At 37.9% G+C, this 72089-nt stretch overlaps 5 protein-coding genes and 1 non-coding gene across 9 annotated transcripts; 5 read left to right on the forward strand and 1 right to left on the reverse strand.

The window, feature by feature from the left end:
- Positions 1-634: 634 nt before the first annotated feature.
- On the forward strand, positions 635-3771 carry LOC121795104 (MAR-binding filament-like protein 1-1). Its single transcript, XM_042193551.1, has 4 exons — positions 635-1004; positions 1401-1456; positions 1546-1680; positions 2136-3771. The coding sequence occupies exons 1-4, from the start codon at positions 764-766 to the stop codon at positions 3561-3563; spliced, it is 1860 nt and encodes a 619-aa protein (XP_042049485.1). The 5' UTR covers positions 635-763; the 3' UTR covers positions 3564-3771.
- An 86-nt stretch (positions 3772-3857) lies between these two features.
- Positions 3858-3931, forward strand: TRNAR-UCG. The gene has a single exon. It is a non-coding gene; the product is annotated as a tRNA-Arg (tRNA).
- Positions 3932-4125: 194 nt separating this feature from the next.
- Positions 4126-7690, reverse strand: LOC121795101 (probable sulfate transporter 3.4). The gene is made up of 13 exons (XM_042193548.1): positions 7257-7690; positions 7069-7117; positions 6761-6968; positions 6311-6482; positions 6119-6184; positions 5927-6040; positions 5730-5846; positions 5518-5644; positions 5146-5432; positions 4880-5070; positions 4725-4810; positions 4560-4636; positions 4126-4484 (listed from the first exon to the last, which is right to left on the reverse strand). The coding sequence occupies exons 1-13, from the start codon at positions 7587-7589 to the stop codon at positions 4341-4343; spliced, it is 1971 nt and encodes a 656-aa protein (XP_042049482.1). The 5' UTR covers positions 7590-7690; the 3' UTR covers positions 4126-4340.
- Positions 7691-23869: 16179 nt separating this feature from the next.
- On the forward strand, positions 23870-35479 carry LOC121795091 (coatomer subunit beta'-2-like). 4 transcript variants are annotated; one of them, XM_042193536.1, is made up of 26 exons: positions 23870-24094; positions 24368-24388; positions 24479-24540; positions 24789-24843; positions 26675-26711; positions 26817-27142; positions 27237-27368; positions 27449-27597; positions 28095-28163; positions 28257-28407; positions 28484-28549; positions 29936-30124; positions 30411-30551; positions 30656-30730; positions 30820-30993; positions 31087-31178; positions 31361-31477; positions 32037-32151; positions 32309-32380; positions 32659-32855; positions 32934-33027; positions 33167-33273; positions 33429-33558; positions 33854-34036; positions 34519-34582; positions 35104-35479. In XM_042193536.1, the coding sequence occupies exons 1-24, from the start codon at positions 24092-24094 to the stop codon at positions 34016-34018; spliced, it is 2739 nt and encodes a 912-aa protein (XP_042049470.1). In that variant the 5' UTR covers positions 23870-24091; the 3' UTR covers positions 34019-34036; positions 34519-34582; positions 35104-35479. The 4 variants fall into 4 exon arrangements, with proteins under 4 accessions (XP_042049470.1, XP_042049469.1, XP_042049468.1 ...); XM_042193535.1 differs by having other exon boundaries at positions 23871-24094; positions 30817-30993; positions 33854-34062; positions 34484-34582; XM_042193534.1 differs by having other exon boundaries at positions 23871-24094; positions 30817-30993; positions 33854-34062.
- Positions 35480-36498: 1019 nt separating this feature from the next.
- On the forward strand, positions 36499-38546 carry LOC121796622. The gene is made up of 3 exons (XM_042195434.1): positions 36499-37293; positions 37484-37780; positions 37872-38546. Exons 1-3 carry the CDS (start codon positions 36499-36501, stop codon positions 38544-38546), a joined length of 1767 nt encoding a protein of 588 aa, XP_042051368.1.
- Positions 38547-41379: 2833 nt separating this feature from the next.
- On the forward strand, positions 41380-44571 carry LOC121795110 (nuclear pore complex protein NUP50A-like). Its single transcript, XM_042193557.1, has 2 exons — positions 41380-41557; positions 42855-44571. The coding sequence occupies exon 2, from the start codon at positions 42915-42917 to the stop codon at positions 44346-44348; it is 1434 nt and encodes a 477-aa protein (XP_042049491.1). The 5' UTR covers positions 41380-41557; positions 42855-42914; the 3' UTR covers positions 44349-44571.
- Positions 44572-72089: the final 27518 nt, after the last annotated feature.

Here is a 72089-nt window from a genome sequence, read left to right on the forward strand (position 1 = left end):
AAATATTTAATGCATGTTAGTAATATTTTTTTTGTTGATTTAGGGATTATTTATTCTGCTGCGATGGGTGCCGTTTGAAAGCTTGTGCGACGAGATATTGGTACAAGAAGATGATGAAGCATGCTTTGGATTTTGATGATGATTCAATCTTTCCAATGGAGATAGCTGCAGTTTTTAATATATTTTCATAGCTACTCTCTTTTGTATGTTCACATGAAATTGGATTTTAAAGAGAAAAAATCTTGTAAATTTACCGGAGCGATGGCGAAGATCAAGACATTGTCAAACTTAAAGTGAATTGACTCGTTGATTTAAGGATACGTTGATGGTTGAGATAAATGTTACTTCCTCCTCCCCAAAAATTTATTCCCACTTTAACCCGGCATGAGTTTTAAAAAATGTAATGGAAAGTGAGTTGAAAAATTAGTGGATTGTGGGTCCTACTTTTATATATTAGTTTTATAATAAAATGTGGGTAGGAATGCGTTAGTGAAATATAAAGTCCACTACCAAAAATGGTAAAAAGTGAAATGAGACAAATTTTAGTGGACGGACGAAAATGGAAAAATGAGATAAATTTTCAGGGACGGGGTAGTAATTTTCTAATAGAATATTTGGAAGCAACGAATTATAACTAACTTCTTCACTCACCACCGCCAAGCGTTTAAAAAACTGCTGCAATTATCAATCTCACTCGAATCAAATGTGGAGTAATCAGCAATCGCCGCCCAAATTTGTTTCGTGATCGTTCAAGAGAGAAACAATGAGCTCTGCAGCTGTGAATTCGAGCTCTACGCCGTACCAATTCCGCCAATCTTCTTCCAAATGCTGTTCGCAACCGCCATTTCCGTCGTGCTCGTTGAGAATCGCGCCCTCTCTAAGAGAGAATGCGACGACCACGGCTTGTCTACAGAGAAACTCCAGTTATGCAGCTCTTGCCATTGGTTTACCCGTTCTCCGCCTTCTCAGAATCAGGGCTCACGCAATCCATGCCCTTCCTGAAGGTGTCTGTTTCTTTTGATCTACTCGTTGTTAAGTGAAGATTAAGTAGTAAGAGAGATTTCTGAAGTTATTAGGGTTTCTTCTTGATATCTAGGTTTTGGCATACTTGAATTGGTAATTATTATGATTGATTGTGTTTTCTCTTCAATTGATATTGGTAAAGGTGGTTAGACAGTTGATTTAGGGGAGATTCTGTTGACCTAATTTAGCTTTTCATAATGTATGTTTACATTTGCATAAGGAAAATTGTGATGGTTCTGAGTTGCAGTTCAGTAAACTGCAAAGACTTTGCATCTTTCTTGAAATATTTCTTGACTTAGGACTCTGTTCTTCCTTTCCACCTAAACTGTAAACATTTCATCGAGCCATCACTGATGAGTTCACCTTTTGCGTTATAGAAAGTGACGAATTAACAGCGTCGGATCTGGATCAAAATGAAGAGGTCTGCATCCAGGTATAAATGTAGGCTTGGTCATCTGATTCTTGTATTTGTATGTCATCTAAACAATCATTCATGCTAATGTGCACATGTATTGTGGCCAGATATCACCTCAGGAACATCCATCGCGGCACCCCTTCTCCATTCTGAATGTACTCGGTGTTCTGGGATCAGGGGTTCTTGCTGCTCTTTTTCCACCTAAGAAGGAAAATGCCATTTCAGATGCTACTCTGGAAGAAGTAAGTAACTGCAATAGATTTGTACTCTTATTTTTTGTGACATTGATGTCTGACCATAACTGTTAGCTAATAAGTGCTAAGAATAAAGGCTCGGAAATTTGGAATGTGTTCGTTGTGTACTAAATGGAACTTAATCTCAAGAACCTACATTACCGAAGTGAAACTGAGAGTAGCTAAAAGTTGGAATATGTTTGTTATATGTTGTCTAGTGTTGTGTCAAAATGGAGAGTTTCTCTACTGCATAATCTCTCTTAGTCTTGAAGTCCCAATCACTGTTCTGACCTCATGCATCTTGTTCGTATGGATAGCTGATTTTTAGTTAGACACCTTCTTTATGTTTCCTTGTGTTTCCTGGTTCTAGCACCAAATAAGTATCACTAATATATACATTTTACATTTCTGAATGTTGTGCAATCTGTAATTCTGTTTTGTTGGTTTCTAATTTCTATGCGAAGGATAAAAGGGAACTCCAACAGCAGCTGAAGGAGAAGCTATATTCAGTAGGAGTCCTGCAAGAAAAGATCGAATTGCTTACATTGGATATCAGGAATAAAGAAGATACTATACGGCATCTTAGTGTTCTACTTTCCGACAAAGATAGTAAGCTGGAACAACTCAGCTCCGCGTATCAGCAATCATACAACTGTCTAACAAGTTTGGAGTCAGAGAAGAAGCAAATGCAGGATGTAATTTTGAGGCATTTAGAAGAGCTGGATCTGCAGGATGAGATGGTGCAAGAATTGAATCTGGAGTTAATCACTGTAGTGGCTGAGAAAGATGAGTCTGTGAAGAAGCTTGATGCCGTTTTAACGGAATATAACAACTTCAAGTCCTCTATGGAAGAGAAGGAAGCTTCGGAAGCAAAAGATTTGGGAGAAAGGGAGGGGAAAATTCACCTGCTTGATAAACAACTTAAGAGCTTGTTTGATGAGAAGAAGAGAGACAAGGTGTTAATATATTCGCTGAGACGGGAGAGAGACAATTTTAAAGAAGTGCTGAACATAGAATTCAAAAATATGAAAATTGTGGAAGAGGATCTTAGAAGGACAAAGACTACTTTGGAGAGATCAAGAGATGAAACTTTTGAGCTGCTTAAACAATCGAAAGAGTTGGAAAGACTGTGCTCGGAGCTTGGAGATCAGGTCTATGAAGCTCAGGCTGAGTCCAGGGAAGCAAGAGAATTATTGTACAAGAAACTTGAGGAAGCTAAACAGGGAGAAGAACTCTTGTCCAAAGAACTAAGTTCCTCAAATGATCTTCTCATTAAATCAGATGAAGAACTGCGAATTATGTCCACGGAATTGACTGCTGCATTGCAGAAATGCAATGGCTTGGAGGAGGAACTTGTTGACGCCCTTAGGAAAGCAGAGATCACAACGTCTGATCTGAACGAAGACAAGAGAATTATATCATCTCTGAAGAAAGAGTTGATGGATTTAGAAACACAGATGTTGGGAGACAAAGAAGCACGCGAAAGTCTTGAATCGTATTTAGAAGAGGCTACTAAGTCCCTCAATGATATTACTCGGCATGCATCAATGCTTTCCAGAGAGTTAGAGCTTGCTCATTCTCAGGTTTTAAGCTTGGAACATGAGAATGATGACCTTTGTAATATCATCACTGAGCAGAAACAGGCTTTCTTAGAATCTCGGGTGCACTTGGAAGACGCTTACAACCTGGTCATGAAGCTCGGGAAGGAAAGGGAGAGTTTGATAAAGAGAGGAAAGAAGCTGGAGGAAGAACTGGCCTATGCAAAGGGTGAGATAATTCGGCTGATGAGGCAAATCAACTCTTCGAAACCTGCAGGTAATGTCGAAGAGGAAGAGAAGGTCGATGTGGGGGATAAAGCTGCAGGTGATCCCATCAAAAAGATTCATAGTTGAAGAAGCATGATGATTACTGGCTTAGTCTAGCTGCATTGTGTTTTCACTTGACTGGAAGAAAGACAGAGAGAGAATGAGAGAAAACTTAGTGATTTTTCCTCTGTATGGAATGGAATTAGTGGTTAGGTTGGAATGAATTGATTAAAATTTTTGGAAAGATGAAATTTAGGACAATTTGGTCGCGTAATGAGAACTCGAATCCGAAACATTGGCCTCCATTGTTAAAACATAAATTTGTGTTAAAACAATAAGTTGCTTAATTATTATGTTTTGTAGTAGATGAATGTCATAGTAGACCGCATAGCGCAGTGGATTAGCGCGTTTGACTTCGGATCAAAAGGTCGTGGGTTCGACTCCCACTGTGGTCGATATATATATTTTTTGTGTTTTAATAGTAGTTAAATTTGTTTTATTTTAATTTCTTGCTTGTTTCTTTTGCAATATTATATTTAATCAAAACCCTCTCAAAAACTACTTGAATCGAAATCTTTACTTGATGTTTATGCAATTCCGAGTTGTGATATTAGAACATGAGAAGACAATTATAAAAACTCAAAAATGGTAGCTAGAAAGAAAGCTAATCATCAATTAATATAAGAGAAAATAATTAGATTACAAAATTTCTCAGGACTAGTTTGGTATATTGAGCACATTGCCATTGCATACATATTTATATTTGATATATATATGGCTTCAACTCCTCTTGAAGAAACCAAGAACTCCTGCAATCCTACTCATATATTTATATATGGTTATGGAAGCCATTGTTGATGTTGTTCAAGGCTGAGCTTTCCACGCAGACGAAATGTCGGTAACGGCTTCTCCAACACTCACATACAGCCCATCAAATCCAAAGGATTCCAAGATGTTGGATTCTTGCAGTTTCTCCATCACACTTCCCACAGGATTCACCAGCACAAACTGAGAAGAAAAGATTCAACACGACGTGGAACACAAGGCGAAAATTTGCAGAGATCAGCAAGAAATGCTGCTTACCTTGAGTGATCTCTTCTCTAGCATCTTTCTTAGCTCACTGATTGTGTCAATCCCACTTGTGTCTATTGCTGTCACAGCTGATCAAGATTTTAAAAAATTGTTTTTGTTAGAATATAATCACTACAATTATCTATATTAGTAGTATTTTCTTTCATAAATACTAACCAGTCATATCTAGTATGACACATTTCAAGTTGCTTCTGTCGTTTGCGGCCAGCCACTCTTCCTCCTCTCTTATCCATCGCAGTATCCTGCATCGACGGCTGAGATTAGACGTGTGTTTTTTGCGTGTGACGTGGGAACAAGGACTAATTGCTTACCTTTCTTGTAAGTAAGTGGAGTTTGCAAAGTAGATTGGTGCCTCAACTGCCATGATCAAGAATGAAGGAACTCTAACAGCCTCTCTGTATTGATTGAGATTCTGATATATCTGAGTTCTTGGAATGTTTCCGAGCACAACCGTGTTTGGCCTTGTCACGTGTAACAAGATCTTGAAAACCGAAACTCCAACCTGAAATAAGTTTTTAAAAAGTTAACATCAATTGAGGGAAATTTATTCGGGGTGCTGAGCACAGCAAAGGCTTACTGCTATAGCGAGACCGAGAGGCACTGAGATGAACAGAACTCCGAAGAAGGAACACAAGCAAGCCAAGAAGTCAAGTTTGTCGACTTTCCACAGTTTGTACGCTGCTTGGTAGTCTATCAGGCCGACCACAGCAGTGATGATAATGGCTGCCAGGATGAGATTGGGGGTGTAGTAGAACAACGGCATGAGGAACAGCAACGTCACGAGCACTGCTGCAGCCATTACTATGTTTGAGACAGCAGACTGTGCACCGGCGTTGTAGTTCACAGCTGATCGCGAAAATGATCCTAGAAACGCAAATTCGCCATCAGCTCTGTTGATTCTTCACATTGTAATGAAGTGAAGATGAAGAAATCGAGAAGTATTATATACCACTGGTGACGTAGCAAGACGAGCAAGAGCCAGCCATGTTCATTAGGCCGATGGCCATCATTTCTTTGTTACCATCAACTTGGTAGTTTTTGAGACTGGCAAATGTCCTTCCAACAGCAATCCCTTCCTACAGATTCACAAATGCAGAATGTTTATAAGATTTCTGATTTTGATTCCTTTTTATTTTTTTGGCATAATGTTTGAGAACTTACTGTGAGAGAAAGTATTCCGGTTACGATTCCTGTTTTGATTGCTAAAGCAAGATGAGGGCCATTAAAATACAGCATGTTTGAAGAAGGTGGATTCAGGCCCTTAGGCAATTTCCCAATCTGTAGAAACAAGATATCCCAATCAAGATTTTGATCACGAAATCGATTTAAATACTAGGCGAAAACTGCAGAGTTCTTACTGTCTTGATCCCGTGGAGTTTGGACTTGAAGCAGACGACTAGTATGGTCGACAGGATCACCGATGCTAACGGAGCAGCTGCTGATACCCAAAAGAGTTTAGGCCGTCTCATGCTCTGCATTCAACATTGAAATTCAGGGAAAAACTCGAACAAACAAGAAACTGACTATGGAAGACGGTCACAGTCACTTACGATCTGCCTTGTTATCAGCAACAGCGCTAGAAAAGCGACCCCCATCACAATGGTTTGCCAAGACCACTGCAAGCAAGAAATAGCTTCTCAAGTCAAATATATGCCTAGATTCATGTTGTTTACTAGCATTTACATCAAGAAATTATCACCATCATTAAGAAAAGGCCATCTTTAGCTAGAGATTCATTCTACCTCATCTATATGATGGAAGGCAGAAGACAACACAGGAACAAGTTGCATTTTGGTAGTGAAATGGACTATCCCAAGCAGCCCTTTCAACTGCTGCAACGAGACGATCACTGCAGCCCCGGCCATGAAGCCAACAAGAGTCGCCTTCGACAGAAAATCAATAACAAATCCCAATCTGCATGATCACACCATCATTCCAGAATCTCTTAAAAGGCAAAAGCACCTGCCTAGCTACAATTGACAAAATGCAAAAACAAAACAAAACAAAGAATCTCTCAAACAATTTCTGTTAGTTCATTCTCACACTACTTTACATAGCATAATCATCTTCACCAATGCAAGCCCTTCATTGTGCTTATAGTGGATAGATTCTTGCACAACACTTTTACTAAAAAGATTCCTCCCACTTTCCAAAGCTGGACATAATTACAACTAAACTAGTAAAATATTCACCTCAGAAAGCCTAGAGAAGCTTGAAACACCCCTGCAAAGAATGTGGCTGTGAAAGCCAGCTTAAGGTAGAGGGCCGGTTCGTCGCTGTAGGGAACTACTTCGCTGAGCATTGTTCCCATCACAAGGGAAGCTATGGACACAGGGCCGACCGCCAAATGCCTGGAGCTCCCGAGAACTGAATATATCAACGGCGGAACGAAGCTCGAGTCTTCAAGGAGTTACACAATTTGCTTTAGCATTTAGTTGAAAACAAAACAAACAAACAAACAGAGCAAGATAAAGGGATTCTTGATGACTTTCCCACTTACATAAACCAATAATCGGTGGCAGATTTGCTAGCTTTGCATAACTTATCCCCTGTATTTTGCAAGAACAAATCACTAATCAAAATTCTACAAGTTGAAACCAAGAAAACTCAATTTTGCATGGAAAGAAACGATCTTGGACGAGAATTTTCAATTTTTGGGAAGAAATTGAATTTTTTAAATTAGGGCACCTGGGGAATGGCGAGGCTGGCAATGGTGACGCCGGAAATGACGTCGGATTTGAAGAGCTGGAGGCTGTAATTGGGGGCCCAATCGAAAATTGGGAAGAAGAACTGCAGCCCCAAAATGAGTTTCCGAAACCACGACTGATCCTTGAACTTGTGGAGCGGGTCGTCGGGGAAGAATATCTCGGAGAGGCGGTGGCGGAGCTTCTGAGAGGTGGTTCTTGGCGGCGGAGGGCAGACTCTGTGAACCTCCAGCGGCGGCATTTGCATTACGCTTGTCGACAGCGGCGGCGCTTCCGTGTCTGAGAAATTCTCGACTCTGTTCGAGTTAAGGCCCATTTTAGCGAACCACAGCGGCTCTGTTGGGAGCGGCGGAGGCGGAGGCGGTGGTGGTGGTTGAGATCAGTTGAAGTTGCAGTGAAAGTAGTGAGATAGTTTGTGAGGGAAACTTGGGCTTTTTATAGAAGCAAGATTCTGCATGGATTCGCTTTTCTATTGTTTTAATATTATTATTATTAATAAAGATATAAACAAGGATACAACTATATCTCAATTTTTTTATACTATTATATTAATTATATTACAAATCGGATTATGTCACATTTTAATTTAAAAAACAATTATCTATATCTCTGTTATCTAATATTCATATTATAGGTTATATTATCCATATCTATTTCTCCAACATACATACTACTATCTAAAGCAGTTGGAATTTTCACAAAGATTAAGAAATTATCCGATATTTTTTCTATGTATACTTCTCCATAAATTTCGTAATATACAGTATTAAAATAAGTTAGATAAACATGATCGTATATAGAAACAGGTCTATATATGTGGGATTGGGACATTAAAAAAATATTCTTTGGAGATTTAAAATGTGAGATATCTCAATTATATTTGCGAATGCATGTATATCTGAGTTGTGTAAAGGATGCGTGTACGTAGAAATTAGGAATAATGTAGTGATGAATATTGTACGTTTGAATTTTTTATTTTATTTTATTTTTTGTTATTTTTATGTGCTATATCGATTAACTTTGTTTGTAAAGAGCGAATCAATTAGTATCTTTTTTTGTCCCAAAATAATTATAAATATTAGTATTTGGTTATTGATCTATATAATTTACCACAAACATAGAATATATAAAATTAAATTAAAAATTGGATCATATGTATGAGAATTAAAATTAAGGGTGTTTAGTTTTAATTTGGGGAAAGGCAAACCCAGCACCACCTGGATAAGTTGTGACCACCACTTACAAAAAAAAATGTTGCCACCACTTTCAAATTATTTAAAAATTTCTTTCCCATTTAGCGACCATAATTTATAGTCATGATTAAAGGTTAAGGAATAGTGGTAAAATATTTTTATTCCAATTTTAAGCCAACCATGTGTTCGTGTAGATTCATTGACGACATGGAAATTGACCTAAACCATCATTATTATTATACAATGCACACAAGAATTGCACCAAGCAAAGATAATTCATTCACTTGATTTTCATAATTTACCAAATATAATTTTTATAAATGAAAAATACTGAAAGCCAAAAACAAACTACCTAGCTCACTAAGAACATTAACAATACAAATCATAATAAAATCAATAAAACATCAAAAGCACATTAATTTTGAACAAAAGAAAAGCTAACAAATGATTAAAAAAATACACACAATTAAAAAAAATATAATGTCACGATTGATTAATTCTGAGATGGTTTTCCTTGTTAGCCATTTCTTAACGATTTCTTTCCTGAAATCACATCCTAGATTTGCGTTAATTCAACCATAACATATACCACATCAAAGAGATGATTTACCAACCTCCATCCATAACTTATAGTTGATGTAGGGTGGAATTCCACGAGTTGATGTTTCCCCTAAAACTGCGGTTGATATTATCGTCTCTTTGGCCTTTGCTTTTCGGATTCTTTCGACGGAGAAGAATCTGATATAAACTTTACTTTTCTGTATATTCAATATGTGATATTTTGTAGTAAATTGTGTAACCTTAAAGCTGTAAAATCTAATTGTATATATAGGCAATAGACAACCTTTCAAGAAGGGCCGTATCCGTTCGTTCGCACCTTTTCATAAATACATCATATTTATCCTACAGCTTTTAATCTTTTACACATATTTATATACACATATTTATATCATCTATGCAAGGCAAGAGAAGAGGGTTATCAATACACCCGATTCTAATTCTTTAATCGAAACCGATCCATCACGGTATCGTCTTTTATATTAGAATCCAACTGATATGTTTTGAACTTAATCTTTAATATTAAACCAATATCCACATATGTCACATATAGGAATAAATATTCCTACATTCTCCCACTTGACCTTTGTAGCTTACAATGGTTTAATCAATTTTCTGCGCACTATACCATTAAGTTCATATATCCTTTAAATACCTACAAAGTTAGACTTGATTGAATCATGGCGGTCACACAATCATTTGGTCGACATGATTCCTTCCATGTATCACAAATCAATTCTAACTTTATATGAATAAACCCTTTATTGAGATGAACCTTAATTCTCAATACAACATATGTTATCCAAGAACCATACTGTATACAACTTTAATGATAACATATCAATGCACAGAAACAGACTTTTATTGAATTCCAAGTGTCTTACTCCTTATGAGCACAATATAATTCATATATCAAGACTTTCTCTATAATACCCATATACTTTTCATGGCCACTTGGGTAATCTTTCATTTAACGTAAACGTTCTTATAATATTGTTCTATTCTGCTCAAAAGACACTTTATGTTTCTGTACTTCTTCCTTTACAAATAAGTACTCACACTGCATGTGTGTATCACCTTTTATGTACCTATCTTTCTTTTGTGAAGAAGATTTCTGCGAAATCATCACAACAAAATCTTAGTGACTTGGCCATAATGTTAACAATCCCAAGTCTCAAGATTTATGTTTCGCAATTACTTTTCATGAACTTTGGCCTCAAAGCGAACCAAAATTCAACTTTCATAATGGAAATAGCAATGACAAACTATTTTCCATTTTCCATGATATTGTTCCCACTAATTAAAGGAACAAATAGCCAATCATCAATTTCTACCATTGACGCATCAGGCATAATCTGAATATGAACCAATGACATTTAAGTCATCAGATCATCTTTACATAAACATGTGCTCTAGGTGCCTTGCAAGTACCTGAGGACTTTCTTTGTAGCCTTCCAGTGGTCCATATCGGGATTACTTTGATATCAACCCAGCATCCCAACCATGAAGGTGATATCTGGTCGCGTAAATGTTTCAAACTCCCAACCACTAATGCATAAGGAATCTTTTCCATCTCCTTACGCTCAAATTCATTTTTCGGACATTTTATTTTAATGAACTTTTCTCCCTTCTGAATTGGAGTTATCCCTACGGAGCATTTATCCATTCTATATTTCTCTAAGACCTTATTGATATCACTTTTCTGAGACAAACTTACCAATTCTTGTGATCTATCTCTCTATTCCGATCACATAAGATGTCTCACCCATATCCTTTATGTTCAAAGAGAGATATTTCTTTACATAAGTTAATAAAACCCATGTCATTTGCGGCTAGCAAAATGTCATCAACATATAGGACTAATATGATAAACTTGCTCCCACTGATTTTAATATAGATACATCGATCAACGGTGATTTCTACAAAATCATATGACACAATGATATCATTGAACTTTATATACCATTGTCTAGAAGCTTGTTTGAGTCCATATATTGACTTTCTCAACTTACATACTAACTCTTCTTGTCCTTGTATCATAAATCCTTCGGGTTGTTTCATGTATACCTCCTCTTCAAATACTCCATTTAGGAAGGCCGTCTTTACATCAATTTGGTGAAGCTCTAAATCATAATGAGCCACCAAAGCCAACACAATTATTAAGGAATCCTTCTTTGAAACTGGAGAGAAGGTTTCTTTGTAGTCAATGTCTTCCTTTTGAGTGAAACCTTTGACGACAAGGCGAGCCTTGTACCTTTCAATGTCACCTTTCGAATCACGTTTTGTTTTAAAGATCCATTTACAACCAATGGCTTTAAAACCTGTAGGCAATTCTACTAAGTCCCAAACATTGTTATCGCTCATAGATTTCATCTCATCCTTTGCTGCATTTAACCAATTTTCAGAATTGTCACTTTCCATGGCTTGTTGGAATGAGATAGGATCTTTATCAATGCTCAAGTCACATTCACTTTCAACGGAATATACCACATAGTCATTTGATATGGCCGATCGACGTTCCCTTACTGATCGCCTTAAAGGCTCTATTGGTTCATCATTCTGTTCTTGAATTATGACTGGTTCATCTTCAATCTCAACAGGTGGGTTATGCACTTCATGTTGCTCAATAGGAACAACAATCTTAGGTGCAACAAAAGGTGGATGAACAACCTTTTCTTGAACTTCATTAAGGTCCACTTTTCGAGGTTCATCACTCCCACTAGTTTCATTGTGTTCAATGAACCTAGCATTTCCCATCTCAACTATTCTCGTACTATGGTTAGGACAATAGAATGTATATCCCTTCGATTTATCTAGATAGCCAATGAAAAATCCACTGACCGTCTTTAAATCCAGCTTCTTTTCATGTGGATTATACAACTTTACTTCTGCGGGGCAACCCCAAATACGTAAATGCCTTAAACTCGGTTTCCTACCTGTCCAAAGTTCAAAAGGTGTCTTTGGAACTGTCTTACTAGGAATCCGATTAAGCATATACGTTGCAGTCTTTAATGCATAAATCCATAACGAAAGGGGTAAATTACATCCACTCAACATGCATCTAACCATATCCAAAAGAGTACGATTCCGCCTTTCCGCTACACCATTCTGTTGCGGAGTACCGGGCATTGTATATTGTGCACAAATGCTCTTGCTTTCGAGGTACTTTGCAAATGGACCCGGACATTGTCCAGATTCATTAAACTTTCCACAGAATTCACCACCTCTATCTGATCTCACAACCTTAACCTTTCTATCCAATTGCCTTTCCACTTCATCTATGAATATCTTTAAGACATTCACCGATTCAGCCTTTTCACGCAATAGATATATATAACCATACCGTGAGAAATCATCAATAAAAGTGATAAAATAATTTCTACCATCCCACGAAGGTGCATCAAAAGGACCACATATATCAGCATGAATTAATTTAAGAAGTTGAGAACTCCTTGTGGCTGATTTCTTTACTATGTGTTTAGTTTGCTTCCCCTTTATGCAATCTATACACATATCTAGATTACTAAAATCCAATTGAGGTAGAATTTCATTCCTTACCAACCTCATTATCCTTTCTCTGGATATGTGACCTAGTCTTTGATGCCACAAGTAAGCCGAATTTTCACTTGACATACTACGTTTCATGCTTTTACTTTCAACATTAAACAAGGATTCAGAAAACTTTGCATCAAGATTGAAACTGTATAGTGAATCAAACAAAGTACCACTTCCATAGAACTAATCATTTCTGTACAATGTAAATACACTATTTACAAACTTGATTTTAAAACCTACTCTATCCAATCTACTAACAGATACAAGATTTCTAGCACAATCTGGTACATAAAGACAATCCTTAAGATATATGTGACATCCTGTGTCCAAGATCAGTCTATAGGTCCCGATGCCTTTGATTTGTGCCTTCATCATATTTCCCATAAACAAGTATTGTTCACTTCCTTTTATAGGTTGGATCGTACTGAATCCCTGTTCAATATGAGACACATGAGTAGTAGCACCAGAATCTAACCACCAAGTATTATTAGGCACTTCAATAAGATTTGATTCAAAGCAAACGAAACTGTTATGTTTACCTTTCTTATCAAACCATGCCTTCCTTTTTGGACAGTCTTTCTTGAAGTGTCTCGTTTCTCTACAGAAGAAACACTTCCTTTCCTTCTTGATCTTCTTTTTAGGGCCTTTAGGAAAAGAAGAATCTTTACGTTTGTCCTTTTTACCTGGTTTTCCTTTACTGGTACTTGATCCTCCATGATCCATTAGGTTCACAACTTGGCCACCCATCTTCTTTAGTCTCCCTTCCTCTTGAACTAACATGGCCTTTAGTTCTTTAAGGTCCCATTTTTCTTTTATGGTGTTATAATTCACCTGGAACTGGCCAAATTCAATAGGAAGAGAGTTTATGATGAATTGAACCAAGAACTGTTCATGAACCTCCATTCCCAGGGTCGAGAGCCTTGCTGCCAAGTTTGACATGTGTGTTACATGATCATGAATAGGTTGTGACCAATCAAACTTTCTTGTAGTGAGCTCACTCATCAAGCTTCCTACAAGTGACTTGTCTGCCAATTCCGATTGTGAACACTCCTTTATCTTAGGCATAGATGGTTTGAAACTTTCCCCCATCGTCATCCTCATAAGATTGAGACTCAGCCTGTTAGATCACTCCCAAGTCTCATATTGAGACTTGTCCGTTTCGGAGGTCTCATCTGTAATGGATGTAGGCTCATCTTCCGTAAGTATGGCATGATCTAGTGACATAACACCCAGTGAAAACCGGATCTGTTCTGACCACTCACCATAGTTCTGCCCATTGAACTTTACGACAGAGTTTGCAGATGCATACACATTAGGCGTGGCTGTAACATTTATACATGCTTACAATTAGTGCTTTGAACTCAAAGAAAAACAGAGATTCAGATAACCGTAATAAACTTTAAGCTATATGCATTCAAGCAATCTTTGGATAATACTTAAACACACATACTATCATCGATGCTAGAATATACTTTAATGATCAATCATATCATACACATATCAAATAAGCATGTTGCCTTTGGGTATACATACTACATGTGATACTGTATACAAGATTAATCCTTTTCGTTTTATTAACTTATATACAATGATCCACCTTTGGGTGATCTCCAAGTATATAGATAATAAAGTTATTGACCAATCAACTTCATGTCATTTAGCATCCTTTAATCATGATCAATAAATAAATAACTTTGCATCCTTTTCCATAATCATAATATCATATAACAAGACCACTTTGGTGATTAACATGTCATATAACATCAACATGCAACTTAAAAGGATTAAAAAATAACATATACGAAATTCTCCAGAAAGTTCGCCCGGTCGGGCGATTTCATACCTTCTAAACGCCCGACCGGGCGTTTGCATTGGCGAGTTCAGAAAGTTCGCCCGGTCGGGTATTTTTGTACCTCATAACGCCCGACCGGGCGTTGGCATCACGAGTCCAGAAGCATCACCCGGTCGGGTGTTTTGAATATTTGTAATCACCCGATCGGGTGTTTTGCAAACCGATGCGCCCATTGGAAACGCCCGACCGGGCATTATTTCGCCCGGTCGAGCGAATCGTCTGTACTGTTTTGTCCCTTCGATTTTCATGTTTAAACATTCCATGAAACAATCACCCAATGCGCAGCGGAACCAAATAACATCAAAATGAAACAAAAACATTCATATTTCAATTTTGAACACTTAATATGGTGAATTAACAAATCTAGGTTGGCTCTGATACCAACTGTTAGCCATTTCTTAACGATTTCTTTCCTGAAATCACATCCTAGATTTGCGTTAATTCAACCATAACATATACCACATCAAAGAGATGATTTACCAACCTCCATCCATAGCTTATAGTTGATGTAGGGTGGAATTCCACGAGTTGATGTTTCCCCTAAAGCTGCGGTTGATATTATCGTCTCTTTGGCCTTTGCTTTTCGGATTCTTTCGATGGAGAAGAATCTGATATAAACTTTACTTTTCTGTATATTCAATATGTGATATTTTGTAGTAAATTGTGTAACCTTAAAGCTGTAAAATATGATTGTATATATAGGCAATAGACAACCTTTCAAGAAGAGTCGTATCCGCTCGTTCGCACCTTTTCATAAATACATCAGATTTATCCTACAGCTTTTAATCTTTTACACATTTATATACACACATTTATATCATCTATGCAAGGCAAGAGAAGAGGGTTATCAATACACCCGATTCTAATTCTTTAATCGAAACCGATCCATCACGGTATCGTCTTTTATATTAGAATCCAACTGATATGTTTTGAACTTAATCTTTAATATTAAACCAATATCTATATAGGTCACATATATGAATAAATATTCCTACATTCCTTCTATTGTTGGATTAGGAGTTCAAATCACTGGTGAATATAAATGGAAAATCATTAAAAATTCAACCTCCATACATCAATTTTCTATCCAAACACTCCATTCTATTTCTGGTCACCATTAAGCGAAAATCGATCTTCATGTGAACCTAACTAATGTGTGATCTTCCTTGATCCTCATCTCCTAATTAAAAAATGATGCTTTTACTTTGTAAATTCGAATCCAATATAATAGACCGATCCACAATTTAGCCAAATAAATATTGATATTTCAAACTAATTCGATCAATATTGACAATTATACATTTATTGTTACTTAGACAAAAGTACCCAATAAAAGAATAAAATATGTAAGTGCGATATTTAATCAATAGTTTCGAATATATAAACCGATAAAAACATAATGTTGTCGCCAATAACTAATGGAAATTGTCTCAACATTCCAAATAAAGGAAGAAATCAAATTAAATTTTTACTCGTGGAAATTCAACTGCGGCAACCAACTAATTAAACAGATGAATTGAATATATATGAAGTATGAAAAGTCATTTTAGGCGTTGGTTGGATTTTATTTTGTTCAATTTTTTTTATAAATATTTTGGTTTACTATAGTTGAGTGGCAAGAGCACTATCATGGTCATAGTCTAGATTGGTAAATTAAAAATGCGAGAGAAGAATTGAAATAAATAATGGTAGGGTTATAACACATGGAAATAGGAGTATCTACTTAGAATAAATCAATTAAACTATATGTGACGTTATCAGTTTTTTATTTGTATTTTTTGTATTAAAGCCATTTAAATAATGAAGCTTTGTCAATTTTCTAGTCAATATCATGATCTTTCGGTTTAAATTTTTGTTGGTTAGAATGATGGTTTTGAGTTTTGACCTACTAGATTCATTTATATTTCCTAACTTGATGTGATAATATCCACTAAATAATAATGGAGCATCAACATTAATATTTCGAAACATATCAACTGATGCATCTTGATATTACATTCACTTTTTACCTGCTGAATCTTGTAAAACATGGGCCATAAAGTTATTTATTGCACCAAAACTGGTGTAAAATGAAATGATAATTGCTTTTGATGATTGAATAAAATTTTAAATAGCAAAGCCATAATCTTTTATTAGCTCTATGTGCTTTGCCATTAAAGGAAGGAAGTTTGGCCTACCATCCAATTTGCCGCATTCATGATCTTTAGCTACTCCATCATAATCCTAAAGCTATAGATTATAGTACTATAATTACTACTTAATTTCAATTTAACTCCTAAAAATAGAAGTGGCTATATTCTTTCAACTAAAAGAGAAAGAATAACAATAATGTATTTTTTGGGGATAACAGTACTTCTATTAGCTAAAGTTAAACGACAAGAATAGATCAATAAATTGGTGCAATGTATCAAAAATGAAGCTTGATAAATATCATTGATGAGATAAATCGGTTGTTATTGTTTTACCAATGTAAAAAATACTTTTATTTTGCTCTATAAGTGGCAATGAAAATTTATATTCCTATTATAAATAAGATCTTAAGTGGTAATGAAATTTTAAATTTTTCATAGAAAAACTAAAACTAAAAACAAAGGTAGAAAAGAGATGGGAAATAATCAACCTATGTGAGAAAGGGAAAAAAAAACATTTCTGTCAGGCAATTAATCAAACAGGTACTGGGCATGAATGCAAATAATAGCGGCAGTAATCTTAAATGGAATGAGCGTAGCATCATTGGATGCATTTGGTTCAATGCTCCACAGCCACAAACTACAGTCTTGTGGAATCATACCATTGTTACAGTTACACTATCAATCGCTATTCACAAACGTGGCGATTTTAGTTAAACACGACTTATATTGACGATGACTATGAATAATCAGCACGATCAGTCAACGCTTGTCGTTATTATTTCTCATATTTCTGATTGAGACAGTCGAAATCTCGTACAACATGGGGAATAATTCAAGCAAGCATTAATTTCCTATTTTAAATTATATCCAAATTAATGAGGTACAAGAAATAAAGAATGAATAGAAAATTATAAGATGAGATAGTGTTAGAGAAAACATAGAACTTATTTATATCCTGTTCTACTTCCCTCTGTCCTAGCTAGTGCTAGTGCTAGTGCTAGTGCATCTTCCAAGTTGGTTAACCATCAATCAGTTCGATTATTAACATAACCGACTGATGTCATCCTTAATTAGCTTCAAAATTCATAAAAATATCAGCCTTTATTTATTTTTCTTTAATTTATTATTTTAATACGCGGCGAGTAGTGGTGCTTTTGGTAGAATGCGAAATAGTGGATTCATATTTTGTAAAATCTGAATTATGTACCCACCATGGATGGATATAAATATTGGTAGAGTCAAAACCATAACTTTTCACCATCTTCTCTATTATTTTCACGTGTCACCTCATAATTAGCACCCGATTTCTTTGAAACCCTAAATCATAAAAATCCAATCTTTATTTTTGCATATTTCCTTGTCTTTAAAAGGGAGAATGTATTCTATTGGTTAATCACCATCTAACTAATTTCCTTGCTGTCAGGCTGTGAGCCCTGAATTCAGACATGCACTCCAGATTGCTTCCTTGCAAACTTTGTAACCCAAGAATTTTCTTAAAAAGTTAGATGTTCTAGTGGATAAAATTAGATGCCAAATTGGTCAAGAAGCATATTTTTTTAGAGATAGTAAATTAAATTTAAGCATCTTAACTCTTGCATCGGACATTAAACCCAAGGTGATATGTTATAATAATCTTGCAAATTGCAACAAATATCTTAACTTCACTTTACCACAACCAATTTGATCCGTCATTTGAATCCTTTTTAGGGAAAAATCTTGTTGGCAAAAAATAATTAGGTATTAGTAGTAGTGTGTGACAAGTTTACGGCTCAAAAAAGGCATGCACCAATTTATTCATAATCATTTCACACTATAGTTGTACTATTAATTGATGCATTTCAAGATTTCCTCAATGTCATTCTCTGTCAATAATATTCTCAGGAAAAGGTAAATGATTTTGGAATTTGCAAGCATTAGTTGTGTTAATTTGCGGTCCTTATTCTCTCGTTAAGGGGGATTTTCTTGCACGGTAGAAAAACGGGCTGGATTATTTGTATTTTTGTGCAGGCCTTGAAGCCCGTTATATTATGTACCGAATAATTCGTTCTATAATGCATATTTTGGTTGTCTACATTGGCCCATGTTTTTTTTTCATTTGGGTTTTTTCCGACGTTAAATCTTGTTACCGTTTTGCTTATTATATTGTTCTTGTTGTGTGCCATTTTTTTAACAAATTACAATCTTATTTTGCAATTCATTCCACAGACAATCTCAACTGAATCAGTTCCAAAATCAGACATGCGATTTTAGTCCCTTCTTTGCTACCACTCTCTAATATTCCAACAGTAGAGGCCATTGCATGTCTTGCATAGTTATAGTATTATTTAAAACCGTGTCACAAGTTATATTTAGAAATCATTAATACCATGCATCGTGTTAGAAGTTAGACCAATTCTATCAGAAAGAACAAAATGTCTAATTACTATAAATAATTGTAGAATTATAATGAGATACAAGATAAATGAGAAATCATTACCGCTTTTATTTGAATTTAAAAGAAAAATTCATGATCACTCATATGATATTTCCCCATAAGTGAAAAGATATCATTAAGTGGGGTTGGCTAAAAATCCAAAATTTGATTTTTATAGCTAGGCAGAATGCAAGGATACTATTATAGACTATAGTACAGTTCCATAACACAAAAAAAATTTATTAGAATATATGAATGGAGCCCATTTTTCTTAACCATTGTTCATAGAATTACATTTTAGTGGACTGAGTTTATTCCAAAGAATATACCATACTATTCAAGCAATGCATTGCTTGTTTGAGTGCAGATAAAGCAATGATGGTAAAAGCTGACCATCCTTCCTTGATTATCTCAATGTTAGTTCATTATATTTGACAGTTCCCACACTCTAAAGCCCTCATGCTTTGAGAAATATTTATTTATTTATTTATTTTTATATAAAGAAATGTTGTTGGTGATCATGTGCCTATACATGAAGGGCTGGTCATGGCCTAGGTGAAGAAGATTGGAGTTCGGGATAATGATAAAGATGTACTACCATTTTGTTCAATTTGTGCTTGTTTTTGGGGGTAAGTGGGTGGGTGTCCCTCTTCTTATTTTTGTATGGAAAAGTGCTCATTTATTTTAGTTCATAATTTGCTTATTTTAGATACAGTGATGTTGGGTCATAAACTGAAGGAAATGATTTCGTTTGCTTTCATCTATGTTTATGCACTTTAGTTTGTCAACTACATGTTCTCATTAGAGCATCCACAATGGCGGATGTCCCGGCGGACGTCGGACCGGCGTGCCGGACGTCCACGCGGGACGTCCGCCATTAGGCAGTATGCATACGCATACGGACGTCCGCTGCGGACACCGGAGTTCCGCGGCTTTCCGGGACGTCCGTTGGGACGTTCGCCATTGCGTTGACACGACGGACGTCCCGATTTTTTATTGTTTTTTGTGAATGTCCGTCGGGATGTCCTTGGGGATGTCCACCATTGTGTAGTGGGATGTCCTTATGACGTGGCAGTGCAGTGGGATGTCTTTACGACGTGGCAGGAGGTGTTTTTGGAAGTCCGTCGGGATGTCCGCCGAGACATCCGTCCCATTATGGATGCCCTTATAGTGCTGTGTGAGAATCAGAAGTCTTGATGTTTGATGTTTTTACAAGGTTTGATTTGGGAAAAAAAAATGATTGGATTTGTTTCAATTGTGTGTTCATTATTAATAGGGACAAAATACCCATTTGTTTTAGTAAACACATCTTAAATTTATTCACTTATGAAAAATGTCCTTGTTAAAAAAAAACTGGTACCCTTCACCATCTCCCAACATATACAAATTTTGAGTAAGCATGAGAAAAAAGTGTAATCATATCTTCATGTTTGTTCATATCAGTGTTTGTAGAAGGTATATAGTATTCGTAGTCAAGTTGATTAGATCCCTAACGAATTATATTCGTATTTAGTCTTGTCATGTTCACACAATAACGATCCCAATATATTTTTACTAGTTAGCCTTGATCAATGACAAGCATTGCGCCACTTTTAATGTTTGTGTTGGTTGTAATACAAAGTCTCTAAAGATCTAAGAAACACAAAAAATGGAAAAAGTGTGTAAATGTAGAGTGGGCTCCATAGGCCCATTAATGAATAACAAGCCCAGACCCAATGTTTCAGTATGCTAAATCAAGTTCAATTTACATAAGTGTCACCCAATTACGTAGTAAATGTTCATAATACTTAGAGCATCCAAAACCGTGCTCTTGCCAGCGGCACGGTTGTGGGCCCGACCCCACTTTTTCTGCCTGCTCTCTGGCAAGAGCACAACACCCACAGCTATGCTCTTCCGCAAGGACGAGCACAATTAATTTAAAATTCAATTACACAAAAACATTTCCATAATACTAAAATTCATTAAAAAAACCACAATAAATATTACAAATAAAATAAAAAAGACATAATTAAAGTCCTAAAAATTAAAATTACATAATTAAAATACTAAAAATTAAAAATTACATAATTAAAATCCTAAAAATTAAAAATTACACAATTATTGACTAATATTACCCGAGGAAGACTACGCATCCGGCGGCACCAACCCCAATTATTTTTGGAGACCCAATATCATGGTCTCGTGCGTTTGAAGTTGCGTGGGGGTCATAGATGACCTATCAGCTATATTGAGTTGGGCCAAAAGGGCCCACAACGAGTTGTTCGGGGGTGGAGGTGGAACATAGGGTGCGAGTTCGGGAGCGGTGTCCACCCGTATCGCCCATCGGAGCCACCTTGGTCGTCGACCGGGTATGGCCGGTAGCCACCCGGAACGCCCGAATCTTGGGTGAGAGGAGGGGCCGAATAGTCCGTTTCCGGACTAGGAAACGGTTGTGAACCGAACCATTCGGGGTTCCAACCGTGGGAGCCGCTTGGGTTATCGTCGTGACCGGACATAGTGGTGTTGTAGGGTGTGAGAGAATGAAGATGAAAATGGATATGAGAGATTGAAGATGAGAATGGAGATGAGAGAATGATGATGAGAGATTGTGTAGTTTGATGTGAATTTTTGGGAGTGAAATTGGGGGTATTTATAGATGAAAGTGTGTATTTTTGGGGTTAAAATAAAAAAAAATTTAAAAAGTGGGAAAAAACAGTTATAAACGGATATAATCTTTTTGGGAAGTGAATTTTTTTTATCCGTTTTTTAATTAAAAACCGATTTTTTTTTAAAAAAAATAATAATTTAAACACAACGGCTATGCCTTTGACGAATGAGGGCGCGCCACGTCAGCTGCTCGCTGGCAACCGTTTTTTCCCACTTTTTAATTTTTTTTTTTATTTTTTTTACCCCATAAATACACACTTTCATCTATAAATACCCTCTATTTCACTCCCAAAAATTCACATCAAACTACACAATTCTCATCATCATTCTCTCATCTCCATTCTCATCTTCAATCTCAAATATCCATTTTCATTTTCATTCTCTCACACCCTACAATACTCAATTTATAATTTTCTAATTGTAAATAGTGGGTAGGTGTAGTAGTATAACATACTCCAATATCATTTTTCAAAACACTTAACCATTTAGTACTTACAGAATTTAAAATAGTGTATATTTCTCGAATCATTTCATATCAATTTCAACTAGGGTGGACAAAATAACCAAAAATTGAATATTCAATCTGAATCAAATCGAATTTGATTTTTCAAAAAAAAAAATGAAAACCCATTTGTTTTAATATTATATTTATAATACTATATAATACCTGAAAATAAACTCTATTTGAATCGATTTATATTAAAATATGTACTAAAATTTAGAATTTATAAAAATTACTCCCTACGTCCCTTATAATTTGTCACCATTTGACTCGACACAAATTTTAAGAAATGTAATAAAAAGTGGGTTGAAAAAGTTAATGGCATGTGCGTCCTACTTTTATATATTAGTTTTATAATAAAATGTGAATGAGAATGAGTTAGTGGAATTTGGGGTCCACTACCAAAAATGGTAAAAGTGAAAGGTGACAAATTTTTAAGGACGAACGAAAATAGAAATAAGTGACAAATTTTCAGGGACGGATGTAGTACTATAAATTTGGATATGTTAATTGATATACGATATAATTTTTTATTAATTATTTTGAAAATTATTTTTTTTTGAATTTTAATTTTGTTTATATTTTGTGCAATTTTGGTTTTTCAGTTTTTGTAGTTTGGATTTTAGTTTTTTGGATATTTTGGATATGTTCATGAGATTTTGATTTTTTCGGTTTAGATCAATTTTAACTAGGGATGTCAATGCAGCCCGCAACTTGTGGGTTGACCCGAATAACCCGTCAAATTTATAGGGTTAAGGTTGAAAATTTCGAGTCCGATAAAATTACAACCCGATTAGCCCGCACCCGATTAACCCGCAACCCGTTAGGGTCAGACCCGAAAACCCGATGGGCTGGCCTGAAAACCCGATAAAATTTCTATTGTTCTATTTGTTTGACTCCTAATTGGACAATTTCATTGATTATTTTTATAATATAGATAACTAAAAAAAATAACATTCAATTTCATATTAAATATATAAATTATATATTAAATTTTTATTAATATAATAATAAATAAATAAATTAGAAACTTCTAATTCATTAATAAATATTTAAATTTATAAAACATGTTTTAAAACATGCTTTAAAATATTTAAATTTATGTTTTATTTTACACAAATCTCAAATATTAGTATTTGATCATGTTTGTGTTTGAGTTTAAGTATATATCTCAAATTTATCATAATTAAATATTTATATTTTATAAATATAACTAATTTTCGTCATTATTTATTGGATTGATCGCATGTTAATTTTATTGGTAGCAACCCGATTAACCCGCTGGGCTAGCCCGAAACCCGAGCGTTTAGGGTTAGGGTTGAACTTTTATAACCCGAAAAAATCTCAACCCAATTAGCCGCACCCGATTGACCCGCAACCCGAGTAGGATTGCCCGAAACCCGGTGGGCCGGCCCGATTGATATCCATAATTTTAACGGTTCGAATTTGATTTTTCACATAATTGAGTTCGATATTGACCAAAAAACCAAACAGAAAACTAAATACTCACCCTATTTTCAGCTCTTATGACTAGTTTGGAATTCATAAATCATACCAATGGTCCTTTATTTCTATAATCAAGCTATGATGCCAACACGCAGATCCCAACCGTTCATTCTGATTTGTCACACTTATCAACGGCCTTGATTGCGTTAGATTACTCAGCATAGTATATGGTTTCATTCGTCGACACCTTTATTTTGGATTTATAAATCATCAATAAATAGTTATGTTCAATTAAATAACTAAAAAAAGAAAAAAGGAAAATTCACCTTCATCTCTTCGATCGATTTTTGTTACTTTTTTTTTGCTCGGTTTGTTGTGGGACTGCAAAACCCCCCATTCTATTTCTCTCTTCCCATTTCGCATACCAATAGCTCTTGATCGCAGCATTCGATTGCGTATTGCTCGGTGGATCTTGCTGTAAGATCGATTGCCTTTCCCAGCTGCAGAGCTTGCTGTAGAAAATGGTGAGTCGTATTGCTTCCGTATTTCTGCTGATTGATTTCGCGCATGCGGCTGGGTATCAGATCTGGAAAATATTTGGAGTATCTGTCAGTTTCATGTTTCTGATATGCGTGAGAGATTCGGCATTCTAATTGCTTTAATTTTTATGTTGTATTTTGTGATTTGTTTGGATTGGTTTGCGGCTTGTTTGAGATCTGGAGCTGCTGATATTGTTTGCTAACTCGACTTTTTTTATTGCTTCTTTTGGTGTTGGATTTTCTGGTGGTGTGCTGCAGCCGCTCAGACTAGAAATCAAGGTATTCATTTTACAATTTACATTGAGAATTTATTTTTGTTGTGTGAGTGAGTGATTAGTTGATGCTGATAAATTTGATGTGTTCTATCAGAGGAAACTTGCGCAAAGATCAGAAAGAGTAAAGTCTGTGGATCTACATCCAACAGAGCCATGGTATGCGAAGCCCTTGCAACCGCGTTTCTATTAACGTTTCAGTCCTTTTGTTCTGTTTATTACTTTACTTCTAGGCTGTGATCTGCTTCTTCTCTTTGGTTGGCTTACTTGTATGTATATAATTATATATAAATTTTGCATTTGCACGCCTTACTGAGATGTGGGATAACAAGTAGTAGTACAATTTAGATGTCTGTTTCATTGCTTAAAATTTCTCATTGCTTCTATGATTTCTGGTACGTCCTCAGGATATTGGCGAGTCTGTATTCGGGGACTGTTTGCATCTGGAATTATCAGACCCAGGTATGCAGAATACAATTGCATATGCAATTTCAATCCTATAGAAGATTTTAATCACACTGAATACATGGACATTTCTTAGATGTTGTGTAATTCTGTATCTCTAATTATTTGATTTTGACATGGTAGAAGGATTGGCTAAATATGGCAATGCAATTTTGTGCTGTGATGAATATACAGCTAATCTTTTGCATCAGAAAATAAAAGTCCTTTGTATTGGTGTTTTTCTTAGATTTTGAAGTCTTCTACCAAGAAAGTAGAAATTTTGTTATAGGAAAAGTATCCCTTTTCGCAAAGGGATTAGTGGTTCCTGGATGGTGATGACAGTCTAGCTAAAGATACAAATAGAAAATATTTAAACATGTGTGAAACAATAATCCTTGAATATTTATGATTTGAGAGTGATTGAGCAAGTCCAAACTTCATTATTTCCCATACCACTTCGATGAATTATGCTTGATCCTCAATGATCTTGTTAGGAGTTAAGGCCGCCGATCCTATGCGAGCACGAGATATGCTCGACGAATTGACACACAACGTACTCACACACCACCTGTTTGGTAAATTGCCACAATGAAATAACAAGAACCTTTGGGAATTGAACTCTCGGCTTTATTGAAAGAAACTGAATAGCAAAACAAGAAAGGGAAATCCTCCGCAGAGGCCTAATCCTCACGAAGGAGGCCTACGAGAAAAACTCGTCCAATAAACTGATCTCTCCAAGATGATCTATATCTCTAAGAGAAATCATATATATAGACTACATGGAAATTCAAATAAAACAATTAAAACAAATCTGCAAAACAAAAACTGCCGAGATATTGCCGAGATATTTGTGCCTTGCCATATCTTCCAATTCTTCCAACTCTCTTGCTAATCTTCCGGATTTGCTGGCCAAACCACCTCCCGATCTCCTCTCCTGTAGACCCGCCAGTTCGTATCAGATTTGCATACTAATTGTAGCCGTGATGATCAATGGCTGGAAGAATAATCCCTTAACGCTTGACCTCTTTTGCATGTAACTACCTAGATTAGAAAAACAAATTTTTGACTGAATGTGACAATGAAACACTATATGCCAAGACATACCAGTTTGGGGAAAGAAGAACTTTAAGATGCATTTTGCAACCTCTCATATGCAAGTTACTTTCCCAAGACTAATAAATATAAGAAGGCCTGTAGTTTTCTAGACATAGAGATCCCGACAGGTTTCAAGAAAGGAAGCATGGTAAGATTGAGTTGAAAAGGATTTGCATGAGAACTTTCCAAATGGATCCTTGAATTACCTTCTAACATCTTCCTCACGCTCTAATATGAGATTCGGAATAGAACTTCTTTCAATTTCTTTAGCAAGGAGCACAAATTTCAAAGCCTTTATGGTTAGGAACAAGTGCGAGTACTAAGAAATAGAAGAGTGACGGTAGCTATACATCTGAATGTTGCTGATAAACTCTCCTTCTTCGAGCTGCCAAGAGCTTGTAAACCTTTGAAACTTGTAGTTTCTAAAGTCTTGATCTTTTCAGGATTAAAGTAACATCACCATTGTGCAAAATGATGCCACCATCAAATACTTACTGTTTTTCAATTTTCCCAATTATAATGTATTCTACCCCTTTCATACACTTGTGAAGTAGGTTCCTTGAAGGATTTAATCTTTTTACCTGTTCTGTACTATGCAAAATGGTGACATGTACAAAATATAATGTTTATGTTCATCTGAATAGAGAATTGAAATCTTATATGCTATGTGATAACTTGCTATCTGAAGTTACCCTCTCTGTTACGTTTTTATACACTTGAAGTTTGTTCTAAAGGTTTATTATTATTGCTGCAGATAATGGTTAAATCTTTTGAGGTTACTGAACTTCCAGGTGCACAATTTGAACCTTTTGTGTTTCTTTTCGATAAAGAAGTTTAAATTGATTTTTCATGTTGGTAGAATCCCTTTAATGATAATTCCTTACAAAACAATGCAGTTAGATCTGCTAAGTTTATACCACGAAAGCAGTGGGTGGTTGCTGGTGCTGACGACATGTTCATTCGTGTCTACAATTACAATACGATGGATAAGGTTAAAGTATTTGAGGCCCACACAGATTATATCAGGTGTGTGGCAGTTCATCCCACTCTCCCCTATGTGTTGTCATCATCAGATGACATGCTCATAAAGCTCTGGGACTGGGAAAAGGGGTGGGCATGCACACAAATATTTGAGGGTCACTCCCACTACGTAATGCAAGTGACTTTTAATCCCAAAGATACCAATACTTTTGCTAGTGCATCACTCGATCGCACAATTAAGGTATAAAATGGTTGTCTCTAAGTCAGTTTTTTCTGAAGGTTTAATTAAGTGTGTGTGAATCTGTGATACATATCTGTTTGTTTTCTCTTTGCAGATTTGGAACCTTGGCTCCCCTGATCCAAATTTTACCCTTGATGCTCACCTGAAAGGAGTAAACTGTGTTGATTATTTTACTGGTGGTGATAAACCTTATTTAATCACTGGCTCTGATGATCACACTGCTAAGGTACCTTGTTTGTCTTTCTACATCAATTGTCATGAGATTGTATGTGCATAATCTAAATTATCTGGAGAACTTGTAAACAGGTGTGGGATTATCAGACAAAGAGCTGTGTCCAAACACTAGAAGGCCACACACATAATGTTTCGGCCGTTTGTTTCCACCCTGAACTTCCCATTATAATAACAGGTTCTGAGGATGGTACAGTTCGCATATGGCATTCCACCACTTATAGGTGAGTTTATGGCTTTATGCTTGTAGCTGAATTACACTTGTTGAGTTTTTTCAAACCTTATATTTCCAACCAATTAAATAGCATTTATTACTGCAAAAACCATTTTACAATAATTTTCTCCTTTTAATTTTCCCACGCTAAATTCTAGTTTTTTTTTCCCATAAATTGTCTGCATCGTCTACAAATTTTTAGTTAGTCGGATTGATTGCTGAAATGTAACTGGGTGTTGTCATTATACATTCTGTGTCTCAAAATAATATTTTTTCTTGCTGATATTGTATACACCTTTTGTTAGTCTTTTTTTTTCTTGCATTCCCTTTCTATGCTGTCATGTCAATGTTGAGAATGGTGAACTGAATGCACATGTGTGTGTGCGTGCATGCATGTATATATATATTTTTCTGTAATTCGTTATGTTTGTATTTTGTAGTATTTTCTACATAAGATTTTGGATGCACATTAATTGATGCCTCACAAGTCACTTCATTATTTTGCAGACTTGAAAACACATTGAATTATGGACTTGAAAGAGTTTGGGCTGTTAGTTACTTGAGAGGATCACGACGGTAAGTTTATTTGCACGGATACTTGAAAAAGTAATGTATGCATTTATATTTTAATTGGAGGGGGCACCTGGATTTAATGAGTTTTATCTGCAGGGTTGTAATTGGCTATGATGAAGGAACCATAATGGTAAAGCTTGGTAGAGAAGTACCTGTTGCAAGCATGGACAACAGTGGGAAAATCATATGGTCTAAGCATAATGAGATCCAGACAGTCAACATTAAGAGTGTTGGGGCCGATTATGATGTATGACACTTCCTGGTTAATAATATAGTTCTGAATACAGTGTACTATCCGAAATTACTTTATATTTCTGTCTCAGGTTGCTGACGGAGAGAGATTGCCTTTAGCTGTGAAGGAGTTGGGAACCTGTGACCTTTATCCACAGGTTATTGTCCCTAGTCTAAAAGCAAATTCATGTCTCTTAGTTCTGTATTTCTAGAGTATCTACTGTGTCGTCCACTTCATTTATTTTGTTTTTGTATCATTTGTTTATATTCATTTAGGAGGCATGTTGTTAGTTATTTGGCATAGTGCTGATGATCGATCATGCAAGTCTCAACTCTCAACTCTCAACTAGTCTGTTACAGTGTTGTTAAAAACGCGACCCGAGCGCGCTCGGGGCGTGGGGCGCTCAGGTCGAGACCGGCTTCGCCCCGACATGGGTGAGTCGAGCGAGATTCATGGGGCGCAGTTGGGGCGCAGTTGGGGCGGTGGGGGCGACGGGCGACTGGGGCGGGCCGAAGAGGTTTTCCTGTTGTGTTAACAAAATTTTTTGGGTTTTGAAAATGGAGATGTGCTTTAATGGGTAGAGAATCGAGGCATTCATTAATTTAATCCACCTTTTCCTCTATTCTAGATTAATTAATTGTTTTCTCAGCCTCATCATCTCTGCGACCCACTTTTTGATATTTCCCTAGATTAATTAATTAGTTTTTATACCACTAGGTTAGTCTAATTAAATTATTAATTCTTATTCACCCACTCAAGTTAGAGTCTGTATCGATTCCAATGCATTAGTTAGTGCAGTTATTTTATTACTCAATAATTCTTTTTTTTACCCACTCTACAAGTTAGGAAAGTAAAAATTTTAGTTTTTTTAAATTAAAATATTCATTATATTGATTAAATACCTTTAAATATTACTACATAAATGATAAATAATCTAGAAAATGGTACTTTCACACCAAGAAGTCTTTTTCACACAATGTATTTCATTAACCTGTATTAAAAGTATAGATATAGCTTAATTAGGCTAATTGTACGCCCTTATTCGTGGGTCCATATTCAGATGTGATATGGAGTAATGATGTATGTAGATTTATTTGATGTGATAAACATTCAAGCAACAAACTTATAAAAGAGACACAAATATAATCATCATTCGGCTATTCTGGCGCCCCGATTCGTGGGTCTCTCGCCCCGTCGCCCCATCGTCCCGCGACCCGGGGTCCCCCCTCATCGCCCCGGGGCGCCCCGCGACCCTAACAACACTGGTATGTTATAGGCGTGGCTTTATTATAGAGATGGCTATCTCAATCTTGTAGTGTGACTACCTCTAACCTATGGCTACTGTTCATGGAGAGCTTGGATCATGACAGGCTTCTTAATAAAGAAATATCTAGAGTTCATTTCCTCTATCACTCTTGCTTGATAGTTGAATGGAAAGAGATGTCTCTTTTATCATGTTGTTGGTGCTTGTTGTTCATATTTTTATTCACTATTTGGCTGATTTGATTTTGCATTAACTTTCATAGCCATGTACTTTTGACAGAGTTTGAAGCACAATCCTAATGGTAGGTTTGTTGTTGTATGCGGGGATGGTGAGTACATCATATACACAGCATTGGCATGGAGAAACAAATCCTTTGGCTCGGCTTTGGAATTTGTTTGGTCAACGGAAGGAGAATATGCTGTTAGGGAAAGTACATCAAGGATTAAGATCTATACCAAAAATTTCCAGGTTGGTTTTGGCCTTTAATGCCATTCTCTTATCCTTTTTCTTTTTTTTGAGAGGGGGGGGGGGGGATCCGGAACAAATGATTGCTGTGCTGCTTTTTCTCTAGCTTGAGATCATCCAACTTACATCGTCCTTCATTTTGCAGCAGTTTTATTTCGTGCATAATTTCATAGTCATTTCATGTATGCTGTGCTTTTAATTTCGTCTGTTTCTGTGAATTTATTATACCTCAGTAGGTTGTTTTAATTTATCAGTTAAAAAATAATACTAGGAATGATGTCTCTTTCAGGAGAAGAAAAGCATCCGCCCTACATTTTCGGCTGAGCGCATCTATGGCGGCATATTATTGGCAATATGCTCAAATGATTTTATTTGTTTCTATGATTGGGCTGAATGTAGGTTGATACGTCGAATTGATGTCAATGTTAAGGTGAGGAAGTTAAATCCATGATACATTTGTCAATCATGTTGTCAGCTGTCACCATATACAATATATTCCATGTGGTTATTGATTCTTTTGTCAATCCATTTCAGAATCTTTACTGGGCTGATAGTGGGGATTTGGTGGCCATTGCCAGTGATACGTCATTCTACATACTTAAGTATAATGTAAGCATATTATTCACCTTAATGTCCTTCTGAATTTGTGTCATAGTTTTTATTTAGTAGTGACTGGATCAGACTATCTATTGCAGCAGGATATTGTTTCTGCGCATCTGGATAGTGGGCGATCAGTAGATGAACAAGGGGTGGAAGATGCTTTTGAGCTTCTTTATGAAATTAATGAAAGAGTACGAACTGGTCTCTGGGTTGGGGACTGTTTTATCTACAATAACTCGTCTTGGAGGCTTAATTACTGTGTCGGTGGAGAGGTATATTATAATCTTCTGCAGTTAATATACTTATAAATATGAGAATAAACACATGTTTATGTCAAGTCAATGTTTTTTTATGTGCCATCTTAGGTGACAACTATGTTTCATTTAGACCGGCCTATGTACCTGCTTGGGTATCTTGCTAATCAGAGCCGTGTTTTTCTCATCGACAAAGAATTTAAGTGAGTTCTTCACTCAATTCTAGAAGCAACTGTTTCATTTTGTTCCTTACATTGTGCAAGTGCATAATTCTGTTTAAACTTATCCTCTACAAACCCAAATCTTCTAACTCTTTAAGTGAGGGAAGAGAACCTTCCATCTTGGTTCTAGATCACTGATATGTTTTATGAATCCTCTTTTCCAGTGTTATTGGATATACATTGCTGCTCAGCTTGATTGAGTACAAGACTCTTGTGATGAGGGGTGATCTGGAGAGGGCAAATAAGGTCCTGCAATCAATTCCAAAGGAGCATCAGAACAGGTCTTTAACCTATTTAATGTTGTCATTTGACTTCAAAACTGTCTTAATCTACTTAATTCTCCCTACCATTATGCGTGATTGTCATAAAAGCGCCATATTTACGATATAGAGACATGCAGTTATCACCATTGATTGTGGAAATTATTTAGCTAGTTAAAATAATATATTTACCTTATTAGCTCTCATCACTACTGCTTTTCAATAAGTGAGAATGCTGTAAGCATACTTGTCTTGTTTTTATGAATAACAGACCACAGTAAGATCCAAGACATCAATACTTATCAGTTTTTCTGATTTTAACTGATGCTGCAATATACATCTCGGATTCTTCAACATTCTGGGTTTCATCCCGAGGTCAATAATGTTATACTAACATTCCTTATTCCCTGGAAAAAAACTCAGACTAGTGAGAAATTGGAAAATAGTGTGAAAAAATTACTATTGAATATGCTGCTTCCACGTTTTCATTTTTAATCATTTTATTTGATACGAGGGCATAATTTCCTAATACAGTAAACAATATACTTCACGTTTTAATATTATTTGATTTTTTTGACAGTGTCGCCCATTTCTTGGAATCACGAGGAATGATAGAAGATGCACTTGAAGTTGCTACCGATCCCGACTACAGATTTGAGTTAGCCATACAGCTAGGAAAGCTAGACATTGCAAAGGTAAACTGCGGTTACTTGTTTGGTCAGCCTATCAAATATTAAAAATATGTGGGGAGCATATATTTCATTCAGTAGTTTTTTTTGTAAGGTTCTCATCTCTCTTGTTTTTTGTACTGAAGTTGCCTTTACAAATCCATTTTCATTTTGTTCCTTACAGGAAATAGCAACAGATGCACAAAGTGAGGCTAAATGGAAACAATTGGGTGAATTAGCCATGTCTAGAGGAATGGTATTCTCTTGATATCATGCTCTGCTGAAACTGATTAAATTTACTTTTCTGAAGACTTTAATTAAGATGAGCTGATTTTTTAACTATGACATCGCTGTCTTACATAAAACAAAGATATACTCCCTGTTCCTCACTTCCCTATCTAAATATGCTGTTTGACCATGTTAAATGAATTTTGATTTTGATTTTTTCAATGTAGTGTTTGTTGATTTTCTCTCACATTTCGATCATATTGATATGTTTGCTAAACTTTATTTTGCGCCTGTTCTGCATTTCAGTTGGAGATGGCAGAAGAGTGTTTGAAGCAAGCTAATGACCTGAGTGGTTTATTGCTACTCTATTCATCCTTAGGAAATGCCGAGGGGATTAGTGAACTTGCCTCTCTTGCAAAAGAGCATGGTAAAAACAATGTTGCATTCCTTTGTCTGTTTATGTCGGGTAAATTGGAGGACTGCCTACAATTGTTGGTAGAGAGGTATGCAATTTTGCTAAATTTGTCTGGTTAGACCATTTACTTAAATGTTTTTAATAGTAAATCAAGAAACCTTTACAGCAATCGGATACCAGAAGCTGCATTGATGGCTCGGTCTTACCTTCCAAGTAAGGTGTCAGAAATTGTTGCTCTTTGGAGAAAGGACCTCAACAAGGTAATGGCTTATGTGATTTCTGTTTTCCTGTTTTTGGGACTTTTGATTAAAATGGATGTTTTTCTAAGTCTAAATAGAAGGAACTAATATCATGAGGTTGTTGACATGGATTTTCTTTTGGTTTGAATATTATCCACAGATTAATCAAAAAGCTGCAGAATCACTTGCTGACCCTGAAGAATATCCAAATATGTTTGAGGATTGGCAAGTCGCACTTGCTGTTGAAGCTAAAGCTGCTGAGACAAGGTTGGTATTCAGTTTGTAATATCCCGCAAGTTAGATAGCCATGGATTTGACTTTCTGTTGTGGGGTCCGTTGTTCTTTTCTTCAATTCCTAACATGTCATGAAATTCTGTTCTGGTAGTAGTCAATAGTTATACATTCCGCATTTGCATTTGTAGGGGTAATTTGCCTCCAGCAGCTGAATACATACACCATGCTGATAGATCAACAGCAAGTCTTGTAGAAATCTTCAGAACCATGCAAATCGAAGAAGATGAGCACCTAGAAAATGGTGGCTTGGATTATGAGGTAGATTATTTAATTTTTCATCCATTTTATTGTTAAATTACATAATTTTATATCATAAGCGGATCTACCCGTGCCTGATATCTGCATAAGTTTTCGGAGGAGATTTTTTTCATAAACATTCTGTAATTTGTGAGTTACTGCCTGGCATTGAAGAATGAACTAGCTGAAGTTTAATTATCTTTTAGTATATTTTGTTGCATGCTCATCTTTCTCCCACAATGTCAAAATCCAAACAATAGATTTCTTGTGACGTCATTGGTGCTGAGTGCTCATTATGTTTCTCGAATTTGCTTAGGATGGAAAGACAAATGGTGAATTGTCACAAGAGCAGGATGACACACAAGTGGATGGGGAGAGTCATGAAGAGGCTGTTGTGGTGGATGCTGACCCTACAGATGGTGCTGTGCTCGTCAATGGAAATGAGGCAGAGGAAGAGTTGGGAGTGAAACCGTCAGCCTAAAAGCCATTTGTTGGAATGGTGTGAAATTCATAGTTTTGTTTCTGGTGATTATTTGATAATCTTTTAGCTGCTTGTTGACTTCCATTTATTGTAATTCTTGTGCCTTTTTAATTCTATTGTATTCATCTATCATTTGCTGCATCTGTTTCATCTACCTCTAGAATATCGGAGTTCAGCTAAATTGATAGTACATCATTAATAACCATTGAGCTCTAGGAAATTTTTTGACATGTAAATTAGGTTGGGACACAATTTATTTCCTGATGTATAATAGGTGTATATATATGTTCAACACTATCATGCATTTTGTGTGAAATTTTTCTCAAGTTCATTTGGAGATCAAGTCGAAGCTCTCTAGATATATAGGATAATCATGTGGCATTTATAATGTTAACTGGATTCTCTTATCTCATATTCTCTGCCCTATCATTCCATTAATTAACTGTTATTAACTCATATGATTAGATCCTTATTTCTTCCTCTTCCTGCTGAGTTGGCAGTGCTCACGCAACCTGGCTGAGTTCATTGAAGACAGATGGTTGCAGATGTCTGCTATATTTCTTGGTAAGAAATGAAGATTGGTGTGCGTAATAAATATATGTTTATTGTGCTGATCAATTATTAGGATCTGTATGTGTCTATATAGGTGTTGCTAATAGCAATTGATGACCCCCGTACTTGTTCATTAAATGCACATTTCATTGTCTGCTCTAAAAATATACTCGTTCTGTGAAATAAAGACCCATTTTGACTCGCGCTGGTTTCAAGAAATGGGAAAGAAAGTGGATTGGAAACGCTAGTAGAATGTAGCTCCCACTTTTATTTATTAGTGTCATACTTATAAAAATTAAAACAAGAGTTTTAGCTGTAGGTTCATTTATGGTAAAATGGGACTTGATTTTGCGGAAGGAGGGAGTACTTTTTAAAATTTCTATGACCCCATCAGCTCACACTCCTATTTGAATAACTTAGTATTCAACTAAAGGGATTGTAGAACCTTAGTGATATGTAGTTTATGCTCTTTGTTCTCATATTTATATAATTTGTTGTCCCATATTAAGACAGCTGAAGTTTCCTTGTCACAGATATGCTATAGGTTGTTTGCCTGAAGACGAAGACTCAGACCCAGACTCGTCCTGCTATTTTTGAAGACATACACAACATAGACTTTGAGATGTTTTGCTTAGTACAGTTTTTATGAAGATCAATTATGGTTTTCTATATGGTCTGCGACCAGAGTGACTTCATCCTGTCCGATCTTGATAAGACGAAGTAAGTTGTGTTCATCGTGTAGTAGTCTAGTTTAGTTGAGACATGGGCCTTTTCGTAAATCTCTTTGGTGCGTGGCGTTGTGAATCGTAGATACACAGCTGCATTATGGTACAATATCTACACACAACTCATTGTCAAAGATGTTAATTTTAGTTTGCTGCGTTATACTCTAAATTCCACTTCGAATCAGTCCAATCCTCTCTCTAAATCTCAAGTCTTTTCCCACTAAATTAAACTTTGGGAAATTATATTTCCTCTTATTGTCTGAAATAGAGTTTTTGGAAATGGTATAAGAAATTGGTGAATATTTTGAGAGGATAATTTTGACAAGTAGAAAGTTGAATCGTTGTGGAGAGGAGACACGTGTTTAGTAATTTTAGGAATTGTTTATATTAAGGATAAGTCTGAATTACTAAAAATAGACAACCTTGTTTTTTAATCATCAATTTCTTCTAAATGTACCAAAATATACATATCATACTTCATAATTTTGCTTATTAATCAATGTTTGATCTATTTGGATTACGAATTTCTCAAAAGTAAACTTTTCAATCCCTGTCCTATTAACAAATTAAAAGGATAATAAAGCAGGATAACTATAAAAGTCTAAATAAATCACAGAGATTAATTTGTTTCTCTTTCAAAATAGATAATGTTTTCGTCTTTTTGAATGTTTAATCAAATGATGTAAACTTTTGAACATAGAAATTATACTATCGAACAAGTCAACAAGGCCGTTTATCTCAGATAGAAGTATTAAATGCAGTTTTTTAAAAAACATACCGATAATTAGGAAATGTGTTGCATGCAATGAGCTAAGTCGCATGCAACATGTAGCGTGACTCATGCACCGGGAGCGCGTAGGATCAAGTAGTTAAGTAACAAGAATAAATGCCACGTGGACCACTCTAAGAAGGAGGAATTGGCACGATGACTAGGAGAGAGAGAAGGAGCTAACATAGTATAAATACTAGATCGTAGCTGATTGTTCAGAATTATTGTGCGTGTGTTTGGTTAGTTAGGATTTCTGTCACTGCGGTGTAGAGTCTTTTTCGTTATCATTCCTTTCCTTTTGCATTGTAATTATGTTGCTGCGTTTATCAATAAGATCCGGTGCTTAAAACCTAAATATTGTGTGAGTTACGTGATCGGAGTGTGTGAGTTGAGTTACCACGTAACAAGCGGTACCAGAGCTTGCGATTCCTCGGATGGCGTCGGGCACGAGGGGTGCAGAGGCGGATCAGAGATTGATGGATATGGAGAGGCATACAAATGAAATGTTGGTTGAAATTGGCCAGAGGCAGACCATAGTGGAAATAAATTTTGAGGAATTGAAGCAGGCCATTGCGCTGCTCTCTACCCAACAACATAAATTGCTCGCGAAGGAGGAGCCAAAACCGCCGGAGGCTGGAGTGGGAAATTTGGAGTTGCCGCCAGATCTGGGTAGACATACTCGTTATGAATTTCCTAAATTCGACGGTGCCGGATTGGAAGGTTGGCTGATGCGAGCAGATTTTTTCTTCGAAATTGGGCGTGTTCCGGAATCTGAGAGAGTTCGTGTTGCAGCCCTGCATCTGGAGGGTCGTGCCTTGCAATGGCACAAAGGCATCGTCACTCTTCATGGTGATGTCGCTTATCGATCATGGAATTGTTATGCCAACGGACGCGCCGCCCGATTTGGCACCCACGCTTATGCTGATCCTCTTTTGGATCTGTGCAATCTGAGGCAAACCGGGTCCTTACAGGAGTATATGGATGAATTCGAGGAGCTGTATCCGTGCACGGGTATCCGTGAGTACCAGGCTATGAGCTTCTTTCTCTCCGGATTGTTCGACGAATTGCAGATACCGGTTCGGATGTTCAAACCGACTTGCCTAGCTGATGCGTATGCTTTGGCCAAGCTCCAGGAACTCACAGTGAGGGCGATTACAGGTAAGCCTAAACCGAGCTATAATAGCAGTGTGCAACCTTCGAATTTTAGCTCCAGCAGCAAGTCGCTCACAGTGACAACGTCAACCACTAAGCCGCCTTCGGGGTGGGTTTAACAATAATCGTTCCGGAGGGGGTAAACCTGTGTTACGAATAACACCAAAGGAGTTAGACGAGAGGAAGGCTAAGGGGCTCTGTTTTTGGTGTCCGGAGAAGTTCGGGCCTGGCCATTCTTGTAATAGGAGACGTACCTTTGTGATGCAGTTGGTCGATGAGAGCTGTGGGAAGGATGACTGTGAGGCGGAGGAAGGGTTGGAGGGGGAAATTGAGGCTGGTGTTGATCTTCAATTGTCATTGAATGCGATGTGGGGAACTCAGGGTGCGCGAATCATGCGTATTAGAGGGCGGTGTCAGGGGCGTAACTTGAGAGTACTGATTGATACCGGAAGCACACATAATTTTGTGAATTCGCAAGTAGCGCAGAAACTCAAGTTCTCTCTCGTAAATGTTCCTATGGTAGCTGTTGAGGTGGCTAATGGTCAGATGTTACAGTGTCATCAAGTTTGCAAGGATTTTGAATGGGAGATGTAGGGGTCATGCTTTAGCACCATAGTTCATCTGATACTCTTGGATACCTATGATTTAATACTAGGAGGGCAGTGGTTGTCAACGAGATATCGCATGGAATTTTGGTACATTGCGTATGAGTTTTATACTCGATAGTGTGGTGTATGTGTTACAAGGTGAAGGGTGGGGGCCTAAAGCATCATCTCTCACTTGCTTGAAATTACTGTCCCAATATATTGAGGATGAGGGTGATACTCATTTCACTGATAACATTCGGATTGGTGAGGTTATGTCGGCTGTGGAAGGTCAACTTATGCGTTGTGCGTCGCTCTTGCAGGTTGAGCCTTGGCCAGAATTGCTTCACCTCTTATCTTATTTTGCGGATATATTTGAGGAGCTTAAAGGGTTACCTCCTAGGCGTAGCCACGATCATCGTATCGTGCTGAAGGCAGGTTCTGAGCCTATTAACATTCGCCCTTATAAGTATGCGGCGCAACAAAAAGATGCGATTGAGAGTATGCTTAAGGAAATGCTGGAAGCTGGTGTGATTCAGCATAGTCGGAGTTCTTATGCTAGTCCAATCGTCTTGGTGAAGAAGAAGGACGGATCGTGGCAGATGTGTGTGGATTATCGGTCCCTAAATGCCAACACGGTTAAGGATAAGTATCCGATTCCGGTGATAGAGGAACTTTTGGACGAGCTTGGTGGTGCAGGGTGGTTTTCGAAGATCGATCATCGATCAGGCTATTGGCAGGTCTGAATGGATCCCTCGAATGTGTATAAAACTGCTTTTAAATCCCACGAGGGACACTATGAATTTTTAGTCATGCCTTTTGGATTGACAAACGCTCCCGCGACATTTCAAAGCTTGATGAATACGGTGTTCAAGTCTCATCTTCGTCGGTTTATATTGGTGTTTTTCGATGACATCCTAATCTATAGCAAGACCCGGGACGAGCATGTTGAGCACTTAGCTATCGTTTTTGAGCTGATGAGGGAGCACAGCTTGTTGGCCAAGCGCTTGAAATGTGACTTCGGTCAGAATCAGGTTGCTTACTTGGGGCACGTCATTTCTCAGCAAGGTGTAGCAACAGATACAACTAAGATTCAGGCAGTCCGAGAGTGGCCTACTCCTAGATCCTCGAAGCAAGTTCGCAGCTTCTTAGGCCTAACCGGTTATTATAGAAGGTTTGTGCAAAATTATGGGTTGATTGCTCGGCCTATGGTGGAGTTACTCAAGTATGACAAATTCAAATGGACGGATCAGGCTCAGGCAGCTTTCGATCAATTGAAGCTTGCTATGACAACCGTCCCTGTTCTTGCTCTTCCTGACTTCTCCAAGGAATTCATTTTGGAAACTGATGCTTCTGGAGTCGGCATAGGGGCTGTGATGATGCAGGACGGTCACCCCATTGCATTTTATAAGTAAGGTTTTGGCTCTGAGACATCAGACATCAGACACTGTCGGTATATGAAAAGGAACTTTTTGCTATACTTATGGCTGTAAAGAAATGGTGCCACTATCTGCAATGTCGGAAGTTTGTTATTCTTACCGATCATCAGAGTCTACGTTATCTCTTGGAGCAGAGGCTGACTACACCAACGCAACAGGCATGGATGGCGAAATTAATGCACTTTGATTACGAGATTCGATACAAGAAGGGAGTGGAGAATTCTGTGGCAGATGCGCTTTCACGTGTGCCTGATATGTCGGTTTTTACACTCACGTCTTACATGTTTCCATTGGAGCTTATGGCCAAAGTGAAGAGCTCTTGGTCAGCAGATGAAAGGGTACAATAACTGATCGCAGACAAAGAGAGAGATTCTGCTTCTCACCCGAAATATTTCTGGAGTAACGGTGAGCTACGGCGGCGGGGCAGATTGGTGGTTGGGCAGGATCTCGCGCTCAATGCCCATCTCATGGCTACCTTCCACAAGTCAGTAATGGCAGGGCACTCGGGCGCCTTGGCTACTTACAAAAGGCTAGCAGCAGTGGTGTATTGGCCTAAGATGATGAAGGAGGTTCGGGAATTTGTTCGTGTCTGTGTTGTGTGTCAACGTTTCAAGGCGGACAATTCCCCTTCAACCGATCTATTACAACCTCTTCCTATACCACAATTTTTCTTCACTGATTTGACGATGGACTTCATTGAGGCTCTTCCCACGTCAAAAGGGAAGAATGCTATTCTAGTGGTTGTCGATCGCTTGAGCAAATATGCTCATTTTATGGCTTTATCACACCCGTTTTCGGCAAAAGAGGTTGCTACTCTTTTTTTGGATTATGTTTTCAAGTTACATGGAGTACCTGCTACTATTGTCAGCGATCGTGGCTCTACCTTCATGAGTCAGTTTTGGAAGGATTTCTTCAATATGTTGGGTGTGGAGCTCTTGTACTCGACTGCATACCTCCCCCAGACAGATGGGCAATCCGAGGTGGTTAACCGGTGTCTTCAATGTTATTTGAGATGCACTGTTGGGGAGCAACCTCACTCTTGGGCTCAATGGTTGTCTCTCGCAGAGTATTGGTACAATACCAACTTCCATAGCAGTATAAAAATGACGTTGTTTGAGGCTCTCTATGGTTTCCCTCCTCCACTCCATATGCCGTACTTTCTGGGTGATTCAAATGTGGAGGCGGTTGATCTGTTTTTACGAGATAGGGAAGAACAGGTTCAGCTCCTTAAGGCTAATCTCCAAAGAGCAGCTGATCGTATGACGAAACAGGTGGATCAACACCGTTCGGATAGGCTCTTTGCTGTGGGTGATTGGGTGTTAGTCAAGCTGCAAACCTACCGACAACGTTCAATGAAAGCCAAAAATTTTTGGTCCCTATCAAGTTCTAGACAAGATTGGTCAAGTGGCCTATAAGCTGAACTTGCCTGCGTCGTCTCAGATACACAATGTGTTCCACGTCTCGCAGCTGCGGGCTTCTACACCGCCTACTGGTCCAGTCCCTGACCTCCCTTCGATTTCTCATATAGGCGATGCCTTTCCCTTGGCTATCTTGGAGAGACGGATGGTGAAGCGTCAGAATCGGGCTGTCGCCCAGTGGTTGATTCATTGGACAGGAAGGCCCCCAGCTGATGCGTCATGGGAGTTTGCCCATGAAATTACTACACGGTTCCCTTCGTTCCTTGCGGACAAGGAACCTTAGGGGGGAAGTTATGTTGCATGCTCAATGAGCTAAGTCGCATGCAACATGTAGCGTGACTCATGCACCGGGAGCACGTAGGATCAAGTAGTTAAGTAACAAGAATAAATGCCACGTGGACCACTCTAAGAAGGAGGAATTGGCACGATGACTAGGAGAGAGAGAAGGAGCTAACAGAGTATAAATACTAGATCGTAGCTGATTGTTCAGAATTATTGTGTGTGTGCTTGGTTGGTTAGGATTTCTGTCACTGTGGTGCAGAGTCTTTTTCGTTATCATTCCTTTCCTTTTGCATTGTAATTATGTTGCTGCGTTTATCAATAAGATCCGGTGCTTAAAACCCAAATATTGCGTGAGTTACGTGATCGGAGCGTGTGAGTTTAGTTACCACGTAACGAAATGAGATTACTACTATATAAGAAGGAATAGAAAATGGTAATTGAAGGAAAAAAGAATAATAAAAGGGGGAAGTATTGCTTGATTGTTGCCCGCTCTCTCGCTCTCTCTCTCTCTCTCTCTCTTGCAAGCACGTGTTGTTCTAGGGTTTTAGCAGATCCGAACAAAATTCAAAAGCCAAGCAATCGAGGTTTGAATCGAGCATAGCCGAGCCCGTATCAGAGGTTTGTATTTCTAATTTCTGCCGCATGCATCTATCGGGTTCCATTTCATTTTTCGTTCTTCAATTTTGTGGTGGCTCAGCTCTTCTTTTTATCAAATTATTTATATGTCGATTGGGCGCGCGTAAATGGATTTGATTTTGTGAAATTAGGTTTTTCTTATGTTGTATTTGCGCTAGTGTGCACCTCGATTAAACCAACTCAAAGATGGCGGAAAACTGAAATGATGTTCGGATGTGTTCTGTGTCTGTGTGTTTCGTTTATCCTTTTCTTTATTGTTGAATTGAAGATGTGAAGTTAGTATTTTTCATATTGGGAAAACGAAACTGAAAGATATAATGAGATACATTAGTACCTTCTCAAGCAGGAAGAACGAATTGATTGATTGTGAAATTTTCGTTGACAGCTCTGATTGATGCTGAAAGGTACCGATTTGATTTTTTTTCAATTGTCAAAATATGGAGAGATTTCTCTGAGATCTACCTTCATCTATGCAGAAATCATTGTTTTGCATTTTGTTGACTATATTTTGATACAATTAGGTTGTCTAGCGTGCTGGTTATGTTGTGGTTTTGCCCATATATTCCTCGTTGAGTGTCTGACTCGAGTATTCTGGGTATGCAAGAACATGGTTCTTTAAGAATTTGCAATTTGTATCTTTATTTGTAGTCCGTGTTTTTGCATGTATGGGTTTGGATATCTCTAGTGATTTATATCCCAATAAGTTTAGTAGCATAATTGATATCATAAATGCAATATTCATGTTTGCATATTGCATTTTTTTTACATTTATGACCAGCCATCCCAACGCTTCTTTTGTAGAGAAAACATAGGTTGCACACACAAAATGAAAATGTACCGCATAAGTTCTTAAAATATTTGGAGATAGAGCATGTAGATACAGGGGATAAAACTGTAGTAGATATGGTTAGACACCACCATATGGTTAGATGTATATTCCATAACTTCTGTAATTGGTATAGTTTTTCTGGTGGGGTTTTGGGAAAATTGGAAAAAAACTTCTTGTTATACTTTGTGAGTTTGCTGAACAACGTGAAGTATGTGTGCTGATACCTTCTTGTCTTTTCTTGCCACTTCTCTCTCTTTCTAACCCACAAAATGCACTCACACATTATTTGTTGGAAACCTTTGGCATTATTTGTTTGATTCATAAATTTATTTAGTATTTGAATACCCTAAGATGGAGGGGAGGTATGCGTATTTTGGCCTCTTGTACTTAGGAGGGGCTGGCCATATTATTCAAATGTGTTTGCTTAGGTTTTGGTATGGTTTCATGCAGGGACTGCTGTGTGACTGAATAAAAACAACACCACTCTGTTTTTTTTATTTTTTACTAGCAATGGGAGATGCAGAAAACCTTCAGCCATCTAAAAAGAGAGCTGCTGGAGTCCAACTATCTCGTGAAAACCCTGGACTGGATGACGATGAACCAGAACAAGAGGCAGGAACTTTTAAGAAAGCAAGTGATGACGTTTTGGCCAGAAGAAGAATAGTGAAAGTACGTCGCCCACAAGCATCAACTCCAGCTGCCCCTCCTCCAACTGCTTCTAATCCTTTTGCTGCCATCCGGTTGGTTCCTCCTACTACATCCCCAGCTCCCCCTGCACAGGTAGAGGCACACAGTGGTCAGAGTAAGGAAACTGACCACATTGATGAAAGCAAATCTGACAATAGGGTTGACGAACAGTCAAAAGAAGAATCTACCAAAGATGGAAAGACTGATGCCAATGATGATAATTCTAAACAGCCTGAAGACAAGGTTGATGACTCCAAAGCTCAACCAGATGATAAAAATGCCAATGTTGTTGACCAAGAGAAGGATAACTCTGTGGCAGAGGAAGTTGTGGAAGGTGGGAATTCTGGAGATGGGGCTACAAAGTCTACAGAAGCTGATACTGTTGAATCACAAACAGGGAAGGATGTAAAAGGTGATGGAGATGAAAAGGATAGCTCTGTGGTAGAGGAAGTTGTGGAAGGTGTGAATTCTGGAGATGGGGCGACAAAGTCTACAGAAGCTGATACTATTGAGGCACAAACAGGGAAGAATGTAAAAGGTGATGGAGATGAAAAGGAGAAAGAGAATGAGGCAGCTGCAGAAAAGAATGAAGAAGCTGCCCCATTTAGCTCATTTCGACAACTATCAAGTACCCAAAATGCTTTCTCTGGTCTGACTGGAACAGGGTTTTCTGGTACCTCATTCTCATTTGGATCGATTACTACGGATGGTACTGCCCCAAAGATTGACAGTACCACCTTCAGTTTTGGTGTTTCTAACAATGGAAGCTCTTCTATTTTTGGTAGTGCTGGGGCAAGTACCATCACTAAGAGTGAGGGAACCAAATTTCCTCCCAAACAAGAGGTCCCTCTTGAAACCGGAGAAGAAAACGAGAATGCTGTTTTCACTGCTGATTCTATCCTTTTTGAATATATGGATGGAGCTTGGAAGGAACGGGGAAAGGGGGAACTGAAGGTCAATGTATCCACAACAGGGACAGGAAAAGCGAGACTTGTTATGAGGGCTCGAGGAAATTATCGGTTAATTCTGAATGCTAGCCTTTTCCCTGACATGAAGCTTGCAAATATGGACAAGAAAGGCATCACTTTTGCGTGCGTGAACAGTGCTGGTGAGGGGAAAGACACACTTTCAACATTTGCCTTGAAATTCAAGGATCCTTCCATAGTTGAAGATTTTCGAGCAGAAGTCACCAAGCACAAGTCAACCGCACCAGTCGCACTCAGAACCCCAGAAAATTCTCCAAAGGCTGATGAATGATGAGCATCTTATTCTGTAAGTTGCCCTCTCCCACTAGGAGACATTTAAAACGAGAGTTTTTGGGTTGTTTATGTGTCGTTAGTCTCTTGAGAGTCTTGTTTTTGGGTTAATGTACTTGGTTGGGCTCACTGATTATGCTATTTGTTCTTCTATAGACTTAATAGTGATAATTTCCCACATTCTATTGAACTCCTTTTTATGATGAGATAACGTTTTGCTACTACTCTTCGTTGTGATTTTTGCATTGTTACCTTTGTCCTCACTTTATAGAGCTATTAGTTGCATTTTACTATGAAAATGAAAACACCAGAATTTGAAGACTTGGAATTTTCTCTGTGACAACGCTGATATATAAACTATCATGGAATAATTAGTTTTGTTGTTCTGTTTTTTTTACAACAAGATGCCTTATTTGTTCTGTTTTTTTTTTTACTACAAGACGCCTTATAATGATATTTTATTTATTTAAACTTGATTTTCAATTAATAAATTAACTATTTGGCAAGTTCAATATAAAAAAAGTTTGTGAAACTAAATGCTTGATAATTTATTTCTTTATTCTTTATAGGAGCCGTATTACATTAGCTATAGGTCAATTCAGATCTTTATAAAAAAATTTAAATGTGGTGAAAAAATATATTCCCTCCGTCCCATAAAAATAGGTAATTTGAGTTTGACACTAGTTTTAATGTGTAATTGATAAAATAAGAGAAGGAAAAAAAGTAGTTGAAATTGTGTAGTGGATGGTGATTGGTGGAGTCCAAAGGTTACCACAAATGGATATGGACTATTTGTATTGGACGGACGAAAAAAGAAATATGACTTATTTCTATAGGATAGAGAGTATAAACTTTTAATGTGTAATCAATTTCATACGCTTATGTATTCTACTAAAATTATTTATATGAGGCGTGTCCAGTGATAATTTTAAGTGCCGTGCATATGGAGCGACAAAATTAGTATTGAAATGACAAGTCAGCACATCAAAACAAACGATAGTTTATTTATTAACACTTTATATAATATAAAAACATTGTTTTACAATTTCCAATCTCGAATTAAAGGACCAATTATACGTTGTTCATTATATTACAATCTTCTGAACAAGTATCCAAACACTCATCAAACTCAGGATCATCATCTGTAAAAAAAAATCAATACTTTTATACAATAAAACAAAAATATTTTTATATATGTCATAAAAATACTATATTTTATTGTTATAATAATACCTGATGTGAAATCTTTGCACCTAGAATTTGCACATCCATTTGTACATTTGAAATCCATTTCTTCGATTTGTTTGATGTTAGTATAACATTTCTTCAAGCACTCAGCGACACAAACTGGACCCCTCGAAAACAGGTTACATTTGATAACACATTTCCCTATACATAAATCAGAAGATTTCTTTGCCTCAGCTCTTGCTAGAAGAAACATTATCATTATTAGCCCTACATACATTTTGAAACTCATTTTAATTCTCTTTATCTCTATTTTCACTAATTTGTAGGTAATTGTCACGTTCTCTCTATTCTATCTCTATGCCATTGCGTTTATATATAGGTTTTGTCGTTTTATTGATTTATTTTGATTTTGCTACCGATTAAGATTTCGACATTGATATAATTTTAATGATTTATTTATGAAAAAAGGATATCAATTCTTTTGTACCCCTAAAGTTTTGAGACGTTCCTAACTCTCCGGTTTATTCAGCTATATTTATTGTACAATTTATCTCAATTAAACCTTTTTTATAAATTAATTGATTGGATAAGAGATGTGGTTTGATTTGTTAAGTATATTGGACAATATGACTAATTATTATTAACACTTATATAAATTTAGGCAAAATGTATTTTTTTTCATCAAAATACATTTGATGTTAGTTTTAAATTTTAATGTATGTTTTTAACAGGACGTATCTTACTTTTATACCCTGTCAAGTGTAGAAGAGGGTGAAAATATGGTTAACCAATTGCGCATTTGGCTTTATTTCACATTTTTAGTAGTTTTTAACCCCTATTTAGAGATTTCCTTCTCCAAGTATAACCACTTTGAAATTGAAAAACATAATTAGAGTTCTCTTTTATTTTGTCTTATTTTAATATTTTGGGTGTTTAAGATGGAACAAGAGACAATAAGAACCAATTATTCAAGATCTTACTACCCCATCTCCATCTCCATCTCATGACACTCACACTTTTTTTTCCATCTTGTCCAAAAAATCCGCCAATTACTGAGATACAAAACATTGAAGTTGGAAAAGTGAACTATTAATATATAAGTAATTTAGAATGTAACAATAAAAAAAAATTAATGAAATAAACATTAAATTTAAAATTATTACAGAAACAATAATATATAGAAATAAACAAAAAATACATATTAAGATGTTTTCAATCGATCCTAAAACAATAAATATGAGTCTTACAACTTTTAAGTCAAAGAAAATTTCCAATGTAAAACTAAAAACAATTACTCCCTCCATTCCATAATAGATGTTACACTTTCCTTTTTAATTTGTCCTATAAAAGATGTCACATTTCCTTTTTTAGAAAAAGTTCCCTCTCACATTAATATAAATATATTATTTTCTCTTTCCATTTAATACACAAAACAACACTTCCAAGTGTGACATCTACTATGAGACAGATAGAGTACTATGTAGCGTATATCAATACATAAAAAATGAATTACATATGTACCAGACATGTATCAAGAGTCGGCTATCCAAATTTAAAAAATTAACACAAACAACATTATACAATAATAAACATAAAATAAAACATCAAAAAATACTTTGAACAAAAAAATGCATTTTGCCTAGTTCTATACACGAATCAAATCAAACTGTCTGTCTTATCTAATCGGTACTCAACGTATACCTTTTTCGCAAATTTATGTATACTATATAAGTACTTTTGACTTATGCTTTATAGGTCGAATTTATGTCTACCGACCTAAAAGAAATTTATGCACAATTGCACAAGTCAAATTTATGTCTATCTTATCTAATCAGTAGTCAACCGACCTAAAATGTATTTTAGACTTAGTGTATAAATTTCTTCAATAAGTTAATATAAAACTATATAAAGTTATAAACCTCATCATCACATAGAAAGAGAAATTGAGAGAAAGTATACATACAAATCGATAAAAATATAGATGGTCAAAACTAGAATGAGTTCGAAAATTTACATAGCGGCCACAATAATGATAATGATTTTTCTAGCAAGAGTTGATTCTCTTCCAACTTCATGTGCAGATGATTAAATGTAGGAATCATCTATGCATGGCTGACTGCTTATAGAATGCAAGTATACCACAAATCTAAGAGATTGATTTCCAACGTACAAATTTGTGTGCAATTTCTAAGTGTAAAATTTGTGTAGGTAATATTTGAAAGAGTAAAGGTGAAAATTGGTTCTAAACATATAGACAGAATACGAATTTGGTCTAAAACATTAACTTTTTGAAAATCGGGTCCAGAACATTTAATCGTTATCGAAGTGGTCCTAAACATTTGAAATCGTTATCGAAGTGGTCATTTTCCGTCAAAAACTAACGGTCAACGCCTAATTAATGATTTTTTAAACTTAATTAATATCCTAATGCATAATTAATTAAATAAAAATAAATATAAAATTAATAAAATGCTAAGAAATTCCAAAATCAACCACAAACATCTCTACACGTAAGGCAGCACCACAGCGGAAATTTAAAGGGGAGAGAGATTGAATTGTTGAGCAACGGCGGACAGTTAAGGTTCCAGAAATTGATTAGAGAAAGATATGAATTTGAGTAAGATTGATTAAGAAGGAGGGAGAGAAGAGAGGGCATTGATGGTTGAGCTGGGAGACGGAGAGAGGATGACAATGGGTTAGACCAAGGTAAGAGCAGCGGCGATGAGGTCATGGAGCAGCAATACTGCTCAATTGACAACGAGCAGGCAGAGGCGACGGAAGCGAAACCATCTTCCGGCAACAGCGACCGCGTCGGCAGAGATAACAACGCCAGACCGCCGAGAAAGAAAATTGAGAGAGAGATGAGGAGGACCGAAATGAATGGGGGTTGATGGCGACGGTTTTGATCTCGGACAGCAGCAACGCGGAGAAACACACGATGACGACGATTTGTGGAGGAGCTAGCAGAGAGAAAAGACGTGATGGCGTTGAGCGCCAGAGAGAAGAAGAAAGAGATTCCGATTTAGGAAGAACGAAGGAGAGATGGAAGAGAAGGAAGAAGAGGGAGAAATAGTCGATTTTGGAATTTCTTAGCATTTTATTAATTTTATATTTAATTTTGTTTAATTAGTTATGCATTAGTATATTAATTAAGTTAAAAAATCATTAATTAGGAGTTGACCGTTAGTTTTTGACGGAAAATGACCACTTCGATAACGATTTCAAATGTTTAAGACCACTTCGATAACGATTTCAAATGTTCTAGACACGATTTTCAAAAAGTGAATATTTTGGACCAAATTCGTATTCTAATTATATGTTTAGGACCAATTTTGACCTTTACTCTATTTGAAAAATACAATCCATTTTTTGACATATTAACTATATAGATTTTTAAACTGACCCTATAGAAAAATGAGATTTGCACTTTTTTAAGTACTTGAATTTGAAATAATATTACTACAGGTGTTTAAAAAATTATTAATCACATTTCATGTCATTCTTAATTTTTTTTTATTTTGTTGCATCACTCGGTAATAACATGAATTGTTGGAAATATTATCCAATTCGAAAATAGTTGGAGAATTAATCTAGGAATCGATAATGTTTCCATAGGTAGTACAACAAAAATAGTGAATAAAAGAAATTTCACACACACATTCTTTCCTTGAGAAAAGTATTGTATCACATGAAGCCAATTTCGTGGCTGTGGAAAGATATGAGTATTATTCATTCAACTTGTTCAGAGAATTACAATAGGTATGCCTCCTTTAAATAGGCCAAAGGTTACATAAAATTGGCAAGATTTGCCATAATACTCATTCCCTAATTAATTTTTTTTCCCAGCTTACCTATTTTCCTTACTTACATATTTTCCTTTCTAACACTCCCCCTCAAGTTAAGTAATGGGATTACCGATACTTAACTTGCCCAATACCTCATGGAAGCTTCTTGCATCGACAGCTTTCGTGAGTATATCCGCCAACTGATCTTCAGATCTCACAAAAGGAAGTTCTACCGTCTTGGCCTCTATATTGTCATTGATGAAATGTCGATCCACCTCGACATGTTTTGTCCGATCATGCTGAACTGGATTTTCAGATATGCTGATTGCCGCCTTATTATCACAGAACAACTTACATGACTTCTGTGAGTTTAAGTTCAACTCAGTCATCAATTTCCTCAGCCACAGAATCTCAGTCAACCCACTCTTAATCCCTTAAAATTCAGCTTCTGCACTTGACAAGGCTACCACTTTCTGTTTTTTGCTTCTCCACGTGACAAGATTTCCTCCCACAAAGGTAAAATATCCAGCAGTTGATTTTCTGTCATTTGGGTTCCCTGCCCAATCAGCATCCGTGAATCCATGAATCTCTAAATATCCATGATTCTCGAATAGAATCCCATGGTTCGCTGTCCCTTTCAGATATCGAACAATCCTCAGTGTTGCTTCCCAGTGAGCTACTTGAGGTGCATGCATAAACTGACTAACTACTCCAACTGCATAAGCTATGTCGGGTCTAGTGTGGGATAGGTATATCAATTTCCCAACTAAACGTTGATATCTCGTGCAGTGAGTGGCTTCAGCTCCTTCAACTATCCGCAGACCATGATTCTAAACCATAGGAGTATCTGCTGGCTTACAGTCCAGTAGTCCTGTCTCGGTTAACAAGTCAAATACATATTTCCTCTGACTGATGAAGATCCCCTTCTTTGACCTTAGCACTTCTATACCCAGAAAGTACTTTAGTAATCCCAAGTCCTTCATTTCAAACTCTGCAAACAAATTCTTCCTTAGCTTGCTTATTTCCTCTTCATCATCTCCCGTGAGAATCATGTCATCTACATAGATGATGAGGCATGTAATCTTTCCTTCTCTTTTCTTCAAGAATAATGTATGATCATAGTTGCTTTGTTCATACCCATACTTCTTCATTGCCTCAAAGAATCTCCCAAACCAAGCTCTAGGTGACTGCTTTAGCCCATATAGTGTTCGTTTTAGTTTGCAAATCTTTCCTCCTTCGAAATCTCCAACAAATCCAGGTGGTGGCTCCATGTAAATGGGCTTCTTCAGTTCCCCATGTAAGAATGCGTTTGTCACGTCGAACTGATGTAGTGGCCATTCCCTGACTGCCGCTATTGAGAAGAGCACTCGAATAGTACTCATTTTTGCTACCGGTGAGAATGTTTCAGCATAATCAACTCCATAAGTCTGAGTGCATCCTTTGGCCACAAGTCTCGCCTTATACCTTTCAATCGACCCATCTGGCCTCCGTTTGATAGTGAAGACCCATCTGCATCCCACAGTTCGAACTCCATCAGGTTTAAGACATACTTCACATGTATTGTTCTTCATCAGAGCCCACATTTCTACTAGCATTGCTTCTCGCCAGTGAGCAATTTTCATAGCCTCCTCGGCCGTATATGGGATTTCTTCTTCTTCGTAAAGTGCTGCTTCAAACGCCCTAGCCATCTCTGTTAGATTTGCTTTAGCCAGATTCGCCATAGAATATCGGCTCCTACTAATCCTCTCAGGACTGTATCTCTTAGCCGGGACCCCACGAGTAGTTCTGTTGGGGAGTATATAGCGGCCGGTATCACCATCAATTGCTGCATTCTCATTCTCGTCTACACCAAAAGTGTCAGGAGTAATAACTGTATTATCTGAGCTAGTTTCAGGAATTACCTCGGATATCACTGGAGGAGGACTCGATTCAGGCGTAGGCGGTTGAGGAGGCTCTACAGCAGATGTGACTGACTCGGCAGTGGCACTAGCTTGTTCTGTTGGTTCCACGTTCGAGATACTTGGATGTGGCATCGGAAAACTGAGGGGTCCAATTTTATCACACTCCCCCTGAACAGCACTCCCCCTGACCCCGAGGTTGTGTGATAGAAGTATTCACTTTCTAGAAAATTACAATTCATGGTTGTTATAACCTTCCTATACCCCGGGTGATAGCATCGATAGCCCTTCTGATTTACCCCATACCCCAAAAAAATACATTTTATTGCACATGCAGAAAATTTTCCTCTTTCGTGTTTCGGTACATGCACATAAACGGAACAACCAAAGATTTTGAGCGGAAGTATGAGAGGTGGGGGAATATCAGTTAGGGATGCGAGAGTCTGCAAAGGAGTTTTCATACCCAAAATTTTTGTAGGCAAACGATTAATCAGGTAGACAGCAGTGGCAACAGCTTCGGGCCATAAAAATTTAGGAACATTTGAGTAAAAAAACAGGGCTCTCGTGACCTCTAGGATTATCCTATTCTTTCGTTCAGCTACACCATTTTGTTCTGGAGTGTATGGACAAGTAGTTTGATGAACTAACCCCTTTTCTTTAAAAAAATCAGTCATGTCTTTGTTAACAAATTCCCTATCATTATCGGATCTAAGAATTTTGATCGTGGTTTGGAATTGTGTCTGGATCATTGTAAAGAAACGGGTAAATTTTTCAAAAACGTCAGATTTATGCTTCAAAAAATATACCCAAGTCAATCTAGTGCAGTCATCCACAAAAATGAGAAAATATTTAAAACCATGATTACCAACAATAGGAGCTGGACCCCAAACATCGGCATGCACTAGAGAAAAAATAGTCTTAACACGAGTATCACTTGATCTAAAGGATTGTCTGTGGTTTTTTGCCAAAACACAAGATTCGCAAGTAATATCATTAAAATGAGAAAACTTTGGAAAAAGCAATTTTAAATACCCCGAGGATGGATGCCCCAATCTGCGGTGCCACAACCAAGCTTCCCGATTTGCAGATCCGTGAGCAAGCATCGCGGTGCCACCTTGTTGAGTAATCTCATCCACATAATAAAGACCTTGACGCTCAGTGCCACGCCCAATTATCCTCCTCGTCCTGATATCCTGTAATACACAGAAATTTGGATGCATTAGTAACGTACAGTTGAATTCTTTCGTCACGTGGCTGATAGACATAAGTTTATGAGATAATTTGGGAACATGGAGTGCATCCGTCTATACAAGAACGGTTGTCTATTCAGGAAAGGACACGTGACTCTTCTACCCACGCTCAACTCCAAGATGATCTAATGGAGCATATTGGGGCAAAATTTGGCGGAGGAGATTATTAAATTATGTATTTTTAATTTTTTAGGAAATTATTAAATTATGTTTTTTTACGAATTTTATGTTGTAAGTTTATTTTATTTAATGAAGTGTTTTTTATTAATTTAATTTGGTTGAAAATAAAAATAAAAAATGAAATTGAATGAATAGTAATTTAAGGGACGGAGGGTTGCAGGTTCTGTCCCTTAGTTAAGAGATGGAGTAAAAAAGTATAGTGAGACCCATGAATAGTAATTTAAGGGACGGTTAAGGGACATATAAGTGACAGCGTTGTGGATGGCAATGATGAAAGGAGTGGAGCAGTGGACTGTTTTCTTGTTCAAATATTTAACTTAATTAAACAATAGTGTATACCTATCTTGTTTTATCTTCATAATTTGATTGCTGATTTCGCTCATTGTTCCTTTTAATTTATAATATCCAGAATTGCGTTAAGTCGGCTTTGAAATTATTAACATGCATATACATAAATTTTAACTTATTATATACTCCTATTTATTTTCTGCGATTACTATATAGTTATTGGTCTCAACTCAATCATAAAGCAATTCCATCGTTTCAGTGCCACATCCAACATAGTTATTGAAGTTAGTTGTTTGAATTCCCTCGTATAGATTGATGTGGAAATGAGATATACAAATCTTGTTGGGCGAAATTATAATGGAAAATAAAACAAGGAAATTACACAGAAAATAACTGAACAAAATTACACGGAAAACTTGTGGAAAGTGGTAAGCCGAGTCGAGGAGTCCTCTTTCCGCAAGACGAGATACGCCCCGGTAGTGCTCTCGTTTTGGCGTGTCGTCCCCAAATATAAAACGGCTTCGTCTCTGAAGTAGCAGCACCGCTAGCAGCAGAGCTCCGGCGAACGGGAGTAAGGCGGGGGTAGAGCTTCGATGGGGAAGATTATGCAGAGAGGGAGAGAATGTGAATGCAAGATGCTTGTGTATGTTCTGTGTAGAATGCAATGGATGCATGCCTATTTATAGGCCAAGTCCACCTGCAGGGCATTGATGGAGTCAACAACCATTATGTGTGCCATGATGGCTTGACTGTAACCGCCGGGGGTATTGACTGGTGCACTAGCCAGTGGGAGCTGAAGAGACACGACACACCTGGACATGCTACACGACGGGATACACCATGGACCGTCGGGGTCCATCGGGGACCTTTTGTCTCCCGTTATGCGTCGGGGTCTAGCGGGGACCTTTTGTCTCCCGTTGTGAGTCGGGGTCCAGCGGGATACACAAGGCACAATGCACAAGGCACCTGGCACCCGGTGCACGGTGCGCGGGTTGCGGGTCACGGACGGGCAACGGCGCGCGCGTGAGGGCTCTGTCACCCGTTGTGAGTCGGGGTCCAGCGGGAACCTTTTGTCTCCCTTCATGCGTCGGGGTCTAGCGGGAACCTTTTGTCTCCCGTCATGCGTCATGGTCCAGCGGGTCCATGACGTGGACCAGGACCCGTCGGGGATAGCGTGGAGTTTGGGGTGGTCTAAAAAGAACAAGCGAGGCTCGAACCACGCTCAACGACCAGCTCCAAAGAACAGCCCAAAGACCAATTGCCAAGGCACAAGGCACAAGGCACAAGGCACCCGACACCTGGTGCATGGGTCACGGTGCACGGTGCGCGATGCGCGGGTGGCGGCAGCTCGCGCGTGTGCGCGCGTGTGGGCTCTGTCACCCGTCTTATTCCACGATAATTATTACACATGATAATTCATCTGATTAAATACTTCATCAAAGAAGTTTATCATCCCCGATGTGGGATAATTAACACCTAGTTAACCCTTCACATAGCTCATTTCTAGCTTTATTGTGACCAACTTTAATATATTATTTCTCACTCACCGGGAATCGGACTTGAGAAAATGAATATACTACAGTCATCTGAACGTAGATCGATGTTATTGCATTTAATTTCACGAAATTAAATGTCTTGTAACATTTATTATTAGTCAAAAATCATTTGACCAAGCACGATTCCAACAATCCCCCATGAGTGGAAATTGCCAAATGCATATGTATGCAGACACAAGCTCAACCCTCAAGAGGTATGTAAGCATAAGGATAGGTAGTTTTTGGCTTTGAACCATCCATAGTGATACACATGCGGACTAGTAGCGCGATGCTTTGAACTATTCCTCCACGGCGTGCACCAAGACAATGATGTTAACACTTAAACACCTCAACCTCATCCGTTCTCACGTTTTGTGTCCATTTCAGGCCTTGGACACCACTTTGGATTCATAAGTGTATTGTTTGAAGCGGCCCCACTTCACACTTACATAGGTGATTCCTCGTTAAGTATCTTGCCATACTCGGTCTCCTTGAGAACTTCATCTCAACGAGATCCTTTAGGGATCATTAAAAGTCATAGACTTATCCTCACCACTAGGCAAGTTTTACAACACTCTATTGCTCTCTAGGGAATATATATAGATGAGTGTTTCACACGAACTTTCATAGCTTAGTTTTCCCATTGAACCAAGTTCTTGGGATCTCCAGTCATCATGGTTGGGTTACCACTATGACAATTCTTTAGTTTGTGAATTTCAAACCCATTCCCTCTAGCAATTTATTCATTTGATCACGATTTAACCCTTTGGTTAGCGGATCCGCTAGATTATCCAATGACTTCACGTAGTCAATTGTAATCACCCCTGTTGTGATCAAATGTCTGACGGTATTATGTCGTCGAAGAATGTGTCGAGACTTACTATTGTACAAGCCACTATTTGCCCTCCCAATAGCGGTTTGGCTATCACAGTGAATTAACACTGGAGGCACGGGCTTTGACCAACGTGGAATATCTTTAAGGAAGTTTTTAAGCCAATCGGCTTCTTCCGCGGCTATACATGTCTGTTTCATGGATTTCCACGAGACAGCACCACCCCCAATAGTAAAGACATATCCACTTGTTGAGAGTGAGTCTTTGTTATCGGATATCTAATTTGCATCGCAGTACCCTTCAAGTACCGGGGGTATCTCGAAAAGCGTAGCCCATGATTTTGAGTATACTTGAGATACCTCAAAACTCTTACAAGAGCTTTCCAATGCTCTTTGCTTGGATTGCTCGTATAATGACTCAACTTGTTCACGGCGCAAGCAATATCAGCTCGCGTGCAATTAGTAAGATACATAATGCATCCAATGACCCGTGCATAATCTTCTTGTGCAACGGGCTCACCCCGGTTCTTGCTCAAGTGAACATTGAGCTCTATAGGCGTCTTAGCCGGGATGCCATCATAGGCATTAAACCTCTTTAATACTTTCTCAACATAATGAGATTGTGTTAATGTGATTCCTTCGGATGTTCATAGAATTTTCATTCCATGAATTACATCGGCTAGACCCATATCCTTCATGTCGAAGTTTCTGTTTAACATGGCTTTCGTGTCGTTAATCACTTGGGTGTTACTACCCATGATTAACATATCATCAACGTAGAGACACACTCTAACGTATCCATTATCTGTGTTCTTAATATAGACACATTTGTCACATTCGTTGATTTTAAATCCATTTGATAACATCACGTTATCAAATTTCAAGTTGTCAGGACCGCCCTTACTAAGGATAATAAAGATGAGGAACTCGTGACTAGGGGAGGAACTAAGAAGCGGGGAAGAATTGGGGGAAGCAATAAAAGACAACATTTAACAGGAACCTCAAATAAGCTTTAAGAATAATATTTTAATCTAGCAAAAGTTAAGCAGCGGATTTGTTTCTTTAGGTACTTAACGTCATAAAACAGTATCAAGTAATGCGGAAGACTTCTAGAAAAATAATTTCAAGCAAGGCAGCGGAAAAACAAGTATCAAAGGAGAGTCTTAGGATGACGCCCATGTATGAAGACACGACGCATCCGGGAATTCCTAAAGCTCAACTAAACATTCGCCGCAACATCCCGCTCAACCTACACATAGAGAAAACATATGCAGGCCTGAGTACTTGATATACTCAGTGGACACACGCCGAAATAGTTGATAAAAGTTATGTCATCCATACCACAATGAACTCGAGTTTTACATTTAGATAAGAAATATCATCGAGTATCACAAAAACAGTTTCATAGTCTGGCCAGACATTCAATCTCCCCACTTTCTCAACAATCCAACAATCACATCATCTTTCCACAGTGCGACGAAAGTGTGGCCACACTATTCACCCACGAGACCGGCCGACTAGCAAGGACGGCTCCCGATCCCACCGATTTACACAGCCTGATAGGGTTTGCGGCCCTACTCAGACCCGAATTCGTTTCACACATAACCCTATAGCCTAACGGAGCAAGCTCAAACGAACTAGGCATCAGGAAACAATCTCAACATCAAAACAATCATGGCATGACATAATACTTTAAACCACCCTTATAACTCCGTAATCATACTTTTGAAAAAGTAAAAGAGTTTAGTAAAAGAAAGTCCACCTCGCTTGCTTATACAACACAATTCAAAACTTTAATGCAACCCTTGCTCTTCGTACCCACGTACGCACAACAACCCTTTTCAACACCATAGCACAATCAGTTTTTCCATCAATACATTTATCATGCATGCCCTATCGTTCCTTTCATCGTTTTTCTTTTATTGCCCATCCCAAACGTTCACCAACATAAACAAAACGAACACTCTAGCATACAACAACGTGCAACATATAGCCACATCATAAGATACGTTCCTTATTCACACATGTATCATGTAATTCACTCAAAACTTGTCAACAAAGCTCATTTCAACAAAACCAGAATCTGGCAAAACAATGCAGTCTTTTTGTAAAACTCATTAAAATTCCATCCGACATCATATGACCCTAAAATGTGGTCACCACACAGTATACACATAAAGGTTTATTCAGTTAAAATTTCACACCAAAATCATGTCTTTTGATTGGTCAAAACAAAAACGAAACTCATTGGACGGAACACACAATTCTGGCAGTACTGCGCAGTTCGATTGAAAAATTCATTATAAATTCATCCGTCATCAAAAGAAGCTAAAATTTTTACACAACACATAAGACATCTAAAACTTCATCCAGTTAAAAATTTGTGTCAAAATAATATCGTTTTATTGGTAAAAAATTCATCGGAACCTACTGTCCGAACACAACAGTTTTCATGCTCAACATTCACAAACCCTAGTTTGTCTATCATACATTCACACATACATATTCATGCTTCCAACTAGGGTAATGGACAAAAGACTTCAGAGTTAATCCTAAAACGTGTATTAATTAAAATTATGGTAATGGATAAAAGACTTAAATGAATATTAATTAAAAATTTTAATACAATTTTTATATTTAAACGGGTATATAAGCGGGTATCGGGTATACCCGATACCCGCTAAAACCTAAAACTCAATACCCGTACCCGAACCCGTTCTCGCTTATGTCGGGTAGCGGGTACCCGAAACCCGACGGGTAACGGGTCGGGTGTGCGGGTACCCAATACCCGCTACCCGTTTCGACACCCCTACTTCCAACACATATTCATGCTTCAAAACGAGATTACAACCATGCTTTCACAATCACACATAACATTCACCAATGATTCGACCACACACTTACACACACACAAACATACACGCACACACATAAACATTCTTGTGCAACCATCCTTCCCAACCAAATAATTCTTAGATTTACGATTCTCCACTCACTATATGCATGAGGGGTTCAAAAATTATGGATTCAATGGGAAGAATGAGAGGGATGAATCAAAGTGTACCTTTCTCTTGAAAAACAATCGGTAGGAATGACGAATGATGCGATTCTTTGATGAATCTTGAGTTTCCAACTCTAAAATGAAGCAAGAACAAGGAATTGGTGAAGGATTTATTGAGAGGGAGAAGAGAGGGATGGAGGCGTGTGGGAGAGGAGAGGGGGGGTGTGAAAATGGGGGCTAGGGTTAGTGTTTTGAAATTTATAGTCTAGGTTTAATCCCACACTTAAATAAAAATAATTAAAATTGTGGAAGAATAAAATAGAGGTAAATGAATAAATACCACAATTAAATAAAATAGGCGTGTAGTGTGGGGGGAGGGGTTTTTGAAATTTTGCTATTTAATTAGCATAGAAATTGTTTTGGTATTTACTTGGAGAGAAATATACTCACAAATTAGGTAAAAATATGTTGAGTATCCCATAAATAAGGTAACAAACAATTCAAAAATCTCCAAGTAGGGAAAGAAGGGGGGGCGTGTAATATGGGAAGCAATTGAGATGAAATATTTAAATCCTCAAATTAAATAGGAATAAGATTTAAATTTGATAATTTCTTGTAGGAAAAGACTCCCACAAAATAAGTAACAAATAAATTAATCCCACAAGGAAATTTATAGGTATAAGGGGCGAAAATTATGAGGTCTTAAAGAAGGAAATAGTCAAATCCTAATTAAAATAGGATACGAAGAGATTTAATTAGATTTTAATTCAATGGAAGGAAATAAGTAAAGTACCAATTACATCTACAAAATAATTCCTTCTCCTAATCAATAGGAGATTTTTTAAAATTTCAAGGAAAGAGGAAAGGGTCGAAAATCATGTAGAATAATGTAGGGACAAGTTGATTTTAATTTGGATAAATATCCCAAAACAATTAATTAAATCTCAGAAAGAAAATATTATTTCAAATAATTAGGAGGGCCGAAAATTCCAATAAAATGGCTAGAACAAATATGCATGACCCCCTTTAATTTAATTCGCACCTTGGGAAAAATAATTCACCTTATTTCTCATAACTCATAACAACTAAATTCACAACGTTAACTTAATCTCATAGAGAATCAAATTCCATAAAAGAAATTCCCATTCAACATCCACATTAACAAAACAAAATTCAAAAATTTTCGGGGTGCTACATCCTTCCCCTCTTAACAGAAATTTCGTCCCGAAATTTGGTTGTCTCAAAAAAACAACTCGGGGTACTTTTCTTTCATCCTATCTTCTAACTCCCACGTGGCTTCCTCGGGACCATGGTGTTTCCACAACACCTTCACTGATGCTATTGAATTATTTTGTAACTCTTGCACCTTTCGATCTAAGATTGCTTCGGGTCTCTCCTCGTAGCTCATGTCGGGTGTCAGGACAACTTCTTCTTGATGAATCACATGCTTGGGATCAAACACGTACTTGCGCAACTGCGACAGATGGAACACGTTGTGCACATTCCCAAAACTAGGCGGTAACGCCAGGCGATACGCTACAGGACCTACTTCATCAATTATCTCGTACTGCCCTACAAAAGGTGGTTTCAATTTGCCCTTCACTCCAAACCTCACAACTCCTCTCGTCGGGGATACTTTCAAGAACACTTTGTCACCAACGTCGAATTTGATCTTCGTTCGGTGCAAATCGGCCTACGACTTCTGCCTATCCTGAGCTTCTTTGATCCTTGCACGGATTTGATGCACAATTACGTCATCTCCTTGATAGCGTCGGGTCCTAACATCCTTCTTTCACCAACCTCGTCCCAGTAGAGTGGGGACCGACACTTCCTACCATACAGGGCTTCATACGGCGCCATATCGACCGTCACTTGATAGCTATTGTTGTAGGCGAATTTGACCAATGGCAGGACAGTTTCCCAACTTTCTCCTCGGTCTAGGACAACGGATCGCAGCATATCTTCAAGTGTTTGAATTGTCCTTTCCGATTGTCCGTCAGATTGCGGGTGATAAGCAGTGCTAAAGTTCAATTTCGTGCCTAGCTCCCGTTGCAAACTCATCCAAAATTTTGACGTGAACTTTGTATCGCGATCAGATACAATGGTCTTTGGCACTCCATGCAAACGTACAATCTCACTCACGTAGAGCTTAGCTAATTTGTCTGATCCATAGGTAATCCTAATCGGTAAGAAGTGCGAGCTTTTAGTGAGTCGATCGATGATCACCCAAATCGCAGTATTCCCCTTTGTGACTTTGGTAATCCCGTCACGAAGTCCATGGCTAAATGCTCCCACTTCCATTCGGGAATTTCGAGCGGTTGCAATTTCCCATACGGTCGTTGCCGTAAGGCCTTCACTTGTTGACACGCTAGACATCGTTCCACAAACGATGCTACATCCCCTTTCATTCCATTCCACCAAAAACATTGCTTCAAGTTTTGATACATCTTCGTGCTTCCAGGGTGAGCAGTGTAAGGCGTGTCATGTGCTTCACTCAAAATCTCATCTTTCAGCGCCTCGTCGTTTGGCAAACACAATCGTCCATCAAATGTCAGAGCATTATCCGCCTCCTCACGAAAGTGGTCACGTTTCTCGGTTCTCACCTTCGCACATGTCTCTTCCAACTTCTCATCACGTCGTTGAGCTTCTATGATCTTGGTTCTTAAGTCTGGCTCAGTTACTAGCGTCGTTATTCTTCCTCCTACTGTCTCGGGCGCTTTCACTATCTCCAATTACATCCTATCGAACTCACGGATCAACGCTTCCTCTTGAGTTAGAAAAGAAGCCAGTTGCGGTTGGTTCTTCCTACTCAAAGCATCGGCTACCACGTTCGCCTTGCTCGGATGATAGTGAATGTTTAGCTCATTCTGCTCGAAGAAGTACTTGAGACTCTTGTGATCCGTATAAATCTCACATCTCACTCCATAGAGATGATGTCTCCCAATCTCTAGTGCGTGCACTACTGCTGCTAGTTCCAAGTCATGAGACGGAAAGTTCAGCTCGTTCGGCCTCAATTGTCGGGAAGCATACGCTATCACCTTCCCATCTTGCGTCAACACGCATCCAAGTCCTACTTTTGATGCGTCAGTATAGACGGCGAAGTCCTTGTCGGTTTCCAGTACCGCTAGAACAGGTGTTGTAGTCAATTTCTCTTTCAAAAGTTGGAAACTCACCTCGCATTCCGACGTCCAAACCATTTTGATTCCCTTCTTCAACAGTTGCGTCATCGGTCTCGCAATTTTAGAGAATTCCTCGATGAAGCATCGATAGTATCTCGCCAATCCCAAGAAACTGCGGATTTCACTCGGCGTTTTCAGCGATTTCCAGTTTTGCACCGCCTCGACCTTCGCTGGGTCCACTTGAATTCCATCAGCTGTCACTATATGACCAAGAAAGTTCACTTTATTCAACCAAAACTCACATTTACTAAACTTGGCATACAACTTTTCCTTTCGCAAAGTTTCCAACACGGTTCGCAGATGCCATCCATGCTCCTCCTCGGTCTTCGAGTACACCAACACGTCATCGATGAAGACTAGCACGAACTTGTCGAGATACTCGTGGAAAACTTGGTTCATCAAGTCCGTGAAAACTGCCTGGGCGTTAGTCAGTCCAAATGGCATCACGACAAACTCATAATGGCCATAACGAGTGCGAAAAACAGTCTTAGGCACGTCCTCTCGTCGGACCATTATTTGATGGTATCACGACCTCAAGTCCATCTTTGAAAATACGCCAGCTCCTTGAAGTTGGTCAAATAAGTCATCGATTCTTGGCAGTGGGTACTTATTCTTCAAGGTCAACTTGTTGTGCTCACAATAGTCGATGCACATCCTCATCGTTCCATCCTTCACGAATAACACAGGCGCTCCCCACGGTGACACACTAGGTCGAATGAATCCCAAATCGAGTAGTTCTTGCAACTGAATCTTCAATTCAGCCAATTCCTTAGGGGCCATTCGGTAAGGTGCTTTTGATACTGGCGCAGATCCAGGTTCCATGTCGATGGTAAACTCCACTTGCCTGTCAGGCGGTGGTCCAGGCAAAGTTTTAGGGCATACGTCGGGAAAGTCTCGTACTACGGCCACGTCTTCCACCTTCAAGTCCTTCTTGCGGATGTCCGGGACGTGCAGCACATCCTTCAAAGTAATGGTGATACCGGACGTCATCATGAGAATCACGTCTCCAATGCCGAGGACTTGAGACGAGGCTTGATTCCCCATATTGATCTTCCTCCCTTCAACTACAGTGTAGGAGACGAACTTGCTCTTATCGGCACAAACGTGGGCTGTAGCTCTAGTGTCGATATACCAGCCACCTTTGTTATCAACAAGGTTGACATCTTCCGTGACCACAGCAACAAGGTCACTTTCATCACAGTCCTTGAACTCTTTTTCAACAACGTGGACAGCCGGCTTCTTCTTCGGCTTGCGGCAGTCCTTGGAAAAGTGGTCAGGTTTGCCACAGTTGTAGCAGTTGCCTTCAACCTTCCTCGCAGGCTGCTTCTTCTTGCCCTTATCCTTTGCAATTGGACGGGAACATTTGTTGGAGGGATCGCCCTGCTCCAACAGATTGGCCTTTGCAACATTTGGGCCGTGGCCTTAGCCAATTCATCGCGTTTGCGCACGTCTGACTCGATGCGCAGCTTCACGATCAAGTCTTTAAGATTCATCTCCTTTCACTTGTGCTTAAGGTAGCTCTTGAAGTCCTTCCAGCCGGGTGGATGTTTTTCAATGACCGTGCCCGCCGTAAAAGCTTCAGGCAGGGCCATTTCCTCGGCGGCGAGGTCGTGAATGATGAGCTGGAACTCTTGCACTTGGTCCATGATTGGTCGGGAGTCGACCATTTTGTAGTCCAAGTACTTGTCTATTACAAATTTCTTAGTACCCGCATCATCACTACAGTACTTCTTATCTAGCATTTCCCACACTTGTTTTGATGTGGGAATAATGCAATACACGTTGTAGAGACTATCATCTAAAGCACTTAAAATAAAATTTTTACACAGATAGTCTCCTTTGCGCCAAACGTCATACTCGACGTACATCTCGACACGTGTCTCGTCCTCGCTTAGCGGGGTTGGCTCGTTCTCTTTGAGGAAGTTCACGACGCCCAGCGTTGTTAGGTAGAACAATATTTTCTGTTGCCATCTCTTGAAATCCGTTCCCATGAACTTCGATGGCTTCTTGGCGGGTGGCATCATCCTTGGTGCCATTGGTGCCGAGTTTGTCCCATGAAAGGGACAGACCAAGTCCGTTGCCCCCGTAGGAGCTAACAATTGGGTGGGACACAGTACCCCCCATAGTTGCGTGGAGCATGGATGCCCCCGCATTTGTGCCGACCCCGATGGATCCAGCACCCGTGCCGACCCCCGAAGGGTCCAGCACCCGCGCTGCCCCCGAAGGAGCTAGCACCCGTGCTGACCCCGAAGGGTCCAGCACCAGTGCTGCCCCCGAAGGAGCTAGCACTCATGTTGACCCCAAAGGATCCAACACCCGTGCCGTGGCGAAGGCCCCGACACTCGACCCAATGAAGGATCCAATTGAACCACTGAAAGTGGAATCGACCGATCCATTCGAGGTGAATCAGGAAACCGTCCCAGAGAGGTTGTCAAACACCCAAGGGTTTGTTGAGGAAGAAGTTGAGAAGTCAGGAGTCGGAATCATCGTTATGTCCGACGACGTGTTGACGGGTGCAACGGGGGACACAGTGGATGGAACGGTGGCAGCGGCGGTAGACGGGTCAGTCGACATCTCCAAGCAAAGGTGTTGATTAAGTTCAGTTGGTGTGTGTAAACTCCGTTAAAGGCAAGAATATCTCGTCTTGCGATTGTTGTGGAAATGAGATATACAAATCTTGCCGGTCGAAATTACAATGGAAAATAAAACAAGGAAATTACACGGAAAATAACTGAACAAAATTAAACGGAAAACTTATGGAAAGTGGTAAGCCGAGTCGAGGAGTCCTCTTTCCGCAAGACAAGATACGCCCCGGTAGTACTCTCGGTTTGGCGTGTCATCCCCAAAGATAAAACGACTTCGTCTCGGAAGTAGCAGCACCGCTAGCAGCAGAGCTCCAGCGAACGGGAGTAGGGCAGGGGCAGAGCTTCGATGGGGAAGATTATGCAGAGAGGGAGAGAGCGTGAATGCAAGATACTTGTGTATGTTCTGTGTAGAATGCAATGGATGCATGTATATTTATAGGCTAAGTCCACCTGCAGGGCATTGATGGAGTTAACAACCATTATGTGTGCCATGATGACTTGACTGTAACCGCCAGGGGTTATTGACTGGTGCACTAGCCAGTGGGAGCTGAAGAGACACGACGCACCTGGACATGCTACACGACGGGATACACCATGGACCGTCGGGGTCCATCGGGGACCTTTTGACTCTCGTTGTGAGTCGGGGTCCAGCGGGGACCTTTTGACCTTTTGTCCAGCGGGATACACAAGGCACAAGGCACAAGGCACCCGGTGCATGGGTCACGGTGCAGCGGCGGCGCGCGCGTGTGGGCTCTGTCACCCGTCTTATTCCACGATAATTATTACACATGATAATTCATCTGATTAAATACTTCATCAAAGAAGTTTATCATCCCCGATGTGGGATAATTAACACCTAGTTAATTAATCTCTTAGTCTTTTCACATAGGTTATTTCTAGCTTTATTGTGACCAACTTTAATATATTATTTCTCACTCATCGGGAATCGGATTTGAGAAAATGAATATACTACGGTCATCTACTCGGAACGTAGATCGACGTTATTGCATTTAATTTCACAAAATTAAATGTCTTGTAACATTTATTATTAGTCAAAAATCATTTGACCAAGCACGATTCCAACATAGATAGTGTGAAAATGAAATTATATGATTTTTTTCTTAAATTATTTCCTCTATCCATTCACATAGCACGTTGTTATGTATATCATGATAAAACACTATCTTTTATTTTGAAGAAGATGGCATTTCGGTTTTATTGTCATTCAAAAAACAGGCTATTAGGTTTTGCCGTCTTGTTTGTCCTTATCTTTATGGCACTAATCTCCAAATAATTATGCCATATTTGAGAAGCAAATAGACATACATATAAGTATATAGAGTATTAAATACTCTCTTCACTAAATTTCTGTTTTATTTAATATATATACATTACGGTTGTTGAGTAATTGGTATAAAATATAAATAGTGATTCGAACTACATTAAATTAAATAGAACAAACTAATTCGATTCTTTAGATTACAAAATAATAATTAGGTATAAGCGGGAGGTAATTGATTTATGGGAAAATGTTTGAATAAATCAGAAAGTATAATCAAATTCTGGTATATCCTACCATTTCAAAAATCATTCATAAAAATCACGCAATCTGGATTTATTCTCAATTATATATGGATAAAAAAAATATTGTCACATTCGTGTAATATATTGATGGTGCTTTGTTTGTGAATAAACGACATCATGAGTTAATATATAGTAAAGTATGATTTCTCGATCAGCTTCTATATCAGATACTATTTTACATTGAATGTTTTGTCTTGAGATTATAGAAAATGAATTTAAATTTCATGATTTTTTCAAATTATTTTTAAAATTGTAGCATTGGTTATAACTTGACGAAATTTCAAGATTTTCCCGATAATCTTACCCCTAAATTATAGGCAATGTTCTAAATGGCGACGAATATAATGAAGAAATGAGGGTGTGGTGGCGATTAATATAAATACAATAATAGTAGAGAGTTTAAACGTTAAATCAATCATAGAGTTTGTCCTACTAATCTAGAAATACTATGACTACGAGAGCTATTAGACATCACAACTAGAAAGTGAAAAAAGAGAATGATTCTTAAGAAGAAAGGGTGAGTTGAGTCTTTTCAAGAAATGATAATTGTAAATAATAGATGATCTGTATGATAATTACACTTCAACTAATGGACGTGGGCTACTTTATTAATAGTCATTTAATGCATTTGACAAGAAAACCTACCTTTATATTTCAATATAAATATTAGTATTATGTGTAATGTGTGGTCTTTTCTTAGGCCATATGAACACGTCCCCCTAATAAAGTGAGTAAATATAAATTAGGTGAGAGTTTGTCATTATCTGTGTGTCTATATATATATAAATAAATATCTTTATTGTCTGTAGGTGAACGAGCATATTCCATTTTTATGTTAATTTGTAAACGATTTAAATAGTTAATTTACATAGTATAGCAATTGATGTCTAGATTATCATCCAATCTATTCAAATCACAATATAGCAATTGATGTCTAGATTATCATCCAATCTATTCAAATCACAATCCAAAAGTTATGAATATATATAGATATTTCAAGAAAAACAGCTTGCAACACAAAGCTTGCCTTTAATTAAATTGAATTAATTATCCATATCATATTTAGGATTTTAGCGATATGTAGCATCTTAAGCCAACAGTACAGTGGCTTGAAGCACTACAACGACAAATGTTATGAATATATATATATATATTTAAATCTAGTTTTGCATAGATCAAAACCCTATATATATATATATATATATATATATATATATATAAAGGGATGTATTCATTTTCTTTTTGTATTTTTTGTTCTTTGTTCTTTTTAATCTCAGCCCCACGATTTTGTCATCCGACGGTTAGATTGGTGACACGTGTCATTTAATAATGCAGATTTTCAGTTGAATAATGCACACCGACTAATAATACACCATTATTGTTTAATAATGCAGATCTGCATTCTCAGTTGAATAATGCACACCGACTAATAATGCACCATTATAGTGTAATAATGCAGATCATCTGGACCGTTAATGAATGAGATCTAACGGCCCATATTAAGAAGAATAAAGGATCTAAGGGATGAATAGGAGAATAACGCTCCCCTATATATATATATATATATATATATATGGTTGTGTTAGTGTGCTAACTAATTTACGGTAATAACTAATAACTTTCAATTCTTTGTATTAAAATTATCAACACAAAGACATAATTATATCAATACAACATGTAAATTTAAATATCAATACAAAGACATAATTTATCAACACAAGAAAGATTGATAAATTTATGTCTTTGTGTTGATATTTTTAACATACAAAATTGATATTTAGTTATTAGTTATTACTGTAAAAAGTTAGTATTTGATCACACACCTATATATATATATATATATATATATATATATATATATATATATATATATATATATATATATATATATATAGAGAGAGAGAGAGGGAGAGAGAGATGTGATCATATGATAACTCATATTTATGGTGATAACCTAATAACCTATCATTCTATGGACAAAATATACTCCCTCTGTCCCATTAAAAATGAAACGTTTCTAAAAATGGAAATAATACTCTCTCTACTTTTTCTTCTCTCTTACTTTACTCTCTCTTCATTAACTCACAAAACAACACTACATAAAATCCCGTGCCGAAAAGCAAATGTTGCATATTAAATGGGACGGAGGGAGTATCATTTTATAAAATAGAATATCATTTTATGGATTAAAAGTATCATTATATGCATGCTGTAAAAATATCATTTTATAGTGTATAAATATCATTTTTAGTAAAAATGATATTTTTGACCCATAAAATGATAGGTTATTAGGTTACTACCATAGATATGATTATCATTTTAACGCACCCCTATATATATATATATATATATATATATATATATATATATAAGTGGAGGGACAAGAAAAAAGAAGAAGAGTACGCGAAGTGGATCAAGTTATATGGAAGATAACCGACCGGGTGGATCAGTTAACAGATGTCGTTGCCACTTGATCAAGGCGTTCTCGCTCTCGCTCACCTACCAATATAATTTATAACTCTCAAACTCGCACTACTTTAACAGTAAAGCGGTAAGTATGGGGTCGATCTCACATAGAAACTGGTGCATTGAGTGTGTGAGTAGTGAACAGGGTTCGGCTGTTGTCACGCTTTAATTTGGGAGTTTTTAACTACTGGATTTATGCTAGGCAGAATGTAAACTAACTACTTGATCAAGTAACTCATCATGCTGGGAAACAGAAATTGGACCAAGCAATCGACATGTTGAAATAACGACTTAACTACTTAGGCATGCTACGAAACTGCGAAAACACCTTGACATTCAACATAATGAAACACTGGATCAGAGACTTAACAACGAAAATAAACTGCAACAGTAAAAAAATGACGAAAACAAAACAACTCCGATTTTTATACCCAAAGCTCAGAACAGTGCTGTGAACATGCCGAATACAAAAAGATCGATTCTTTAACTACGGAACAACACAGAATTAAACTAAGCTAACAACTTCAGAAAATAAGAAAGCGAGTAAAGCCGAAAAGCTCTCGGTTGGAAACTTGAGACAACGCCGAACAGATATTGAGTATTCTGTCGCGCTCCCTACGGTCGCTCTCTCTTTAACTAACCATTTCTAAGCTATCTTTAAAATCGGAGAACTAAACTAAACTTAGAACGGAGCAAAAAAGATAAAAAAAGAAGGTAAAAGAAGGAAACTAAAAAGAAGATGATTCGAAGGAAGCTCTCGTTATGGTGGCACACCCTCCATTTATAAGCTCGCCGCAACGACCCCCAGCTGGATAACGATTTCGGCAGAGAATATTCGCTCACGCTATGATCGAGCGTCTCATCGATTGATACGTGTCTTCCTTCTAGATTGTCGTCGCTCCTTAATAACATAATGATGATTCAGCTTCGTCCTTGCGTCTTACGTATCAGCACATGTCCCCTTCTAGAATGTCGTCCTTGATAACCGATTGATGATCACCATCCAACTCATCAGCCTCGCATGTCTTCCTTCTAGAATACAGTGGTCCCCGCCTAACTACTTGATCACCCCTTTGATCATTCCACCCGATTTTTGGCCTTTTTCGCCTTTTGTACCAACTTGATCAGCTTGGCTTTGTTGCCCTTGGTCAAGCGGCATTCCTGCACAATTAACACTCACTTTGCGCGATAAACTGATCAAGTAGCATACATTTTACTGCTAAACCGATGCATGAAATATGCCTTATCAATAGGGGAGCATTAAGGTCCTATTGCTCCCTTAGTATTAAGTTCCTACTTAATATCAACCATTAGATTAGGTTGATGGACGGACTAGATGAAACTTTAATAAATGAATCTGTGTTGCATTATTAGGCATAATTTGTACATTATATGTGTATAATTGTAAAACAACATTGAATCATAGACGTTTCTAAACGGAAGGAGCGCAAATAAGCGGAATTTTGCATAGACCTTCTATCTACTCACTCTCTCTCTCTCTCACTCCAACCGTCTCACCCCTCAATCCACGATTGAAATTCGTCTCTCCTAATTCACCCCAATTTCCAAACCCTAGCCGCAACTACAAGCCACCGGAAATCAACAACACCGTCGATTTTCGCCTTAAATCAACCTCCAGCGCCGTTTCACAGTCGAAACCTCACTCCCTTCGTGCCCGACCATCTAGTTGAAGGCGACGACAAGGTAGGGTTTAAATGGTTAATTTTTTGGTAATGCCCACTGTTAATCGCCGATTTTCACCGCCTACACATCACCTACTCGTCGATTCAATAATTTCTCCCAAAAAATCACGGTCTTCAAACTCATTTTGTTCGATATTTTCTTTAATCATAAAATCGAGTTCAGCTTTGTTAGGGTTCTGTCTATTATTCAATTTGTAGTTATTTACTGGTTTACAATTGTGTATTGGGTGATTATGTAGAGGAAATGTTATCGGGTTTTGATTTTTGGTCCGTCTCACAGATCCGGTATGACGAAGAGAGGCCGACCTTTAAAAAGCCAACCAACCCAGGCTGCAGGTGAGCAATCTATTGCATTTACATTTAGAATTCCTGGAGTAGTGGCGTGCATTTTTGAATTATTGTAAGCAGTGGCTTGTTGGTTTAATATAAAGGTTGTAAATGGGTGAATGTATATTCATTTGTGCATTATTTGATTGCTTGTGTACATTATTTATCAAGTGTTATGTATTATCTAATATAAATGCGATACAATATTGATACCTTCGATTATAACCATGTTCTGATGTCGTATGTTGGACAGCAGCGAAGCAGCCTAGATTGGACATTGATGAAACGGTCGATGATGTTATTCCAATTGCGATTGCGCACAAATTCCGGGAGAGATTGGCTGAGCAAAGGGCCGAGACGAGTACCGCTCATGAAGAGGCAGAGCAGAGGAAACCGAAGGGGAAGAAAGTCGATAATCTCTACTGTCGACGGACCCTATCTGAGTTCCTTAACTGTTTAAAAAGCCTAACTCCACGGCAGAAGGAAACCGTTCGAGAACTGGGATTCAAAGCTATCCTGCATTTCAATATAAAGGAAATTCCGGGATACCTTGCCTACTGGGTTCTAAACACATTTAATCTAGCTCGGTCCCAGATTCCATTCTCGGGGGGTGAGAGCCTAACCCTGGATGAGGAGGACGTGCATCTGACGTTAGGCTTTACCAGAGGTCCGACGCCCATTTCACGCCCAATCGACAAACAAAGCAACTTCGAGTTCAATGACTATGTTGCAGCACGGTGTCATAAGGGACGATTCAAAATGACCCCAAAAGACATTGCGCAAATGATGATGCAGGACGTTGATGGGGGGCCAGAGTTCAAGAAACTCTTCATGTTCATGCTTGAAAATATCGTTATAGAGACTCCGGCCGACGACAATTGCAAGCCAAAGATTCTGCATTTCATCGACGATGTTGATGAGATTAGGAACTTGAATTGGTGTGGTTACGTCTTATCCGTTCTTGAGGGCACATATCCCAGTTGGACAAACGGCCAAAGTGTGTCTTTCACCGGGCATATCCACTTTTTAGTGGTAAGTGAAATAATAACTGCGTTATATGCCTATTTACATACATTACGTACATGATACAATATGCAATGATGTGTCTGTACCTTACAAATGCATTATACGTATAGATGGGTACATTATTGCACCTTATTTGCTTCATTATATAGTTCTGCCAATCTTGTTACAGCTATAATTAATACATTACATGGACTTGATGGTACATTACTAATTTGCATGGAAAATATAATTGCTTTTGGTACATTATTGATTTGTTTCCTTGAAGTATCTGTTAAGTTTCAGTTGCAATAATCAATACTGTTGTTGATCTATTGCATTATACTGCTATTGCTCATGCATTATGTACATATTAAGATACATTATTGACATGTTACATTATGTGGTTATTATTGTCAGTGTGCGTATGTGGACCGCGTGGTTCACTGCCGGAGGCGAGTCATCCGTGTCGGGCCGACAATAAAAGGTTGGAAGGCAGAAACCCTCAAGCAAAGGGAGGACGCGGAGCGTGACCAGTACGGAACAGGGAGGTTGGAGGCCCGGCTTGACAAGGAAAAGTTTCTTCAGGAGGAGAAAGTTAGGAGGTTGGAATCGGTGAACAGAGGAGAAGGATGAGCGCCCAACAGGTATAGAGCGAAGCTAATCAGAGATCAGTTTATCGCTTCAAGCTCACTGATGGCCCATGCAATTTCGACGTGGGTAGATGATTTCAAAAGAATACCTGTTGAGTTGCTAAATGATGAGTGCTTCCGAGTAGGAAGTCAGATTTGAAAGAAATTGTTGGGATTGAAAGATGAGAATGTCGTGGAAGATGATGAAATTGTAACTAAACTGACGCAGGCAAGGGATGAGGAGGAAGAGTACAGTCCAGAATGGATTGAAGAGATGAGAAGATGATGGTGGCATACGACAAGAAGAA

This window comes from Salvia splendens, chromosome 3, assembly GCF_004379255.2.
Source record: "Salvia splendens isolate huo1 chromosome 3, SspV2, whole genome shotgun sequence".
Lineage (NCBI taxonomy): Eukaryota > Viridiplantae > Streptophyta > Magnoliopsida > Lamiales > Lamiaceae > Salvia > Salvia splendens.

Bases quoted from the DNA above. Each gene is read 5' to 3' on its own strand.
- LOC121795104 (XM_042193551.1), top strand. From the start codon at position 764: ATGAGCTCTGCAGCTGTGAATTCGAGCTCTACGCCGTACCAATTCCGC. The intron at 1,457-1,545 runs GTATAAATGTAG...TATTGTGGCCAG, and splicing joins ATGAAGAGGTCTGCATCCAG to ATATCACCTCAGGAACATCC. The intron at 1,681-2,135 runs GTAAGTAACTGC...TTCTATGCGAAG, and splicing joins CAGATGCTACTCTGGAAGAA to GATAAAAGGGAACTCCAACA.
- LOC121795101 (XM_042193548.1), bottom strand. From the start codon at position 7,589: ATGGGCCTTAACTCGAACAGAGTCGAGAATTTCTCAGACACGGAAGCG. The intron at 5,847-5,926 runs GTAAGAACTCTG...TTGTTTCTACAG, and splicing joins AACTCCACGGGATCAAGACA to ATTGGGAAATTGCCTAAGGG. The intron at 5,645-5,729 runs GTAAGTTCTCAA...GTGAATCTGTAG, and splicing joins CCGGAATACTTTCTCTCACA to GAAGGGATTGCTGTTGGAAG.
- LOC121795091 (XM_042193535.1), top strand. The intron at 27,369-27,448 runs GTACCTTGTTTG...ACTTGTAAACAG, and splicing joins CTGATGATCACACTGCTAAG to GTGTGGGATTATCAGACAAA. The intron at 33,028-33,166 runs GTAATGGCTTAT...TATTATCCACAG, and splicing joins GGAGAAAGGACCTCAACAAG to ATTAATCAAAAAGCTGCAGA.
- LOC121796622 (XM_042195434.1), top strand. From the start codon at position 36,499: ATGGCGTCGGGCACGAGGGGTGCAGAGGCGGATCAGAGATTGATGGAT. The intron at 37,294-37,483 runs GTGACAACGTCA...TTTGTGATGCAG, and splicing joins CCAGCAGCAAGTCGCTCACA to TTGGTCGATGAGAGCTGTGG. The intron at 37,781-37,871 runs GTTTGCAAGGAT...ATTTAATACTAG, and splicing joins AGATGTTACAGTGTCATCAA to GAGGGCAGTGGTTGTCAACG.
- LOC121795110 (XM_042193557.1), top strand. From the start codon at position 42,915: ATGGGAGATGCAGAAAACCTTCAGCCATCTAAAAAGAGAGCTGCTGGA.